Source organism: Sarcophilus harrisii, chromosome 2 (assembly GCF_902635505.1).
Source record: "Sarcophilus harrisii chromosome 2, mSarHar1.11, whole genome shotgun sequence".
Lineage (NCBI taxonomy): Eukaryota > Metazoa > Chordata > Mammalia > Dasyuromorphia > Dasyuridae > Sarcophilus > Sarcophilus harrisii.
Window position 1 is genome coordinate 63,181,789 of NC_045427.1, and position 72,089 is coordinate 63,253,877.

The window sequence follows — 72,089 nt, forward strand, 5'->3', positions numbered from 1 at the left end:
ATACACGTGTATATGTGAATGTAAAGAAAATATATATGAATATACCTTTCCTCATAAATAACCTTCTATGCATTCTATAAAGATCCAAAGAAACTATAATTAACATTAAATAATGTATAACATATATGTAAATAATATGTCATATGTTATAATCAATATAATATGTAGATACAATTTATAATAATTAAAAATTAGGTTGTTTGAGAAGGAAGATACTTGCAGTTATGGGATTAGGAAAGCATTAATGGCAAAAATGGTGCTTAAGCTTCATTTTAAAGGAAGAAATGCTCTCTTTGTAAAAAAGATAAAAGGTAAAAATGACGTCCCCGAGCATAGGGGATGAGCAGTGCAAAGTTAGAGTATCATGGGAAATAACAAATGAGAAGTTCAGTTTAACTACACTAAAGGATAGGGAGAGGAAATAATATCAAATAAGACTGGAAAGATAGATCGAGGCTAAGTTTTACAGGGCTTTTCCAAGATAAACAAATAAAATTATATTTTTCCTTAGAGGTAACAGTAAGTCACTGAGGTCAATTGAGTAGGAAAGTAACATGGTCAGATATACAATTATGGAAAATTTACTTTTGCAGAAATGTGTCAGAAGAACTATGATGATAGATATAGCAGGAAGATCATTTAGAAGACCCTTTCACAATAAGCTAGATGAGAGGTGATGACTACCTGAAATGTATTTAAGTGAAAGAATTGAATATGAGAAATAGCATGAAGGCAGAAATAACAACTTTTGACAATTGATTAGGTATGTGAGAGAAGGATATTGAGAAATTTAGAATAATGCAGAAATTAACAAACATAGAAAATAGGAGATTAAGGTCATCATTGACAGAAAAAGAACAGTTTAGAAGATGAGAGATTTTAGGGGGAATGAAAATGAGCATATTTTCAGGCTAGTTTGAATTTAATGTCTCTGTGCCAGTCTGAAATATACAAATAATGATAAATGACATAGAACTTAATGAAATTCAGTCAAATGATGTTAGATATAGAGTTATGGCAGTCCTCATTATAGATAGTATTGATGTTTACTAAGAGAAAGGGACAGAGATACACACATACACAGAAAGTCAGAACCACAAGTGGGTATGGAGGGTGAAATGGGCTCAGAACAAAATAATTAGGAACATCTGAAATTAGGATAAGGATTGAACCAGAAGACATTAGATTCATGAAAACAAAAAATGGAGATTATCTAGGAGGAAACAATTCAATAATGTTTAATGTCAGATAAAACAGAGAGTTCAATAAAGATAAGGACTGACTAAAGATAAAAGAAAAAAATAGCATGTGTTGATTTACATACAGTTTCCATAGTTTTCTCTCTGGATGCAGATGACATATTCTATCCAAAATTTATTGAAATTACCATGAATCATGAACTACTGTGAAGTACCAACTCTTTTATAATTGTTCATTGACAATCTTGGTGTTCCCATATTCAGTGTATTCTTGGTTCTGTTTGGTTTGCTTAGCATCAGTTATAACACCAGTTTTTTTAAAATGTTATAAAGGTCAAATGAGATATGTTTGTAAAATGCTTAACACAGTACCTGGGACATTGTATGTGTTTATAAATGTTTATTCTTTCCTCCTTTCAAGAGTAAAGCAATTTTGGTTGGAAAGCAATATGAAAAGAATATGTTGTCAGGAGCAGTTGAAAATTTATGAGAGGGGATGGTTCAGAATGTGATCTGTTAGAAAAACCTATTCTGCTCCTTCACCACTACTGAGCCTGTGGTCTTGGGTGGTGGTACTCTATGAGTCTAGAATTAAATCAGGAACAAAATGAAATATTACTCAAAATATTGAAAGAAAAAAAATGCTTTTCACAGAGTATATAAATCCCTAGTCCATCTGACTAGTCGTTCCTTTTTCTGACATGGTTTCTTGCATCTATGGATTCAAATGTTTATGATATCTTATACTATGATATCATACATTTTTTATTATAGTATGAATGGAAGAAAATAGGTTAAATTTATATGTCTGTACATATCTTCCTCCTATCACTTGATCTCTAAATCTTTGGCAGTACTGAATAAGAAGGTATGGGAATTCTTGAATCATCTGTATCTTCTTCAGTTATGGAAGGGACAAATCTATTCAGGATAAATGGATTCATGAATGATGAATTAATAAATAAATAAACATTTATTTATTAAGTTTATAAGTTTATTATGTGCCTGGATTTGGGAATACAGATACAACACAAAAGAGAAACAGTTTCTGTGCTTAAGGGTTTTATATCCTAATACAAGTGTACAAAATATTTAAGGAGTCAAAGTGAAGGAAGTTTTTTTCAATCCAGGGAACTATAAAAATGAGCTAGAGCTATAGAAAAGCTGAGCCTCACAACCTTGCTTAGTTTCAGTTGTAGCATTGATTTTATTATTATTCAAGGAAATAAGTGGAATGCTGGTATATGTATAACAGGTGTAGATGACAAATTCCAGATTTTCATTTTGATAAATATGCATTTCCTAGTAGATGGTTATGTGGATACAAATCATAATTTGAATCTAGTTAGAAGTCTCAGGTAAGAGGCTATTTTCCTCTCTCCCCTACCATTTTGGATAGCTCAATTCCAAAACAGAATACTAATATGAGTGGATTAACTCCCCAAAGGATGGAGAAGCTTGCCCTCTGGATGTGTGATTAGGGTTCAGTGTGTCAAAATTCTGAGTTTGGAGAATAGAATAGCAGCTCAGATGTCAAGATGCCTGTGCTGGGCTGGCCCTGTTTTTTCCAGGGTTTGGGTGGGGAATAATAACTTATTATAATGAGGAACAACAGTGGGAAGAGTTGTGAGAGAAATCAGTCCCCTCTCTGACTCACCAGCCTGACAAGCATGAGAAAAACTGCCTGTCTTGGGAGTTGCAATCTTCCATCTGCTGAACTTGGTCTTTTTCCTCTGCTTCAGTATTAAAGAGTTACTCTGCAGTGCTCACATTCTACAACCAGTCAAAATCCAGGAAAGTGACTGCTCGTGCCCTGTGCTCACAAGGTGTGCAATGAATTTAACTCTCAAGGGTTGCAAGAGGAAGAAACAGCAACCAATCATGTATAACCACATAAATATCTCATAATCTTTTATCTAGCCCATTGGCAGTGTATTCTCTCTGAGACTTTCAGTGAACAGGAAAGGGCAACCTTGTGCACAGGATCTTTTTGACAATTTCCCTTGCTCCCTGGATCATAATTAAGCTGATCTTACAGCAAAATAATAAGGAGGAAAAAATCTAAAAGGACAAAGCATGCAACAAGTTTAGACCTACCCTTGGATTGCTTTGTGCTAATGTGTTGTACTAGTGTGATTAGGGGAAAGTAGCTGTGAACTAGAAAGAAATTTTGAAGTGGGGGGTGGGTTATAATTTAATGAATAGTGGTGGGAAGAGACATTCAAATGAATTTTCATTCTTTGCATTAAAATGTTGGTGCATTAAAGGGTGGACAGTGAGAAAGTTGGCAAAAAGGAAAGTCTTAACCTCCTCAAGACTTTATGGGCTTTTTCAAGATTTTTGGCATCTTTCCTTTTATCCTATTAGCAATAAGGCAGAAAAGAAGGATTTATTTCAGATTTAAAAGTGTTTCAGATTAATTCCTTTAGGGAACAGAGAATGAAAGGCAACACTTTTGTGTGTTGAAAAAGGCTAACATGATGAATGCTTATGTTATCTAATGCAGGCATTATTTATTTACTATTCTTGGTAGCCAACTGCTTCTCAGTGCCAATCTTTACTAGTGCTGGTGTCAGCGGTGTTTGACAACTTTCTCAGAAGATTTAAATGTTTGTTTTTGACCCATAGTTCTGTTATAAAACCAAGTCTTCTATTATTAAAGAATCACCAGGATATCCCATTAGAATGTCCCCAGACATCTTTCATGACATTATTTATAATAATAATATCTTCTTCCACTTAAGTCCTGCTCTAATATTCCATTGAAACCCAGAGGTAGGCCTGGAATTTGAAAGCAAAACATAAGCTCTGGTAGGTCTCTTTCTCTGAGAAAGATTTTGAATATAGTCTTGGTCATTCTTTTTTTCTTTTTTCTGAAAAGTAGGATTATTCAATTCAGAGAAACTTATCACAAATGGTTTGACAATGAAAGGAATTTTTGTTTTTCTTCTCTAAGGTAATTATAAAGATTATCCATAAAGACATAGAGGAAACACTCCATATTAATGACAGCATGACTAAAAAAATTATTGAAGACAGAAAACTTGAATATATTAATATATTTCTTTGTAATCTAAAATGTATACTCTTTATAGTAAAATTATGAATGTAGATAACCCAAGTGTTATTGTACTCATTTTGTAGATAGTCTCGGAGAAATAAAACAACTTACCCAGACTCTTTTGGCACATAAACATCACACCAATGATTCCTGTTCAGGTCTTATAACTCCAAAGTTCCATCATATGGACCTGACATATACATCACCACCATCAGTTTTTCCTTTTATTTCTTCAATGTAGATTTCTCACAAACTACATCTTTGTAGACCCTGATGAGATGAGAGAGTACATGACAGATGATATATATATTTGGCCCATGTCCTTTAAAATACCCTTATCAGGAAGCCATCTCAAGCAAGCTCAGTTATAAATTTCTCAATAATTTACAGCGGCTGGGAAAGAGGCAAGACGGTTCCGTGGTCAGCATACAGCTAACACTTTAAAGTAGGCAGAAATATGTCTCTTTTTACATATTCAGTTTAGGGATGATCTAATTGCCAAATCGATCAATGTCTAGCCATGGATGTCGCAGTAAGAACAGACTGATGGTTCAGTGCAGTTTACTGCTCTTTAGAAATTGTCAGACCTGAGGAGACCTTGTAAAAAATTAGCACACTCATTTCTAAGTGCTATGCATAGTCAGCACCCAGAAGGTAGTGAGAATAAAAAGCATATTCTAATGACCACAATCTACAACAAACTTTAAAATCTCCCCCAAGCTACTATCTTAATGTGTTACATCCCTATCCTTTAAGTGGATTTTAGTATGCAGCTGTAAGGCCCGCAAAGTACCTTTTCCCACAAAGACATAAGCTTATAAGTTCTAGAACAATAAAACAGTTCAACAAATCAAACAGCAGAGCTGGAAGACAAATACTTTAGAACAAAAAGAACATCAAAAGTAATAGAGACCTAAGAACATAAAAGTTTGAAATAGAGATCATTAAACTAGAAAAAACCTACAGGGCCCTCTAGATCAAACTATTCAGTTCAAAGATGAAAAATTATTAACAGGCAAAAAAGTAATTGCTTATAATGTATCAGATGCTGTGAAAAATGATAGGAATAAAAATGGAAGAGGAAATTCCTTATTATTCTTCCATTGGAATAATAATAATAATAACAATTTTTATATGGTACTTACTATGTGCCAGGTACTGTACTAAGCACTTTACAATTATTATGTCATTTAGAACTTGCAACAGCTCTAAAAGGTAGATGCTATTATTATTCCTGTAGTAAAGATGAGACAACTGAGGCAAGCAGAAAGAAGATGATCACACAATTAGTGAATGTCTGAGTCTAGATTTCAAATCAAGTCTTCCTGACTTCAGGCCCATTGCTCCATCCTCTCTATCACTTACTTAACTCCTACTATAGACCTCACATCTTTAAAGAAAATGATAGCAGATACAAATTCTCCTTGAATACAAGTAAAATATAGAACCATATTAAGATATCTTTCTCTTATTCTGTGATTTCTTGTCACTTTATAAAAGCATTTGCAGAAGTAATTAGCACATTATACAACTCTAAACTAGAATATGATGAGTAGTATCATGTCCTCTCTTGCCCTGACACTCAACTGATTTCTTTCCCATGAACATCATAGGTTTAAAGCTAGAAGAAACCTTGGAGGACATCAAGTCCAAACCTTCATTTTACTGATGAGAAAACTAAGTAACAGAGAAATTAAATTATCTAGTTGGGTAATAAAAGTATCTGAGGTGAGATTTCAACACAGGAATTTCATTTAAAAATTTGCTGTTTGGGAGAGAAATCACCAACAGAGAACATTAAATTCAGGAACAGTGTGAGACAAATCATGAAGATAGGAGAGGAAATAAAAATAGAAGGTAAAAATAGTTTTTTTGTTTTTGTTTTTGTTTCTAGATATTCAGATATGACTAGTAAAATTTAAGTCTGGGCAAAGAAATTAAGTTCTGGTTATGAAGAGCATGGAATTCTAGGATCAGGAGCTGATGATGTATTCCATTGAAAATAGGGGCTTAATTCAACTAAGCAAAAATTTATTATCCCTTTTTTCCTTAGAGAAGAAGCAGTGAAGTAAAGTGTAAAGTACATTAGAACCCTGTAGCCTATATACTTATTACATGCATAAGCTTGAATAACTTTTCTATCTATCTAGACCTTCATTTCTCAAATAAAAAATGAAAATGTTGGACTACAAAGTCTCCAATGTTGTTGTTTTGTTTTTTTTTTTCAGCTAAAATTTTAAAATCTAATAATTGATGGGAAATTGTTAATAACATTCCCTGAATCTGGAAGGGTATAATTTTTTTGTATTTTCTTTTGCACCTCCCTCAGTTCTTTCCCTAATTTTTTTCTTTATCTCTCTTACTTGCTTTTCAAAGTCCCTTTTGAGCTTTTTTTATGGCCTGAGCCCAATTCTTATTTTTCTTGGAAGTTTTGAATGTAGAAATTTTGACTTTATATTCATTTCCTAAGTGTGTTTTGATCCTCCTTGTCATAAGAATTTTTAATGGTCAGAAACATTCAATTTTTATTGTTATTGTTGTTTTGTTTTGTGTTGTTTTCTGCTCATTTTCCTAGCCTATTACCCAGCTTTTAACTCTTTGTTAAAGTAGCACTTTGTTTCCGAGGTGAGGGGTGCACAGTTCCAAGCTTCAGAGGTTTTGTAAAGCTGTTTTCAGAAATCCATCTAAGTACATGATCACAAGCATTCTTTTTTGCCCTGGAGCTGTTAGGTGTGTCCACACTTCATGGTAGCTATAAGATCTAGAGTGCAGGCTTGAGTTAGGACCCCCACCTTATTGCTACAAATCCTTCCCATTGACTTTTGGAGTCCTCCCTGGTGTTCCCAGGCTGAGAGGTCCAGAAGCCTCCAGGGATCCAGACTTTCTGCTGTTGGGGTCTGGGCTGGAGTTGGGACTAGGCCTCTGCTGAGATTGTGTACTGGGCTCTAGTTTCATAGACCTTTTTTTTTGCTAACCTTCTAGACCCTGTTTAGTGTGCTGGACTGAGAAGTCTGGAAGCCACCAGTATTACAGCTGATTCAAAAGTTGAGTCCCAGGCTAAGGATGGGGCTGGATTGGAGCTGGGAGTTCTTGACCTGCTCTGGGACTCCCACCCTGGTATCACAGAACTTTTTTTTCCCCCTTCTAATTTATTGGGGTTTATTATTATTATTATTACTAAAGCTTTTTTATTTTCAAAACATATGCATGAGTAATTTTCAACATTAACCCTTGCAAAACCTTGTGTTCCATAATTTTTCTCTCCCTTACTCTGACTCTCTCCCCTAGATAGCAAGTAATCCAAATATGTTAAACATGTGCAATTTTTCTATACATATTTCCACAAATATGTTGCACAAAAAAAATCAGATGAAAAAGGAAAAAAAATGAGAAAGAAAACAAAATGCAAGCAAACAACAACAAAAAGAAAATGAAAATACTATGTTGTGATTCACACTCAATTCCCACAGTCCTCTCTCTGGGTGTGGATGGCTCTCATCATCACAGGCTCATTGGAACTGGCCTGAATTGATAGGAAGAGACACATCCATCAGAATTATTATCATATAATCTTTCTGTGTATGATATAATAATTGCTGTGCACAATGATCTCCTGGTTCTGTTCATTTCACTTAGCATCAGATCATATAAGTCTCTCCAGGTTCCTATGAAATCATCCTGCTGATCATTCCTTATAGAACAATAATATTCCATAATGTTCATATGCCATAACTTATTCAGCCATTCCTCACCTGATGGGCATCCATTCAGTTTCCATTTTCTTGCCACTACAAAAATGGCTGCCACAAACATTTTGCACACGTTGGTGCCTTTCTTTCTTTTATGATCTTTTTGGGATATAGGCCCAGTAGAAACACTGCTGGATCAAAGAGAATGGTTTGATAACTTTTTGAACATAGTTCCAAATTGCTCTCCAGGATGGTTGGATCCATTCACAGTTCTACCAGAAATGTATTAGTGTCCCAGTTTTCCCACTTCCCCTCCAACATTCATCATTATGTTTTTCTGTCATCTTAGCCAATGTGAGAGTTGTGTAGTGGTATTTCAGTTGTCTTAATTTGCATTTTTCTGATCAATACTGAATTAGAGCACTTCTTCACATGACTTAAAATAGTTTTAATTTTTTCATCTGCAAATTGTCTGTTCATATCCTTTGACCATTTATCAATTGGAGAATGGCTTGAATACTTGTAAATTTGAGTCAGTTCTCCATATATTCTAAAAATGAGGCCTTTATCAGAACCTTTGAATGTAAAAATTGTCACAGAACTTTTCTGCTGGTCTTCTAATTTGACTTCAGCTGACAAATGTTCTACTCCATCTTTTTGGGTATTCTAGTGTTCTAAATTTTTTTAGATCATTATTTAAAGGAATTTGGAGCATTTGAGAGAGATATTTGACAAATTCTTGACTTAGTGTGCCATCTTAAAAGGTATTTTTTTTTGTTTTACCACTTTTTCATGGCCCAATCTAAAAGTAATGTTCACAGATAAAATTATATTTTCCCACTGAATTATACTCTTTCTTGGATTTCAAGGATTTTTTTTTTCATTTCTCTTATTAATATATTAATTTTATATAGTATTAAAACCTGTCTTAAATAGCCTATTATACAATGATCTATTTGAAACCTTTTGTCACATCTTTTTATTCTTCTATTTTCTCTAAATCTTTCACAGATTATTTTATGCATAATTGGTTTTCATGTAATTAATACATTTGAATTGATATAATCTCTCTGATGAGATCTTCAATGTTAGGTGTGTTTATCAGAGGAATTGATAAAAACTAATTCCTGGGGCTGGCAGCAAGAAGGTTCTGATAATGGATATCTGTTTACTTCCATGGTCCTACCTTCTAAGGGTAATTCAGGCAGAAATCCAAATTATGTCAGGATCCTGAGGCTAAATTTTCCCTATAAAACAAGTTATGGGCCCATGATTTTGTGCTACTTTACTTTGGATCAGCCCACCAAGGCATTCTTTTTTGTGGTGTCTTTCTTTTTCTCCTTCCCTGTAATGGGCTGAGGTTTGAGCTGATGCACTGAGGTCCCAAGTACATGAGGCTAGATAGTAATTGGGCTATACTCTATTAATATACATGATTGGATAAAGAATGGTCCCTGCCCACTCTCCATGCAAGTCCTGATGTGTTGTATAGGAAATGACGATTTTGGTGGGTGGAGGCAGAGAGAGAGGGAGGAAGACAAGTGGGGAGAGATTGAACTGGGTTCGAGACTCCAAGCTGCTGGTTGTGTGGCTGCTGGTCGAGCTAGCTTCTTGACTCAGCTGCACACATTGCTATCGCCGATTCTCTTCCACCTCCGATCCTTCTTCACTGAGAATAAAGACTGATGATTTTCCCCTAACCTGAATTCCTGTCTCGTGCTGATCTTAAAATACACGATCTTAACACTTCCCCCATGCCACATGATAACTCACTAAACTCCAATATGCTTCCCAAACCTACAGTTAACTAACTCTTTTAGGGTGCTAAGTCTCCTTTCAGAATTTAGTGTTCAGTTAAGTTCATACCCCAACCCCAACCCATACCCAACATATGGTGTGTTCCCTTTCTATTGGATAATTGTGAGTTCCATTGAAGAACTTGTCTTTTATATTCTCTCTCACTCTATTTCACATTTATCATTCTTGGAGTCTTGTGCCCCTTCATTTTGTCTGTAACTTTGTAAGTTTTGGTAAGTTTGTCTGTAACTTATTTCCCTAAATAAATCTACTTTTTGTCAAAGAAAATGGCCATTGTGAATTCTTCACATGACTTCACATGACTTTTGGTGCTTGCCATCATTTGGTAACAAATCATCATAGATCACATAATCTTCATTTAAACATTTCCCCATCCTCGAGCAAAGTTTTCTTCTAATTTCAAACACAGAGTTCAGAAATTTAAAGAAATAATCATAAAAATTTGAGACAATTTGACTTTATGATAAATTATTTATAATACTTTATTAGCTAATATTTTTGTAAATTTAGAAATGTCATATTAATGGACAATTTTTCTTATTTAAACAAAGAACAAAACTAAAACAAAACAAAGCAGTACTATAAATCACTTGTCCATGAAACTAATGCCAGAATAACCAACAAATTACATTGTGTAAGGCAGTAGTGTCAAACTAAAATAGAAACATAATTAACCAATCTAAACTGTACATGAGACTCCCTATCAGCCACAGATTGACTTAGTTTTAAATTTTAATTTTACCTATCTTTTATTATACTTTTACTTATTTTATTAAATATTTCCCAATAAGATTTTTACCTGATTCAGGCTGCATTCAAGAGTTTTGTAGGCTTCTTAGGGCTCATAGAAATGTATTTATGACCTTGATGGACAATATATTTGCATATAAATTATTCAGAAAACATATGGAAATATTTTCAAATTAAAAAGATCATTCAGTGATAACCCCTTTATAACTGAATATACTCAAAACCTGTTTGGTTGATTCTTGATGTTTCAAAGTTTCATTAGCTTCCATTTGCCTAATTCTAACTTTTAAGAAATTGTTTTCCCCGGTTATTTTTATTTCCTTTTCCATTTGGCTAATTCTAGTTTTCAAGGAGTTGTTTTCTTTTTTTTCCAAGCTATTGACTAAGAAGATGACAGGAGTAGGAATAATTCTATAAGATAACTACTTGAAGGAGATTTGCTTGTTGAAATTTTAATGAAGAAATAGATTAGTTGTTATATAGTTCACTATTTTCAAACATCTGAACCTTTCTTATATGAAAGTAAGACTTTTTTGCTGAAAGAGAGAGAAAGAAAATGAGAGGAAGAAAGAGAGGAATGAAGGAACACAGGAAAGAAGGAAAGATAAATAACTGAAGCAAAAGAACAGATTTTGAAATTATGTAATTTCCTATGTAAATCCTGGAAGTTCATGAAGTTTGTATCCTAGAGGTATTGATGAATTATCCAGATGACCATTTTTAGAGATTATGTTGAACTGTTATATTTAGAAGAAATGACAACAAAATCATTTTTTATGATCTCTATCATTATGGAGATTGTATGATATTTTTAAACTACAATATGAAGATCTAAAATGTCATAGATCCCAATTTCCTCCTTATTTATCATTTATTTATTCAAAAACTTTTTTCATAGTCACTAATTTGATTTTTTTTATTTTAATATTTTATTATTGACAATACAATCATGAAAGACCTATACCTTTATGTCTTCTTCTTATTGTTGTTATGGCTATTTAGGCTAGTAGTTTTCCTAATATTAAACCAGCCCTGCATTCATAATCTAAATCCCATCTGGTCATAGTATATAACTTTTATTTTATGCTACTTTAATTTTTTAATGGTATTTTATTAAAATTGTTGGCATCAATATTCATTAAAGAAATTGGCTTATACTTCTCTTTGTGTTTGTTCTACCTGATTTAGAAATCAAAACCATATTTGTATCATAAAAGAAATTGGTAGCATCCTTTTTTTTTTATTATCGTTTATATAGCAATGAGATTAGTTGTTTCTTAAATGTTTGGTAGAGGAATGCCAGGTTGGTTCAATATAAGGAAAAAATATCAGTATAATTGACCATATCAACAACCAAACTTACAGAAATCATGATTTTCTCAATAGATTCAGAAAAAACTTTTAACAACATACATTACCCATTCCTATTTAAAACATTAGAGAACATAGGAATAAATATAGTTTTCATTAAAATGATAAGTAACATCTATCTGTACTGATCAGCAAGCATTTACATGTAATGCAAAAAAAAAATTCTAAATTTATTATAATAATTTTGAGTGAAATACAATTGCCCATTATCACCTTTATTATTCAATATTGCACTAGAAATTATAGTTTTAGAAATAAGAGAAGATAAAAAATGAAGGAATTAGAGTAGTTAATAAGGAAAAAAAAAAACAACTATTACTCTTTGCAGATGATATAATGGTATACTTAGAGAGTCTTAGAGAATCAAACAAAAAATCCAGAAACCATTAACAATGTTAGCAAAGTTGCCATTTATAAAATAAACCCTCATAAATCATCAGCATTTTTATATATAACTCACAAAGTCCAGCAATAAGAGATACAAAATGAAATACCATTAAAAAAAAATCTGTAAATAATACATAATATTTGGAAGTCCATCTGCCAAGATAAAGCCAGGAACTATATGAACAAAATTTCAAAACACTTTTCACACAAACAAAGCTAGATCTAAATGACTGGAAGAATATTAAGTATTCATGTGTTGTGTAAGCTAGTGTAATAAAAATGACAATTCTACCTAAATTAAACTATTTACTCAGTGCGGGACCAATCAAACTGCAAAGTAAATACTTTGTAGAACTAGAAACAATAATAACAAAATTCTAAAAAAAAAGGTCAAGAATTTTAAGGGAATTAATGTTTTAAAAAATGCAAAGGGAGGTGGCCTCACTGTATTAGAACTAAAACTTTGTTATAAAACAATGGTTATCAAAACCATTTTGTTCTGATTAAGAAAAAGCATAGTCAGTGATTCAGGTTAGGTAAATTTAGAATGGAAGCAACAAAATAAGGGAAAATTTTTACATCTAAGAGTTCTAATAAAGGTATCATTTCTAAAATACAATTAGAAAACTGACTCAAATTTATAAAAAATTCGAACATTTTCCCAATTGATAAATGGTCAAAGGGTAAGAACAGACAATTTTCAGATGAAGAAATTAAAACCATTTATAGAAATATGAATCATTATTGATCAAATAAATGCAAATTAAGACTGCTCCAGTAGCACTACAGTATACTTCTTAGATTGGCTAAGATGACAGTACAAGCTAATGATGATTGTTGGGGGGGAAGTGAGAAAACTGGGACACTAATACATTGTTTATGGAGTTGTGAACTGATCCAATCATTCTGGAGAGCAGTTAAGAGCTATGCCCAAAAGTTTATAAAACTGTACATAACCTTTGATCTAGCAGTGTTTTTATTGGGCCTGTATTGCAAAGGATCATGAAAAAGTAAAAAGAATCTATGTATGAAAAAAAAATGTTTGAGCATCCCTGGCAAGCATGTGAAAACTGAGTGGATGCCCATTAGTTGGAGAATGGCTAAATAAGTTATGGTATATGAATGTTATGGAATATTATAGTTCTATAAGAAATGATCAGCAAGGTGATTTCAGAGAGAACTTACTCTGATACTAAGTGAAGTGAGCAGAACCTGGAGAAAATTGTGTACAATAAAAACAAGTTTATGTCATGGTCAGCTGTCTTCAACAAAGAGGTGATTCTGTTGTGCCAAAGTTCCCTTTTGATGTCCTGACCTAGTTTTCCCATGGTCCTATTTAGTTACTCTGCCTCAGGTTATAACCTTTCCCTCTTAATGTTTGATGAAATAAAGGTCTACCTCAATTGCTCTGTCCCCAAACCCCAGGCTATAATAATTCCCTCTTAAACAGTTTGATGAGATAAATGTTTTATATCTTTAGCTTATAGACATTCCTTCTTAATGTTTGACAGGATAAAGGTTTATCCATTTTAGATGTCATTAAAGTATCAGTAGCCTCTCCAGTTCCTCCCTCCATTGTATCATCCCAGGTACCTCCCCCATTATGTCATTGTTCTTGTTATCCTATAAAAAGGTTGCCCTCTGAAACTTAAGTGCTGGACTCTTTGAGATGATAGCCTCCTCCAGCCCTAGGACCAAACATGGATCCACTGGTCCCAGTATCTCTTTCCATTTAATAAACTATTGAATTGGTCTCTAATTTCTGTCTTGCTCAGTTTCTCCAGCATTACAATTCAAAGCAATTCCAGTAGATGTGGGATAAAAAGTGTCATCAAAGTGTATTATTTTCAGCTTTTTGTTTTGTTAATGCTAACTTATTTTTTTTCTTTTCTCATTTTTTTTCCTTTTTGATCTGATTTTTCTTATGATCATGATGAATATAGAAATATGAAGAAGAATTACACATGTTTAACCCATATTGATTTGATTGCTGTCTTAGGGCAGAGATTTAGGAAGGGAAAAAAAAATTGGAGCAAAAGGTTTTGCAAAGATAAATGCTGAAAATGCACGTATTTGGAAAAAAAATATAATAATATGGAAAGTTTGGTAGAATTTATTTTTGACTATACAGTGTCCTGTAATCTTTTTTTTTTTAGAGAACTCATTTATGTTGTTGTTTTCAATTTCTTTTTTTAAAAAATATTGTTTTAGTATTTTATATCCTCTTCTGTTAATCTGGATATTTTATATTTTGGTAAATATTTAAACATCTCACTTAAATTGTTAGCTTTATTAGCATATGATTTGACAAAATGTCTTTTAATAACTGCTTTGACTTCATTTTCATTGGTAGTACATTCAACCTTTACATTTTTGACATTTTGATTTAGTTTTCTTTATTTTTAATCAAATTAATGAGTACTTAATCTATTTTTAATAACATCATATCTTAATTAATGAATTTGTTTTTTCTATCAATTTTATTAATCATTACTTTGCTTTTCAGGATTCCCAATTTGCTACTTAATTGGGGATTTTTAATTTGTTTTTTTCCCCTAGTTTTTGTTGTTGTTGCATGCCCAATTCATTGATTTGCTCTTCCTCTCTTTTATTGATGTATTTATTTAGAGTTATGAATCTTTAAGTATTGCTTTGGCTTCATCCTATATATTTTGGAAAATTGTTTTACCTCATTAAATTGGGGGTGGGAGAATGTGTTAGAAATTGCAACATATGATAGGAAGATGACTTAATTGTAGAAAGCTCATAAATGAGAGTTAGTATAACTTGCTTGTAGTCCTAACTTTGTCACAAATTTACAATAACTATGAGAAAATAACTTTCTCTCTTTTGGCCTCAGATTTTATAACTCTAAAAATGAAAGGTTTATGCTGGATGATCTCAATCATTTTATTTGCACAAAAGTTTCCTTCTGCAATTTAGTATCCAGGAACCCTGTGTACAAACTTAGGCAAAGCTCACTACTATGTGATTAAAAGATTAAACCCTTTTAATAGAGGAGGAAACTGATGCTGAGAAAACAAAGTGATAATTTTACCCAGGGAAGTTATTCTACTTTAAGATATCAACTAGCTCTAGCATTATATGAGCTTCTATTCTATGTTCTAAGATTCTGCTGATTAGTGTGAATATGGAATCACCTGCCATGGGTGAATTATGTGAATCATATTGCATAATTCCAATGGATAACAGATAGTTATAAGTTACATAATTATAATTTGAAATAAAATAATTTCAAAAACATTTGATCACCTAAGATAATGATTATCATCATTAATTAGAACCTAACTATATAAATATGTTAATATGTGTTACTTCCCCCTGAAGCCAGGACTAGGCAGAAATAAAATTCTTGGACCACAGATAACATTAAAGACATGTGACGATCTACTTTCTAGAGATTCAAACCAAAATTGTTGACTTTTGACTTAGCAGAGGGTTGAGTTGAAGCTCTAAAATATGTGAATCTGTGAATAAGGAATGCTTTTTTTTGTGGATGCTTTGTAAATGAGAAACGTTTGGGCTTTGAGAAGAAATTTCACTTGCAGCTTGGAAACTATGTTCTGAAGCATTCTATAAAATCTTTTAAGGCTTAATCTTAATAAGGAAGTTGTTACTGTAGTAAAGTGTTGTTCTAAACAAAACCCCAGCTTTTGTATAAGGCATTAATTGGAGTGAATTGGAAAAATATACAAGCAAATACTGGATTCAGAATCTAGCATTCACTTACTAACTACCAGAGTGCCAGAAGGCAAATCATTGAAATTTTGTCTGGCCTTAGTTGTCTTTATCTAAAAACAAATAAACAAACCAACAAAGACAGATCTACCAGAGGAGGGAGATTTCCCCTCCCCCAAAACTTTGCATTCATTGACTTCTAAGACTTGATCAGATTAGAACAGAAAAAAAAGAATTCTAATGACTTTAATTGACATGAATTCACTTAAATTGATAGAATTTTCTTCTTAAAAGGAAGAAAATAAAATTCTTAAAGGAAAGGTTTAGGAGGGATTGAATGCTTTTATAAACAAAACAAAACAAAAAAACAACAACAAAAAACAAATTTCTCCAAAGCAGTGTCAAAAGTTAATTAGCTGTTGCTATTTGATGAATTAAGATGTTAACTGAAAAACAAACAAAATACTAAAAGGGTTGAATTAGATGATTTCTAAGGTCCCTAATTTCTCTAAGTCTGTGACCTAGAATACTGAGAGGCTATGAACTCTCTTTTTACTTTTGAGGATACCATCATCCACCTAATCACCATGGCAAAAAACTAAATAAAACTCCTTTTTTTTACTCCTTCACCCCAAAATCCAATCAATTGCCAAGACATATTGATTTTTACATATGCCTTGCATATCATATCTACCATTAGATTGTGAGCTTTTTGAAAACCATTTTTTGTATCTCCAGTATTTAGAACAGTGACTAGTATAAAACTGGGTACTTAATAAATATTGAATGACTGACTCTATCTCAGAATGACAAAAGCAAAAGTTTGGCTTTCTCAAGTTGGACAAACTCAGACCAACTAAGTATTCATTAAATAAAGTGAGACATTTATTCATGGCTGATTTATTCTGAATGCAGTTTAGGAGAACTCATTGTCTTAATCAGACAGAGCAACTTGGGGAGGAAGAGGAGAAGGGGATTATTATAGAGCATAGTTGTGGGACATGCAGGACAGCTGTGCAGGAAGAGAATGTTTAAGATGTTGAGGCGTTGCAAAAAACAAGGTTGCAGAAATGTCCTTGGAACTATTTCTGCCCAGAAGCAGGGATAGTTACAAACTTCTGGGATGTGGGAGCAGTTAAAAACTTGTTCTGAGCAGGGTAGGGGCCTAGAGTTTCCCAAGGGTTTCCCACTTTTCCTTCTTTTGATCAAGGTGAACCAAAAAAGTTTTGGGTCACTTCCAGAAGCTGCTGTTAATAATGCTATTATTAACAGTGTTAATATCACTCCAATAATAAAAATGGCATATCTTTTTGGATTAAGTTAGAAATGTTTGGGCCCCAGAGTTTTTCAACAATTGACAACTTTGAAATCCTTTCCACTTCTGAGGGTTATATAACATTAAGAGATATTCTCTTAATGTTTAGGCTATAATGTTATGGAATTTAAAACCTTATAAGACTGGTAATAAGGATAGATGCATAACACAAAGCTTTGTCCTAGACAGAATACTTGTATGAATATAGGGGTCATATATCTTCCCATACTAACTGTCATTTGTTTAAACGAGATAATCCTCAACTGGCTCACACAGTAAACCTTCCATTATCCAATGCATCATCACTAAAGTCCCCATCCAAATATTTTTCCTCACTCCCCATTTCTATCCAGTCTATATATTGCATCCTCTAGGAAAAATATTGCCTTCTCTGCCATCATGACTACAATCCTTCTGGTCAGATTGCTCTCCCAAAGGACTATTTTATAAAGCCCTACCTTTCCAATATAGTTCCTTTAATGTCATCACTCCCTAGTTTCATTTTCCCAAGGTAAAAAACTATTCCTAGTTATAATCCTTGACTTCATATGGTGGCTAACACATTATGAATACACTAAAATTTTAGAATCGGAAAGGAAACTTTATAATAGATTTGTTATGGACTAAATTACCTGGTTCCTTCTAATATTTATTCTCCTTCAGTTTCTCCTTCTATTTCCAAAAATGATTTCTATATTTATAAATTCACATCAAGATTCACATGCATATTCCCTGAGGAACTGGACCTGACTAGGCTGGGTGACAAGCCCTCCTTAAAATTCAAAGAGCTTTCAAGTATGATTGAAGACATAACCTTTCTATGTTTGTTCTTGAAAAACAAAAACAACAACAAAGAAATAATTTTGCATTTTAAAGAAATAAGTCCATCAAGGGTAGAAAAGTTAGATGTTGAATGGTGTTCATGGATATTCAAATAATATTCGAAGCACTTTCTCCACCCCCTCCTTCTTTGGATTTCTATTACCTAAAAATTCAATCTTTATTCATTGACCTTGTAAAGTTATAATTTTTTTATTATTATAAATTTTATTACTTTTTATTTTATTATAAAACATAAATCTTCATAATCCACATATAATGAGCATTCTGGTTTCATAGAAGACTCAGAGACAATACTGAAAAATAAATGGATTTGAATGGAGAAAACTTTTGTTCATATACTCAGACCTTGAAACTTATTTATACATAATGGAGCAAGAATTCTCCATATATATATATATATATATATATATATATATATATATATATATATATAACAAGCTAACATTTGGCATTCAAACAATCTGGCCACTCCAATGGAATTTTGCTCTTTGCAGTAGAATTGGAATACTTGGCAATTTAGTTCAAGAAAGGATCTCAGTATCTTATCCTGCCAGGAGATTTTCAGAATCTTCCTGATTCTGAAAATCTTCCTATGACAATTCTAATTGAAATGACTATGTTTCCTGGTGTGGTACTGATAGACTGTCCAGATTTCACTGGCATCCAAAATAAGGTCTGCACAATAGCTCTGTAGAATTTATATTTGTGTGACTATATATTTATCTAATTATATATTTATTTAAGGTCAAAACTATTGTATTTCCTTTTCACAATACAAATTTAACCAATTTGGATTCAATCCAAAAATTTTCTTTTCAGAAACAACCTGAAAGTTTATCATCTCACTAAAGCTTTATTTCCTTTAGAATATTCCTGACAAGTGGTCATTTACCCCTACTGTAATGATGAGGAATAACATCCCAAAGCAGTTCATTCTAGTATAGCAAAGCCAGAGTTAAGATTAGGTCAGCTAGGTGTTTACAATGGATAGAGCATTGGGACTCGAGTCAGATTCATCTTAAGTTCAAATACTTCTGTCAAGAGTCAAATGGGATCATGAAAAGTAGACATGATTGAAATGACTGAAAACAACAACAGAATTAAACCTAGAAGAGAGCTTAACGATTGAATTGTTCAACTTCAGGAGACATATGTGAGAGATGATAAGATGTCATTCTATTGATTGAAACTGACAACTTTGTGGATATCAGTAGAGTTGAGGGGAATATTAGGTATGCATAATGATCCTTAGGGAAACTCAGAATTTCAATCCAATAGTTAGGAATAGAATTCTTAACAGTGTGGTGCTCCCATCTTTCCTTTTCTTTACAAAAAGAAGGAGAAGAGAGTTTATAAGGAAGAGGGAGGTCAATATTAATAAACATATTAGATGGATAAAGAAGAATGAGGATTAAGTAAATGTTTTAAATTGTAATTAGTAATGATTTGTGATCTTACAAATCACAGTTTCTGTTGAATGACTAAGAAATATATATCACTTTATAGGAGATGAAAAAAGTAAGGCATGATAAAAATGGAAAATAAAAGAAATGCAGCAACCTATTTTCAGGTGTTTGGCCTTTTTTAAGGATGAAGAATATATTGGAATATTGAGAGAGAGAGACAGAGAGAGAGAGCTCTTTAAGCAAGTTACCATGATCCAGGCATTTATTAAGTACTGGGGACACAAATGCTGCACAACAAAACAAGATGACTCCAGCCCTCAAGAAGCTCACATTTTAATTGGAGACAATCATGCATTAAATGGGAACTGGGAAATATTGTAAAATGATCTTAACAACTTAGAGAAGGGAATTGAGATATAAATCAAGTGAGCATACCTGGCACACTAATTGAATGGTGGTTTAGAAGCAGAGCTTTATTCAAAGTGGAAAATTATCTGTTGAGGTGGGAAGAAGTATGGAGGGTGAGCAAATGAGGAAAAATTGATAATATCTGAAACAGGAATAATTTTAAGGGTAGCTTCCTAGAGGATATGGATATGAGTGGTATCAAATGGTTTGTTCCTCTTAGTCCTCTTAGAACAGATCAAGGCAGAGTATGGAGAATGATAGTGAGGTGATTTGAAGAAAGAGTTTATAATACATCCTCATACAGTATCATTGTTGAGGTATATAATGATTTCCTGGTTCTGCTCATTTCACTCAGCATCAGTTCATGTAAGTCTCTCCAATCCTCTCTGTATTCATCCTATTGGTCATTTCTTACAGAACAATAATATTCCATAACATTCATATACCACAATTTACTCAACCATTCTCCAATTGATGGGCATCCATTCATTTTCCAGCTTCTAGCCACTACAAACAGGGCTGCCACAAACATTTTGGCACATACAGAAATTGTGGTATATGAAAGTAATGGAATACTGGTGCAATATAAGAAATGATGAAGAGGTGGAAGTCAGAGGGGGAAAAGCTGGAAAAGAGATGACCTCATGCTGAATAAAGTAAGCAGAATCAGGAGAACATTGTACACAGTAACAATGACATTGTGTAATGATCAACTATTAATAGACTTGGATGTTCTCAGTAATACAATGATCTAGACAAATTTCAAAAGGAAAGGCTCATAATAAAAAATGCTATCCACATCCAGAGAAAGAATTATCACAACTGAATGTAGTTCAAAGCATACTATTTTCACTTAAAAATGCTATGTTGTTATACACATTCAGTCCAGTTCATACTCCTCTTTTTGGATGAAGATGGCTCTCTCCATCACAAGTTTAGCCACATCCATCAGAGTTGATCATCATATAATCTTGTTGTTGTGTACAGTGTTCTCTTGATTTTACTCACTTCACTTAGCATCAGTTCATGTAAGTTTTCCAGGTCCTTCTGAAATCATCCTGTTGATTGTTTCTTATAGAACAATAATATTCCATAACATTCATATATCATAACTTATTCAGCCACTCTCCAACTGATGAGCATCCACTTGGTTGCTAAATAATAGGCTCTTTCTCTGGATGGAGATAATTAATTTTGGTATTTATAACAGTTAAAATGATTTAGTCACTCAAACTAGTTCTTTTTTATATTCAATAATATTTTTTCAATTACATATAGTTTTCCATTTAATTTTTGTATGATTTTGGGCTCCAATTTTTTCTCCCTCCCCTCTCCCCCAAATAGCAAGAAATCTTATATGGATTTTACAGATAAATAGATAAATAGAAATGTGTGTATACATTCACATACACACTTACACATACATCTAGAGATAGCTACCATTAGACACTAATATTTGATAACATGTATATATGTATATATCATACATTGTATATTTATATGTATATATACACATAAACACATACATACACATATTTGTGTCTAATGATAGCTATCACTAGGATGAGGTGGAGGGAAGATAAAAATGTAACAACTTTATTATATAGTTTACAAAGAATAGCAATTTATACATATTAGATTTGCAGTCTCATGTAAAATTATTTTTCTCCCTATTCTACTATGTTATGGCAATATTGGTTTATTGATTTATTAAGTTCAGAATAAAAAAATAATAAAAAAGAAGAAATGAAAACCTACTTGCTGAACTTTGGTCACCCAAAGTTTCTTGTCAGCTCCAGTTTCTATGAATAAATAGATGCAGATGTGATATCTATGCAAGTATAAGTTATACAAGATTATTTATTTCTCTTCCAGCTATGAGATTCTTTAAATGAATGAATAGTATCAGATCTGTTTTAAAGAACCATTCTAGAAAGATTTTGTACATCTCTGGAATAAAAACATGGTCTACAAAGAGTGCTATTTTAAGTGAACTACACTAATTTGCATTTGTAAATTATGAATTATTGCCTGAAGTATCACAATCATATTCTGTTAGAAGTGGGAATTCAATGTAGGACTTCATGGCTTTGCTACCAGCAATCCCGCCACTATTCTCAATGTTTTTCTTGCACAAGTAAATAGAAATAATTTCACAGAGTGCCTTAATAGTATTACTACTAACAACACTTACATAGTACTATAGTGCTTTAAAGTTTCCAGTGTATTTTACATCTTCCTTCCTTCATTTCTTCATTCATTCATTCTTTCCTTCCTTTTTTTGGCAAGATATTAGAGGTTAAGTGACTTATCTAGTCCCACAGCTAGTAAGTGACAAGTATATGAGGCTAGATTTGAACTCAGATCTCCATAGAGCTGAAAACCAAATTTCCTACTCACTGAGCTCTGCTTTCCAAAGGTTAGGAGTTCCTTGATCCTCAGCCATCCTGCAGGAGTTATAACAAGCACGTTCCACCACACTCAGCTTGTTATTTCAATTGATTCATCAAAAATCCTGTGAGAAGAGAGGTCCTATTATTATCTACATTTGACATTTGACAAATCTGAGGCTAAGAAGAATCATGTGACTTGCCCAGTGTCACATAACTAGCATATATCTGCAGTTGCATTAAAATACATGCCTTTGTGACTACACATTGAAGACCTCTATGCACCTGACTACTCTATTAGCCAGCATCCTTCAAAGTAATGGTGAAGTCTTTAAGGTGATCATAAAAGAATCATAGGATCTGGAAGGAACCTCAAATGTCATCTAGTGAAGTTTTTATCTGGGATATAAAGGATCAGAAGAGATTCAATAGGCAAAGAGCCAGAAGGAAGGCTTTTACATAAACACATAGATAATAAGGTTGTGGAAAATCAAATGAGATAAGGAATATAAAGGTTTATTCAGCTCCACTGTAGCTGCTGCCGCACTTTATCTATAACTATTTACAAATATATGCACATACATATAAAATTCACAGGTGTCTATATGAATATGGGATTATGTAAAAATGTTTACAAATGTATATATATATATATTATACATGCACATATATGTGGGCTAATATGTATAAACATATTTATATTCACCCTCACACATGTATTTATAAATGTATATAGGATATATAGAGATGTTACATATGGATATATAATTGTGTGCTTGTATATATGTGTAAACAGATATATGTGTGTATATATATATATATATATATATACATACAAATATGTATGTATGTATACTCAACTATGTATCTACATAATATTTATACATGAAAGATGCAAAATTATAATTGCAGGAATTTCTATATTAATAACAATATAAACATTTTATTTTCAGCATGTTTTATAATTTTTCTGATAGTAATTTATCACAGGCAATGTGATTGCTATTTTTCAGTTAATTATCTTCACCTATTTAGAACAATTCCCTTGTAAATTTCAGAAACATTTTTCAGTGCTTCCACCAAAAATCTTTGTTCTTGTAAGTTTCAGATAATGGGATGAGTCTTCTTTGAATCGAGCAAATGTCTAAGTGTGTACACAAATGTTCATTTGCCATGAATCTTTAATACAAATAAAATATTGGGATTCTTTAAAGATAACAGTTCTTGTTTAAGTCAGTAGGAGCTTGACCTGGGTAAGTAATACTGGGAAAAATTTTAATCAAGACAGCTGCAATTTCTAGGAGAATATTTTTTTTCCTCAAAATTTATATCTGGAATAGAGTAGCTAAGGTAAATTGGAGGATGGATCAAAGTCTGAGATCTTATATAAAATGAATGACTTTGGAATAACTATAAAGTGCATTGATATTTAATATTTCACAGATGCATGTATTCTATTTGTGTGTGCTATTACTTGAACAGAAGCATTTGATGAAATTTCTCCTTCAGTGTCTGCAGGGTTTTTTAAATTTTTATGTTACAATGAATTTCTGAGATCAAATGAATGTTTTCATGGAAAAAAAAAAAAGTTACTACAATGGAGCTATTTCTCATCTGGTATAGCAGTCAATGATTTCTTTTTCCAAATTGCTGAGTGCCAGTGCTTACCACATACAGTTCTGTTTAAGTGCCTTACCATTTTCCAAAGGTTGGAGGTCAAAAATGTCACATAATTGAATGAGTGGTGGAATTGAAATCAGACCACCTGGTTTGAATCACAGGCTCACTTCTTAATGCCTATGTGATACTGAGTGAGTCACTTAAAACTCCTTTAGCCGAAGATTCTCCATATATAAAATGAGGAGATTGAATAAATTGACCACCAAGATCCCATCTAAGCCTTGAGCTTATGAGCCAAAGTAGGAGCTTCTTACCACTAATCAGGTCCAAAAAAAAAAAAAAATACAATTTAAATTCTTGGTTGAATAAAACAGGATGGTTCAAGCTGCATTCCTAATGTTTTTCACCTACTTGAATGATATTATTTCCTTAGAGCAAGGGTAGAGTTTCAGAATCACATCTGATCTGAGACTTAATAATGAATACTGATGAGTGGTCATCAAACCTAGAATCCTGACAAATTTGGAAGACAAACTAAAATAAAACTCTCCAATCCCTTTCTCACTCACAGTTACATATTGATCATTATGTCCTTCTACCACAGATCTGTGCTCTCCCTGGCACAGTGGAGATGAGACCTATTCCCTAGGGGTCTGTCTGAAAAGTAAAGGCAATCTCATGCCTGAAGGCAAAAATGACCCAAATAAAATATAGCACAGACCAGGTGTAGTGAATTTGAAATGCTTGTACTTACAGTGATCTTTTAAAATCTCTAAGTAAAGTAGGTGGTTCTCAGTTTAATTCTGGTCTTATGCTAATTTACGCCAGTGTTACATTTCCAGACCCATAAGGGAGCAAAAAGATAAATTATGGCTTTGACAAAATAAAAAAAAATAAGAGAACTTTATGAATATCATTTCATTTTTGCACTCTGCTTTAGAGTATAGAATTTACTTCCATATTCAAATTCAGAGAGAAAAAGGGAAGGGAGGGGGAAGCTTTTTTACTCAAATTTGGTAAAACTTTAATATCATAAATTCATTCACAAAGCTACTGATTGCTTATATTTCCTTTGGGGAAGACATGAAGATAGAGATAAAAAATGTTTTTATCTGCATAGGTATCAGGGGATTGTGGGAAATAAACCTCCAAGTAACTTGATTCATCTTTCTGGCTATAGAGTTCCCATATTTATAACCCCCTATGATATATAATATATATCTATCTATATCTATATATAGATATAGATAGATATCTATATCTCTCTCTCTATATATATATAATTCATAGACAGTTTACTTGGATCTGAACATTTGATTAAAAAATAGTTACATACTTAAATACATTGAAAATGTGTCTATACTAGTTCAGAGATTTCCTAATAAGCAGGGTCCTAGGATATTTTTCATTTTGTGTGTGTGTACATATATATATATATATGTGTGTGTGTACATATATATATATATATATATATATATCACATATCACATAGAATTAGAAATTCCCAAGTAAGCCTTCCAACTTCCTGATATGGTTGTAACTATCACACTCAAAGAAGTAGACTCAGATATCTGTGATTCTCTATTAGCCCTTAAAATAATTTTTCATGTAAAGGGGAACTACGAAAGGAGGAAGAAGTGGGTTCATGTATAGGGCAAACATTGATAATGATAGCAAGAACAGAATGTACATTCTCACTAGGTAAAGGTTAGAGCACTTTGCTGGTGTTTTAATTGCTCAGACTGTCTGAAGTTCTTCATTCTTGTGCTGCCTATCTAACAATCAAAGATTTGTCTTAAATTCATGGAAATTTCAAATAGCATTTGACTTATTTTTATTTTACATTTTGTGTAACAAATGGGCATTTGAAACTATGTTTATTCATCTGTAAAATTATTAGAGTAAACCCTAGGGTGTTTTGTTTGTTTGTTTTGTTTTGCTTTGTTTTAGCTCTAACATTTTGTATTGGGTGTTCTATATTCAAACTTTTCCATGCACAAGAATCTGAACTTCTTGAGGACATTGATTAGTTTTGCCTTTCTATTTATACCCCCTAAAACAATGCAAGACACATATTAGGAATTTATTAAATGCCTCCCTGCTTACAGTACCTTAAATTCCAGCCTTAGTGGGGATGTCTCATGCATAGGAATAAAAAAATCTGACTCCACATATGAATCCAATCTGTCTTCCCTTTAGAATGAGGGAGTATCGGGGAAAGTATGAATCCAAGGAGTCTGAGAGAGATGTTTGTTTCTTTTTGCTATATTTGAAGTAAATAAATTTTTGTAAAAGCTAATTGATAACAATTATTTAAAGAAAACATGGCTGAGTAATCATTAGTTCCTAATAAGGTGCAGTTGGGGTGGAAATTAACAACATAGCCAATTGAAGTTCAAAACAATGATAGTGTAAAGGAGACCATCCTTAGAAAGTAAACCCAAAATTTCCTCATTATTTATATCCAGCTGATCAGGAAACATGGAATTGTGAATTACAAAAATCAGTACAAATCACAGATGAAAAGAATATATACATTTTCACATTTCATAGATAACATGTTGGTGTTTAGTAATTATTTTATGTTTTTAATATATATCACTATATACTTGGAAGTATCTTCTGTTTTAAGCATTTCATTTGTGGTGACAGAGACAAATCAGCATTCAATACAAAATATATATTTTATATTCTCAGTACTTTTTTCTAGAAGAGACTTACTACTCCACTTTGAGGGAAATAAGACAAGAACTATAGGCAAGATTACTTTAATAGATTTCCCCCCAAAATTCTAGGATGGTAAGATAATGAGTCAAAGAACACGACAAAATATCTTAGAGTCACTATCTTATTTAGTAGAGTTCAGAGTAAACTTTCCCTTTTTTAGGAGAGACTCTTAAACTGTTGATAACAGAGCATTTTATATTCTCTATTCTCTGTCACTGCTAGTAGTCTATGATTTTTTTCTTTTATTGTTTTAAGTGAAAGAATTATTTTCATCTGTGACATGTGGGGGTAGGACAAAGGTTTTATGGAGAAGTTAGCAACTGAATCCAGTCTTGAAGTAAAATATGGAAATTAAGAGATTCTAAGTACTAATTTTTGACATATATTGTGACCACTAAATACACACTGTTAGGAAGAGAAAAGATGAGGCTCAAGAATAAAATAGTTCAGTGTGAATGAAAAAGAGTATATTAAGAAAGATAGAATTAAAAAGACTATAAAAGTCAATTGATGGAAGCTTGTGGACACCCTGGACTTCTTGAGTAAGAATTTACTTTATCATTTTAGGAAATAGGAGCACTTAAGATTTTCTGGCAGGAGAATGGAATTAGAGCAGTAGTAATAAGCATCATAATAGTATAAACTTCTCATACTCACAAATGAGAAGGATTTTAAGGATTTAAGGATTGTTAAACCTTAAGAATTATGAAACACTTTTTGTGAAACCTTATCTTATTTTATCCTCTTAAAAACTTAGCAACTACTTAATATTTATTCCCTATATTAGAAAGGATGAAATATTGCAATATCAATAAGTAATACAAAATCATAGATTCATGGCCAGAATCTTTAAAGCCATCTATGTTGATGTATCCAATTTAAAATAGAGTAAACCAAGTATATCAGAGGTTAAGTGACTTGCCCAAGATCACATGGCCAGTAAGTGAGACAGGATTTGGACTAAGGGATAGGCTTGTACTTTATCTGTCACATTATTTAGCTGCTCAAGATCACAGGGATCATATTATTGCTTTCAGAGAAAGACTTTATCTTCCACATTGAACAGCATGACCTGGAAAAGAGGAAGACTGAGAAAGAGATATCTCTTGAATTTTTTTTTTTATAAGATCCAAACAGATTTTGAGGGTTTAGACTGGTGGTAGGATGAGAAAATAAAATGGAATAGTTATAGATGTACATTCAGCATGATGTGGGAAATTATTTTTTGTAAGTATGGGTTGTTGAAGAGGGAAGAATGAAAAACAAAACTAGATTATTGAGTTGACAGTGTTGTCATAAATAGAAATGAGAAATGTGGAGATAAGGAGTGGTTTTAGAAGGAATTTGCTGAGTTTACTTTAAGGCATATTGAGTTTGAGGTGACATCCAGAAATCATTTGGAAATGTCTATCAGGGAGTTGTAAATGTCATATCTGCATCTGGGAAAAAGCCTGAAAGTGACCATATAAAATTTTTAAATCATCTTCATGGATTGTAGAGCACATGAGATAACAGAGACTGAAAGCTAGAGGACTGAAGACACAGCTTCATAAACTTAGACATATGCCAGGTTATGAAATTAATTTTCATTAATAATTTCATTAATCATTTCAATAATTTCATTAATAGTTTTGGAAGTGGATACATGAAATGGTGCTTTGAAACATATACATGAATATACATATACACATTCTATCTCCAGTTTTAAATAATTCCCAAATGCATGGAACCTGATATCAGCAATAATGGCTTTGAAATGCATTTCCTGAAGAAAAAAACAAAGTATATGCTTCTTTGCTTGTTTGCTTTTAGGTCTACTTATTCTGAGGATGTATTAATAGATGGATATCTGATTTCTTATTGTTATCCTGGGTTTCTGTCCCTATTGGGTCATTCTTTCAGCTCTCTAACACAGTGAAATGCTGCTGATGCCATCAGAAATCTGGATAAAATGGAGAGATTATTAGACCAAGATTCAGAATACCTGATGTCCAGTGCTGCCTCAATCACTTACTGAATTTGTATTTTAAGGCATATCAAATCACCTTGCTGAACTTTTTGTGAATGTTTCTTTTTAATTTTTTCAAATGGAAACAGTAAACTCCTGTCCTATTTTGAATTTTCTTGCCTCATATGCCCAAAAAAAGTTATGGAGAGCATCAGTTACTATAACTGATTATACTGGTCTTTTTGCTCTTTCTAATATCTGACACTCCATTTCACAACTTCATGTCATTTCACTGCTTGCTTTACATGATTGAAATGCTCTCTCCATTCTCATCTCAAACTTCTAGATTTCCTGGCTTTCTTTTAGGCTGAGGAAAAATCCTAATTTTTGCTTAAGACCCATCTTAAACACCTTTTTTTTCTCTCTCCCAACTTTTAGATCCTTTTCTCTAAGAACACCTCAATGTATATATTTCATATGCACATAGTTGCTGGCCTGTTGTTTCCCTCATTAAAATCTGAGACCTCTGAAAGCAGGAACCATATTTTCTTTTATTTTTAACTCTAGATATTATGTACTTTATAAATATAAATTGACTGATTCAATGAGTAACACATGATGCATATGTAAGCCGTTATTATACTTCTCCACTAAAATATTCTTTTGCTGCTTAGGTAACATCTGGAGATGACTATGAGCTCTCTTAAGACTATGCTATTGGAACAAAGGTGATAGAATATCCTATAAAGATAACAATACCTTATTTATTAGTCTAAAGTTAGATATTTTTGTCAGTTATTCAAGAACCAAAATTACTAAGTGCATATAAATTCATTATTGAAGGTTGATATACAAGGGATGAGGTTTATTGGGGGAGAGGTAATAGAAATGGACTAAAGGAATGTAGCAAATAAGCCCAGGAATATTTTTTAAGGAATCACATGTCTATAGTGGGAATTGAATGAAGAAACCTTCAGGAAGAGAAGTTTTTTTTGCAAGCATTGGAATAGCCTTTTAACCATAGACAACTTCTTATTCACCTATATTATAGTGAATGACTTCATTCATTGTCTTTGGCATCAGGGTTTCATGAAGATCAACTTAAAATGAACCTAGAAGATATTTGCAAATTGTACCAATATACAATTATTACAGTACAATACAATATACAATGTACAATTATTAAACATGATTACTATGATTACTTTTCATTTCATTTCAATTATATTGAATTTTCATATGGGAGATTTCTGGAGTCAGAGTCAAGATGGCAGAGTAATCATTCAGCCTCACTCTTCCAATATTCCTCTCTAAACAATTTAAAAATAATACCTTAAGTCAAATTCTGGAGTGACAGAGGCAGCAAAAAGTCAGAGTGATACATTCTTTCAGCCCAAGAAAACACAGGGCTTATCAAGATAGATGCTGGTCCAAAATCCATGTGAATCAAACATCAGTGGGAGAATTAGATAATGCCAACAAAAGTAATATTGGCTTTAGGAGCTCTCCTGCAATAGACAATAGAAAAAATGGCAACTAGTCAGAAAGACTTATATCAACTTATATAAAGTGATACAAGCAGAACTAAAAGAACATTGTACACAGTAATAGCAATATTGTTAAAGCTGATGAACTTGTAAATGGCTTAACTACTCTGTTCAGGACCATGATGCAAAATAATTCCAAGGACCCATGATGAAAAACACATTTCTTATTCAGAAGAAAACTGCTGAATTCTGAATGCAGAATGAAGTAAACTTTTTTTATTTTCTCTCTCTCTCTCTCTCTCTCTCTCCTTAAAAACAAAGTTTTTTCATTTCATTTTTAAATCTGTGTATTCTTTTGTAATATGACTTTTGCAATATTTTGCATGACATGGAACTATAATAATTTACTTGCCTTCTCAAGGAGTTGGATGGAAGTGAGAGGGAAGAAGAGAGTAATTTGGAAATCAAAACACTTAAAAACAAAGTTTTTTCAACATATAATTGAAACATATTTAATAAAATAAATATTTTACAATAGTTTCTTACATGGATATGATACCCATCAGCAAGCTGTATTACTGGTTTGGTTCTAGGACTTTTTATAATATAGTGATATTCAATTATTTAACATCTAGATTATAACTGCTATTGTTATTAAATCATCATTTGGCTATATGGAACCTCAGAAAAGTTAGTTTTTGTTTACTTTCAGTATTCATAGACCCAAAGTAAACCGCGAAATGTTTGTCATTAGGAAAGACCAAGTAAAAATAGCCCAAATGCCGATCTCAGAGCACAAAATATTTTTATCAAATACATTTTATCTTTACTATAATTTCAATAAGGTCTCCAATTAGAATGACAGCATGAGGTAATATAAATTACATTGGCTTTGACACATGAAATTAAAAAGTTAAATCTTTGGTTTTTACCCACTCTGTGACTTTGTGCAAGTGAGTTAAGTTCACTGAGCCATAGTTTCACTAGTTGTCAAATGGTAGTTTTAGAAGAGTTCTTAACCATTGTGTATGTCATGGTTCTCTTTGACCATATTGAAAACCATACAGATCTTTCTCAACATTTTAAAATCATTTTTAAAAATGCTAAATTTCAGCCAATGGAAGTAAATATCTTATTTTTCTTATCAAAGTTCCAACATGTTTCAAAATCTATCCATAGACCCCTAGTTTCAGTTTTAGAACTTTTGACTACATATCCTCTGAGGTCTTTTTCACTGCTATGAGTTTATATTTCAGTTGAGCTTGCCTCATTTGATTATTTGAAAGAAGGAGTCATTTTGTTCTTCTACTAATGGTATCTTTAATCTTATTCTAATGGTATGTAATATTTCTAAGTGATACAATGCAATGCTTGAACACAATTAAAATGAATATGCCTGCAGGAAGGAAACTATTGCTGTTACAGTAACTGATGCTAGCACAAAACTTAATTTTCATTTACTTTTCAATCTCAAAGGGAATGTGAGTGATATCTTGTCCATGTCTCATTTAAAAATGTCGTACTAAATTATTCTAAATGCATCCTTTTCTACCTATAATCTATTCAGAATCAAAACATTTATTATTTGGAATTAAGAGTTGTTTTATCCCCCTAAATGTCCATATCTGCAAGTTCCTTTGGGAGAACAACTATTTGCAACTATACTGCCACTGTTGAAATGTGTTTGATATTCTTCTTTTGAAATTGCCTTTATAGTCAGTTTATGAATCACAAGAGACAAATCAGAATAGTATATAACATTAGAATTGGGCAAGACTTTAGAAGGTAGCCTATTAAAATAGAGAATACACATGTTAAGGGTAAAGAGATATAGAATATAGAATATTAGAATACAGAAAACAGAATATTAAAATGGGAAGAGACAGCATTTAAATAATTAAATATTCCTCAATTTACAACTGAAGTTAGCTAATTCTAAGAAGGGAAATGATTCACTAGAGGCCACTGAAGTTAAGTAGTTAATGGTCAAACTGTGATTAGAACTAGGTGTCCTAATTCCCAGCCAAGCACAATTTTTCCTGTGAGGTCAGGTACTGTATTTTCACCTCAAAAAGCATTAATCCATAGGATATTTTTCTTTCTCCATGAGGCTACTAGAAATCAACTCCATCTTTCATATTTATTATAAGTTAATTTGAAATCAATTTTATTAGCAGCTACTATACTGGTGACATTGCCCAAATATGGTGGGAATAGTTAAAAACAGTAAGAAGTAAAGTCATAAGATGTCTACCCAAATTAGTCAATAGCAGAGTTGAGGATTGGTTCTATGCTGCATTAGAAATGAACCAGGTAGGGTAAATGCTATCAAGAAATTACATTATGTTTAAACTCATTTTCCCACAGAACTATTGTGGTGGAGAGGAGGACATTCCCCCTAGACATGTAGCAGGGAATTTTAAAAATTTCTATCCTTGCTACATCTTTTCAACAAATATTCTTTTTAAAAAGTTTATTGGTACTCGTTGTTTATATGCAACTGTGGTGGCAATCATTAGTGATTAGCAGTGAGAGGAATACTCTTGAATCAAAGTTCAAACTATTGTTGTATTAGAGAAAGATATGCTTAACCTTTTGGAAGATGTTAATAGGAATGGTAGTATGAACCAATGACCTCAAACTCAAAAAGAAACAGGTTTGTGCTAGCTTCATATTGACTTAAATAATCTCCAATTAACATTCTTTATGCTGGATTGTATTATTATTTATTTTTTTAAATTTCCCAATCATAATCCCAAATTATATTTTAATGGGGGGGGCATTGTGAATCTCACTGTGAATCAGTTTTTTCTAGACCATAAACAAAGTATGAAGATTGGCTAGGAATTTCAGGTTATAACAGATAGTAAGGTACTTTGAGTTCTAGACTAAGTAGTTTTACTTTATTGGGTAGGAAAAAAGAGTGCTGATAAAATACAGGAATAGGTTTAGAGATGTGCATGAGGATGAATGACCTGGTAGCTTATGCAGGATGAATATTATTTTTCTTTTGGAAAGGTGGTAGAGGGCATGGGGTAGATCGTATAGAGACATATAATCAAAGAACATGAGCCAAGACATCTTTCTAGAACTGCTTAGTAAAAGACTTAAAGCACAGTCTGTGATAAACACAGGCTGCTCTTAATTCAGAAAGGATAGGCACATTATTGGATAGATTCTCAAGAGTATTATACCTTTCCCCTTTATGTATAATACCACCCCCACACATTCACTGTCATACTGATTCACTTGGAAGTCACAGTTGTTAAGAAATCTCTCCTCATTGACCTTTATCAGTGTTCTGGGTCCACATTCTGTCTTTTCTGCTTTTGGACAGCTGATGTTTCAATGGAACAATTCTTGGCTCTGGACTTGTTTTTATTGAAGAACATAATGAGTATAGCCTACTTATGGGTATAGGAAACCACATGTATTAAAACAATGTGTTCATTTCTTTGGTCTCATGGTATCTCATAATACCCTTCTTCCTTATTTATTATTTCAATGCCTTAGTGTTTCCATTTATGCTCATTGTTTAATCTCTCGGTTGACTGAAAACAAGTAGATCATAATGGAACAGCTACATAGCTATATTCTCACCATTCCCTACTACTTCAAGGCTGGCTAACTTGCCAATAAAGGGTTAGCAAACTTTCCTGCAATATGACTTCTACATGATAATGAGGATGTCCTATGGTATAGCCAAAAGAAGTGGCAAGCCTTATGAATAGGTGATATGGATTTGAACTCCAAATTTGATCAATAAGAAAATTGGAATCTAGTGAGGTGACCTACACAAAGTCAAACCATGGCAAAGATGGGATTCAAATCATTTTCTTTTTTTCTGATAGTTTATGTTTTTCCCTTTATTAGTTTTTTATTCTTTTGTGCTTGTGCATGTATACTAACTTTGAAAATACACATTTCTTTATAAATCACTTTTGGAGAGAAAAATAAAAACAAAAGGGAAAAACCACATGAAAGAAAAAAATAGAGATAAGAAGTGAACATAGCATGTGCTGATGTACACTCATTCTCTGTAGTTCTCTTTCTGGATGCAGATAGTGTTTTCTCTGCAAAGTTTATTGGCATTGTCTTGGATCACAGCCCTACTGAAAAGAACCAAGTCTTTCATAGTTGATCATCTCACAATTTTACTGCTACCATGTAGAATGTATTCCTGGTTCTGCTTATTTCACTCAGCATCTGTTTATATAAATCTTTTCAGGCCTTTCTAAAATAAGCTTGTTCATCATCTTTTCATATAATAAGAATATTCCATGAATTTCATCTGTCAAAATTTATTCAGCAATTCCATAATTAATGGGCATCTACTCATTATCCAAAATTTTATCACCACAAAAAGCTGCTACAGATATTTTTTTGCCCATTTGGGTCCATTTCCCTCCCTTTTGATTTCCTTGGTATACAGAACCAGCCATGGCCCTGCTGGATCAAAGGGTATACATACTTTAATAAACATTTGGGCATAGTTTCAAATTGATTTCCAGAATGGTTGGATCATTTCTTGACTCTGCCAGCAATGCATTAGTGTACCAGTTTTCCCACAACTCCTCCAACATTTATCATTATGTGTTACTATTATGTTGGCCAATCTGAAAGATGTGAAATGATACCTCATAGTTGTTTAAATTGTCATTTCTTTAAACAAGAGTAATTTAGAACCTTTTTCATATGACTATAGATGACTTTAATTTTATCATCTTAAAATTGTTCATATCCTTTGACCATTTATCAATGCGGAATTATTGTGCTCTTATAAATTTCACGTAGTTTTTTATATATTTTAGAAATGAGAACTTTATTAGAATCACTGGCTGTAAGTTCCACCCCCCCCCCCAACTATATACTTCCTTTTTAAACTTCTTTCTGTTGATTTTGTCTGTGCAAAATCTTTTATAATTTAATGTAATCCATGTTGTCCATTTTGCCTTTCATAATGTTCTGTAGTTCTTTGGTCATAAATTCCTCCCTTCTCCAAAGATCTGATAGGTAAATTATACGATGTTCTCCTAATTTGCTTATGGTATCACCCTTTATGCCCAAATCATACACCTATTTTGACTTTATTTTGGTATCGGTTGTGAGATGCAGGCCTATGCAGAGTTTCTGACATTATTTTACATTGTTCCCAGGAATTTTTGGGAAATACTGAGTTCTTCCCAGAAATTGGAGTTTGGGAATTTATCAAATACTATATTCTATAGTCATTGATCATTGTGTTATGTGTATCTAACCTATACTACTGATCCACCATTTTATTTTTTAGCCAGTACAAAATATATATTTTTCCTTTTTTAATTTTTAAATTTCCAAAACATATGCATAGAACTGTGGGGAATGAGAGTGGATCCCAATATAATATTTTCATCTTTTTTATTGTTATTTGATTACACTTTGTTTTTGTTCTCATTTTTTCTTTTTTTTTTTTGATCTAATTTTTCTTCTGCAGCATGATAATTGTGGAAATATGTATAGAAGAAGTGCATGTGTTCAACATATATTGGATTACTAGCAATTTAGGAGATGAGAAGGGAAGGCAGGAAAAAAAGTTTAGAACATAAGGTTTTGCAAGGGTGAATGTTGAAAACTATTGATGCATTTGTTTTGAAAATGAAAATGTTAATTAAAAATATGCATAGACAGTTTTTAACATTTTCTTTTGACCTCATCTTAGAAATTATGGCATTTGTCCTAATTACTTTTTATTCAGATAAAAATTAAAAGTATTCATTTCTGTTATTATTATCAAAATTATAATGCATTACACATTGTAGATGCTTATCAACTGAATATTATTAGTATTGGAAAAAAACACGAGACATGTATTCAAGCTCTATCAGTCATTAACTATCTCTATGGATTGGTCAAGTTCCTTTACTTGAATAGGCATCTGCTTTATTATCTGGGAAATAAATGTAATTAATATTATATCCAAGAGGTTTTCTGATGATCCTACAAATTTATATAAAAGAGTTCTATGTAAAATCTTACATAAATATCAACTTTTATTTTAATACTCATTTATAAATGAATTACACTTGCCTTCTACATTCTATAAATTTATTGTTGGACTATATAATAGGTAGGAAATAATGAAAGCACTAATGAAAGGAAGAACTCTACCTCATTGTATAGATCTTTTATGAAATGTATAGATATGACTTTCTAGAATCAAAAGACAATAGGGGAGTGTATGCACTGTTTCAGAAAGAATCTAGATGTTGAGGAGGAAAAAAGAAAACAAAATTGCTAGTCTTATTGAAGTTGTTATTAATAGTTTCTCTGTTATTAAAGGAATTTAATTCAAATTCTGCCTCTAACACTCCCACTTTTGTGCCTCTGAATGATTTAATTAAATTCAATGGGTCTCTTTTCTAAAAGGCAGAATTAGACTATATGAATTCTGAAATACTATGATTATGTCTATGATCCTATCATAAGATCACAGATCTATCTAAAAATATATTACATGCACATATGTAATTTCAATGTCAAGAAACATTTATCAACATTTACCATGTACTACAAATTATACAAAGCACTGGAAAAAAATTTAAAACAATTCCTGCTCTCAAAGTGATTGTGCTCTAAAGTTTAAATATAGGAGATAAAAGGTAGCTGAAAGGCATTTTTAAGGAAGGTATCTAGTGAGGGGAATAGTAAAATGTCCAAGAATTACAGGTAAGAAATGATGAGGTCAATATCCTGCATTTTGTCTTTAACTGTATTTTTGGTAGGACCAATTCAATCAAAGGAAGGGGACTTAGGGTCTGAGGGAACATCAAATACTTCTATGATGTGAATTTCAAAGTTGAAGGGATATCTCAAGATGAAAAAATTTCTAGATATAGTAGAGAATTATGAAGTATATCTGGATGAGGAAAGGATAAAAGAGCAGAAGAGAGTATAGTATAGGATACCATATTGTTTTGATATGTCATATCATATTATATGCATCATATTTTATCATATCATACCAATTATAATATCATATCTTAATGTGGATCTTTTTCAGCCATCTTCCCTTTAAAATAGTATAATTTTTTTTTTTGATGTTCAATGATTTTCAACATTTCCTTTGGTTCTCTTAAATCAACATCTGAGGTAGATGGAACTGCCGTTTATTATTTATTCACTTGTTTATATTTGTTGATGTTGTTCCCACATTCTGTATTGTTGCAATACACAGAAGCTGTTGGAATACATGGGAGCCACATGACTGTGGCTGCTGAAGATCCAACCCAGACATGCATAATGGATCTCCTTGTGTGAGAGGATGATACAAAGAGACTGAGAGGCCGTTGCTGTTCTCTGACCTCTCTGACTGAAAGGCCATTGTGTTGTCTGACCTCTCTTCTCTTTTCTCTGCCACCAATTTATCTCATTCCCAGTCCACAACACCTGTGTCAGTAAAGGCTGCCCTGCAACTTTTTTAGATGCTGTGATCCACAGCTATGGAGGCTCTGGGAGGATTGACCTGTCCCTTAATACCGAATGGAGAAATTCCAGTTCTAATGGTGACATGACAGCTTAAAGGCTGTTATACAAGGAGTTGATGGGAAAGATATTTATTGAGGCCTGATGTACTACTTGCAAAAACATCACATTTTCCACTACAATATAGAAACTCTTAGAATGGAAAGTACTTCTAATTCACCCACTCGGGGTCCTCAAACTTTTTAAATAGAGGGGTAGTTCACTGTCCCTCAGACTGTTGGAGAGCCGGACTATATTAAAAACAAAAACTTTGTTTTGTGGGCCTTTAAATAAAGAAACTTCATAGCCCTGGGTGAGGGGGATAAACGTCCTCAGCTGCCGCAACTGTCCTGCTGGCCACAGTTTGAGGACCCCTGATAAATGATAGTCTTACTTTATTTTCTTTGCTTCTTTTAATAGCTTCAGAAACTTTTTAAATTGCAGAAGGAAAAGCAGGGTGAAGGTGGGGAGTGTCTTACTGTGCTGAAGGATGATCAACCACTTCCTTTTCTTGCAAGGGGAAAAATGAATTATTTTAAAAGTTTGAAGAAATCTTCATCTAAGGTTCACCTTTTGTTGAGAAGCCAGGAAAGACAAGGGAATGAATTTAAAACAGAAGACAAGATAGTAGATTGAATAGACAAGAAGATCCAGTAGAAATGTTTGTGCTTTGTGTACAAACCAGAAGAATGATACATACTTAGATCCAGGTGGGGGTCAAAAACTCACAAATGGCTATTATTAATTACTTAATATAAACAACTTGAATGTATTTCTAGAATTAATAAGCTGAAGAGTTGTCCCTTGTGATATCAATTAAAATTATAGATCATATTAAAAATATGCCAACTGAAAATTCAAACTAACATTATATTGTGAATCCAGAAACCTGGCATCCTTCCTCACTCCTGCCCCACCCTTAAATCCTGGAATTTATGCTTTCTTCTTTCTTTCCTTTTTTTCCCCTAAGGAAATTGGGGTTAAGTGACTTACCCAGGGTCACACAGCTAGGCAGTGTTAAGTGTCTGAGGTCAAATTTGAACTCAGGTCCTCCTGACTTCAGGGCTGGTTCTCTATCCACTGTACCACCTAGCAATATATGCTTTCTTAATCTAACTGTAAGATTAGTTCTTCCTTGTTCCTTTATTTATCTCATGCATGAGATTTGGGAACCTATAGGGTAACAGTATGCCAAAATTGGAAGGGACTCCTTCCAAATCTTGAACCTCCCCATACTGAATTTCCTATTTTTCCCTTATTCCAACTCATGTGCTAGCCCCTCCAAGAAGGCTTCTTAATATTCATTCTCTTTCCTCCAGCACCATAATCAAGCACCATAAAACCATGAATATGATCTCTGTGTTTCTTTGTTTCTCTCTCTGGCTCTCTCTCTTGAAATTATTCATCCTAATACATTCCTTTATATTTACTTTAGTCTCTTTTGCATCATTTATCTTTATGCTTTATCAAATTAGGAATATAACATTTATTATTTTATCTACAGCATCTAGAAAAGTTCCTTATAAAACTTTAGATACATATATGAATATGTTATTTATTTATTTTATTTGCCTTTCCACCCTGAGATCAATGACATTTCTTATTCATATTAAAGAAATAGAGATTTATGTAGGAAGGAATTAGATGACATAGATGTGGTACTTTTGATAATGCCCAATATTATCTTACAACTAATTTGTGCAAATAGCAGTAGAAATTTCCAAAGATATACATATTGTATCGAGATATTATATTCAAGGCTATATGTGCTTCTCAGTTTTTATAATTTGGATGTCTAAATGGTAGGTAAATATAGGCTAGTTGTCATATTGAATTCATATGTATGTGTGTAGTATATGTATATTTATTATATATAATAAGCTGTCATTAGAACATAAAATGATGGAACATAAATTTTTAGGACTAGATAGATCTTTAAAAGTAATATCTCAGCAAAATACATTAGTTTATACATGAAGAAACCAAAGCTCAAAGATCAGAACTGATGTCATGCAATGACCATCCTTTTAATAATTCTTTGGATCAATTCCTCTTATGACTGATGTTTAATGATCTATCCCCTGGACTCTGGCTGTTATGTCCAAATTGTGCTTATTTTCTGAGCCTGCCAATACTAACTTGTAGGGTTTGAATTCCTGACATTAACCATTCCATTTCCATGATGCTTATCTCATTGTATGTTTTTAGAGAGGTAGAAGGCAATATGTACTAGCCAATTCAGCTCACTCCCTTGTCCACTGTGCTTTTTCAGACTCAAAGGAGCTCAACAGTTTAAAGAAAAATTAGCACATACAACCTCATCTCCAATCAGATCATTAGCTCTTATTTATTGCAAGCAGATCAGCTATCACTTAATCTTTATGGAGATATGATCTTTGATTTTGCTTCAGCCTTTGTTTCATCAGTAGCCATAGGTACTGCCAATTGACTGCGATATAAGTTCTCACCAGCAGAATCTTTGTTATTGTTAAATAAACACCAAAAATGGATGGATATGGATTTATTGATAAAAATTGGGATACATACTATGGATTTTTCCAACTGACCTGTATATAAATTTTCCTATGTGTTTTTTAATCCTATTAAAATATGTATATGGTAAGCACTTAATGAATTCTTTCTTCCCTTCTACTCTCCTTCAATCTCTTCCTTCCTCTCTTCCTTCACTTCTTCCCTCCCTCCTTCCTTCCTTCCTTCTTTCCTCCACTATATATCTTATAGTACAATGATGTCAAACTAAAATTAAAATATATCATCTTCTCACATTGACTTAAAAATGAAAATTAATAATATTTTTCTATTTTGTTAAACACTTCCCAATTATATTTTAATCTGATTGAGCCTTCAGTTTGATTTCGTTCTAATCTAGTGAACATTGCATCGCCTCTTATTGCAGATTCTGATAAAAGGGTTTTTCTCTAGCAAAGGTTAGAATACATTCCCCCAAGACCCATATCAACATTTCATTTCTTTGAATATATGAATGGTCATGCTGCATTAAACTCCATTAGTTTGGCAGAACAGGAAGTTTTTACATAGGCATTGGATCATCTTTGGTCAGACTTGCTTTAGAAGGAATTCCTGTCCCTTATAAGTTTGACAAAAGCCCCTGTAGCTCCTTGCATCTCAAAAGTGTTACAATTTGATTTGATTTGTCTGTTTGTTTTGTTTTATTTTGTTTTGACTCAGTGGATTTCCAGTATGACTACACAGACATATTTAGTCTTTCCCAAGAAAGTCAGAACAGAGAAAAAAACCTGCAAAATTCCAAGAATTTTTTTTTTTTTTAGAGACCCACTATCCCTTCCATTTCTCTTTTTTTAGAAAACTTCTAAGCACCTGAAAATAGGATCTTAAAATGAATGTGCTTTCTCAATCGTAACAGGAGCCCCACATTGGCAACACTCCAGTAATAGCTTGTAGCAAACAGTCATACAGATTTCTCAAGACATGCAAGACATAAGTAATTGGGTTTATGACAGAAACCTGCACCAGCCATAGCTACAGCTGAGAGCCCTGTGCTTGCTGGCTGACCTTTATCAGTAATGCCATGGGCACTCTCATATGCTGCTGCTAGTTGTCATTAGTAACAGTGACCATGAATTTCTCTCTCTCTTAAGAACCAGGCCTCAAGAGGAAGAATTTTTTTTTTGAGGAGGGGGGAGGGATGGAAGGAAGTTGGAGAAGAGATTGGTCAAAGAGGATTGCTAGCTCTTGCTCTTATCAAGCAGCAAGCTTAGAGATTAAAAAAGCCAGGTGAGAGGACAGGCAAATGGGACCATTAGGATTTTTAGAAACAGAAGCAACTAAAAACTAAATTCTGAGAACAGGAAATCAAATAAACTATTGATTGAAAGGACTGGGGATCTTGAAGAAGTGTGTGTGTGAGGGGAAGGATGTTATTTTGTCCTCCCATCACAGAAACAAATTTAATTTTGCAATGTCGCACCAAATATTCTTAAGTATTGATTTTGGAATCTATGCTTGACATTTGAGATGGCAGAGAAGATTCGATCTTGAGTCCAAATTTGATGATGGGGGAAAATGGGAATATGAAGGCAGGTGATTCGGGGAGAGGTATCAAATACAGTTTGGGGGTTTTTGTTACTGCTCATGTGTGTGTGTGTGTGTGTGTGTGTGTGTGTGTGTGTGTTTCAGATCTATGAAATGGGAGGAGGAGATTTCAGGGGACATTTACAATCACATATTTTTGAGATTCTAAATGGATGATTTGAAATATGCTACTCACAATCTATAGACGCTCTCAGGAGGGGCTGCTCTGTCATTACAGCCTCAGGACAGGTTGTCCACTTAAGGAAAAAGAAATAGACCAGGCTACAATGCATGTTGTCAGAGCACCCTCTACTGCTTTTGATCCTCAACTGTCTCCATGGGAAAGAGAAAACTCAAAGACTAGTTTTATGTGGAAGATAATTACTATATCATCAAAATGTCAATGAAATAAGAAAATGGGACTGCTGTTGACATTTTTTTCTAATTTATCATGTGTAATCTTGAGATGTATCTGAATCTGTATGAATTTATGGGATTATATGTTTGTATAGATATTCTTAGAAACTTTTAAAGAGGAGAAGCTAAAAGAAGGCTGTCTGAGAGTTAGAAAGATTTGGGGTCACATAATTCATATATTGGTTGTTCAATCCTATTCAAATCACTCATCCTCCAGGCCTGAAATAATTTTTTAAGGTAGGCATTTCTTTAAATCATATGTGTGTGTGTGTGTGTGTGTGTGTGTGTGTGTGTGTAGCAGCATGCAGCATTTTCAAATACATACAATAAAATACATAGGATTATAATAAAATGAAATTGAAAGAGTTATTTTAAAAATAATTTTTTATATTTAAGGATGGTAGTAGATTATCTTTTTCAATATCATCCTAATTTGTCTTGTTGCTTTGAGATTCCCCCTACTTCAATCTATCTTCTACAGGGTCAAAAAATATCATTGCTAATAAACTGATATGATCATGTCAACCATTTCCCCAGTCAATATCCTTCAATGACTTCCTATTATTTTTACCATCAAAAATAAACTCCTCTTTGGTTTTCAGTCTTTCACAACATAGACTATTGCTTATTGTTTATATCTATTGCTCTATATATCTATAATAGGGAGTAAATATATATTTATTTATATATTATAAAGTATATATATATATATATATATATATCCCTTCATTCATTTATTTATTTCTTCTCTCTTCTTTACCCCATGTACTTTGTGGTTTTGGCCATATTTATTACCCTATTCACTTATATTGAAATCTATCTCCCAACTCCATGCCTTTGTATTAAATTCTCCCCATGTCTGGGATGCTGTCCTTTCTTTCTACCTCAGCTTCTTAACATGAGATTGATTTATTTTAAAATCAGAGCAAAGAAAACTTTGAAACCAAGGATTTTTAAAAAACTTTTTGTTTGTATCCTCATTACTAATAAATGCAAGTTGATTCATGAATTGTTTGGTCCTCGTATATTATATTATTATACATTGCCTTTTACTGAATGTTTTTCAGCTCATCACTGTCCCTCCAAAAATGTGATGTCTAGAATTTAGGATACTCTAATCATAGGCAAATGTCCATCAATGTAATATTCAGCAGTATCAGTAACTATCTTACTAACATTCACTGACCTTGGCAAGACTCAACAAATTGTGAATTTAATAATTGGCTCCAAAAGAAACAATCTGTATCCACAATGCAGAGATGCTTCACAAACAAAACTTTGCTCATTTCTACCATCAGTTTTTGGTTTAAGCAATAAATCCTTTCTAAGGCAGAAAGCTGTATCATTTCAATTATTAAGTACCACATCATCACCCTCAGAAAATAAAATAATATTGTCTGGTACCATCTTTCCCAGAGATGAATAGAGAGAGATAGTCATATTAAACAATTGATAGGGAAAGAGAGAAGGAATCATTTGCCAAATCTTAAGGAATGTTCCATTTCAAAAGTATTCTGTCCTTGCTACCAAATGTAGCATAATTTTCTCTTGATATTTAAGTAATGCTGTGTCAATTTCATTAATATTGGTTGAATTTATGTATCACTTTATAATTTATAGAGCCACTTGCAATTTCTTAATAATAATAAAAGCAGCTATGAGAAACAAGAAATGCATGTATTGTTTTAATTTCATAAAGAAACTGAAGTTTCAGAGAAGTATAAAAGGAAAAATAATATTTTAAAAAGGAACCTAAATTTGAGTACAGAAAACCTATGTTAGAATCTCATCTTACATATTTAATAATGTTGGTGTTGTTGCTATTTGCTAAGACAATAGTAGATATAAGATTTTTGGATAATACATTGAGGATTAAAAGGTCTTTTTTTCATTCTCCTCTTTACCCCCATCCACTTCATTTATTTCAATCATATAGTTTTAGATTTGAATCTCCTGAAGTTTATAGTAGAAAGATGATTTTTCCAAGGTTACCAAGATAACAAATAATCATAAAGTTAATTAATAAAAAGTTTACTTTGGAAAAGTCCTCTTCTCTTGTGTCACTAATCTTTTGTTCTTGAGGATTCCACTTTGGGGAAGTGCAAAGGCCAATGCTTCACTCATTATCGTATTCTATCCTTGAATCTCCAAACTTAACTCATGTTATAATCACACAATTATGTTCTCTTCTTTCTTCTCCTTTTCAACAACCTTTTATAATCTGTATTTTACCATAAAATGCAAGCATCTTTTGAATAAAGGAATTTTATTAAAAAAAACTTTATATAAAACAATACAACTTTACTAAGAAACAATACAATTTTATTAAGAAATAAAATCATTAACTTGCTATATCTATATATCTGACTTCGTGGTTATGTATACATGTATGTATATACTATATATATATATATATATATATAATAGCATATACACAATCTTTTCAGCAATGTGCAAGTGTGTAATACAAATAACTTCAAAACTCCTCAGAATTATCTTTGAAAATGCAGTGTGAAAAAGCTTGAAGGTTGAGAAAATTTCATTTGACATCCTCCCATATGAGGAACACAACCTGACTTTATAAAATAAAATTCAAAATCAAGAAATAAGATAGGGAAATGAGAAGACAACAATAACAACAAAAAAGGATGGTTAAAAAGAACCTGAAAAGACTTAACATAAACTCAAAAGTGAAGTGAGCAGAATCAAAACATCACATAAAATAATAGCAATATTGTAAGAATGATCATATGAGAAAGATTTTGTTATACATGTCAAGATATTCAATCAAGACAACTTCAAAGAACCCATAATGAAAAATGCTACCTACTTCTATAGAAAGTGAATTAAGGAGAATTCAGACCTTAATTGAATTAAGACCAAAACACATTTTATTTATTTATTTTCTAGGGTTTTTTTTTGTCTATTTTTTCAATATGATCAAATATCAAAATATATTTTGTATGACTTCATAGATATAATTGATATCATATTTCTTTCTTAGTTTCCCTAAATTGTTCTGCCTCAGTTTCCTTAAATTTTTCTGCCTCAGTCTTACTGGTTGAAGCCCCAACCGCCCTTCCTGATCATGAGAACTAATATAAATTAGGAGAGGGAGCCTTAACCATTAGCATTCCATAAGAATGCCATAAGATGGCTCATCTCAGACACCTAGTGGCACCCTCTATCTCTCCTTCCAGACTTCCTGTCTCTAGCTTGATTATCCACTTCACTCCAAAGTTATAGGGGTTTATTCTCCTTCCTGTCAGAATTGGATTTATGGTCTGATCCTGGAAATTCCTGCTTACCAGTGCTGTATCCCCACCCACCTTTGCCTTTGTTTTTCTAATAGCTAGAGCCTATAAAAATCCCTGGAATTCTTCACTTGCTACTGAATGCTTTAAGTCTCATTCAGTCTGCTGGGGTCAGCATGGATCCTGTTTTGGTCCTAGACAATCTCTCCCTCTCAAATAAAATATTAAAAACTCTCTAAGCTCTATCTTGACTGAATTTCTCTGGCATTACACTAATATTTTAAGATTTTCTTTTCCTTCCTTCTTTCATTCTTTCCTCCCTCCCTCTCTTTCTCCTTTCTTTCTTTCTCTCTTCTTTCTTTTTTCTTTCCTCCTTATTATTTCTTTCTTTCTTTTTTCTTTCTGTCTTTCTTTTTTCCTTCCTTCTTCCCTCCCTCCTTCACTCTTTTTCTTTTTTCTTTCTCTTTCTTTCTTCTTTCTTTCTTTCTTTCTTTCTTCCTTCCTTCCTTCTTCCCTCCCTCCTTCCTTCTTTACCTCCTTTCCTTCCTTCCTTCCTTCCTTCCTTCCTTCCTTCCTTCCTTCCTTCCTTCCTTCCTTCCTTTCTTTCTTTTCTTCTTTCTCTCCTTCTCTTTTTTACCTATAATATTATGTATGGCTAAATGTAATTTCAGGTAAATGGAAACTACTAGATGAATAGTGATGTCCAAGGAAAGAAAATCTAGCATAGAGGTTTGTTTGTTTGTTTTTGTTTTGTTTTGTTTTGTTTTTACTTTGTCTGTTTTGTTTTGTAGCTTTGATACATTTATCTTTAGAAAGAATGTGTCATGTAGTGAGGAAAGTAAAAGACATGTTATTATAAGACCTAATTCCCTTTTAGCAGCATATTCATAACATTCATAACACATAACATGTGCATTTTCATATTTGTACATTATAATTTGATGATTAAAGTGTGTAGTAAATATGAAAGTGATGTATAAATACCTTCATCCAGTTTCAGAAATAAACATCAATTAAATGTGTATTCTACACATGATATTTTGTTAGATATCATAGATGCTGAGATAAGCTATATACACTTTGCCCTCTCAGAGCAAGCATTCTACTGAAAATTCTGCCTCCATTGGAAATATTATGTCATGTACACCGATAAGCAAGTGGAATATAATGCAAGGAATGAAGGAAATCTTTGTCAAAAAGAAGATTAGGAAAGGGTTAATAGAAGTGGCACAATTTATTCTGAACCTTGAAGGAAAATAAACATTGTGAAAGGAAGAAATTAAAGAGATTCTATGAGCTGGCATCATGAAAGCCTCAGACAGTTAGCTGTGTGATTCTAGGCAAATTACTTAACCTTTATTTACTTTAGTTTTCTCATTATTAAAATGGGGATAATAAAAACATCTATCGCTGAAGAATTTTGTGTGAGGATAAAAAATAATCATTATATAATATCTGGCACATAGTAAGTGCTTATTATTGTTATTACTATTTTTCTCATGTGTGACAGATAGCTTGCCTGAATGGACAGAAACTGAAGATGTCTCATCAAGTTAAAGGAATAAAGAGAAGTTCAAATTGAAAGGAACATAAAAAGCATGAAGGCGAATAATATCAAATAAGGTTGGATATTTAGCCTATTTTAAATAAGCTCTTTATGACCAGGAACTGTTTTTTCCTTTCTATTTTCTTTCTCAATATTTAATGCAATTCTTGGCCTATAGTGAGTCCTTAAGTGATTAGCTTTCATTTGTAAATAAATTCACCCAAATTATGTTTTCTTCATTAGAACAATGGCACCATTGCTAATAATTTTGCTTAGAAAACAAAAAAAAAAAAAAAGTTGACCAGCAACCCATAAAATTAAGTACCCTAAATTAGACAGAGTGGCACTTGAAGAAAAAAAAAATGAGCTTTAAATAAGTAAATGGAAATAGAAATTTTTAGCTAGGGGTGAGGAGCCTATTTATTTCTGCAAGGCCATTTGGATATTTATAACATCCTTTGTGGGCCAGACACAATTATCAATTTATAGAACTCAAGCAGTGTCAGGTCATTTCCTACCTTTCACCTTTTTGTTGTCTGTCCTTGTTTTAACAAATGCTTTCATGGGCCTTCTATGGCCCAGGGGCCAGATGTTCTCCACTCCTGCTTTAGACATAAGAATTATAAATACAGGATTTAAAGTAGATGAGGAATGTGGGAGGAAGGGGGATCAAAAATAGGTAACTCTTGAAAAAGTATGCTTAATACTTAAACCTTGAGAAAAAAATTTTGAATGATACAGATTGTTATAGTCATTTGCCTCACTTACATATGCTTCATAACTAGTTATGTCCCAAATGAAGTAAGTCAATCTTAAGCTATGTGACCTTAGCTGAATTGGTCTCTCCAATTCTTATCTGCAAAATGAGGGTTTGAGTTCAAATTATCTACAAAATTACTTCTATTGTTACCATTCTGATGAGTTCAAGTTTTCATATTCTATGTTCTGAGATTTCTACTGGCTCTAATATTCTGCTCCGATAATAATAACACTAGTTAATATTTATATAATACTTACTATATATCATTCACTGTGCTAAGTATTTTACAATTATTATCTCATTAGATCACAACTACAACCTTGGGAGGTAGTTGCTGTTATTATCTCAATTTTACAGATAAAGAAAAATAGGCAAAAAATAAAATTTAAATGACTATGCCCAGGGTCATAAAGCTAGTAAATATTTAAGTTCAAAACAGAATACAAATTTTCCCACTCAAGATTTGATATTCCATCGATTGAGTTACTAAACAATTTTGTGCCAATCCTAGCATAAAGACCCTTCTAACTCTCACATTCTGGAAGTACCCTTCTGATGTATTTGTTTTAGTATATTAGAAAGATCCATTGCAGAGCTTTAAAGGAGAAATAAAAAGATTGGGAGCAGAATAGCTATGAATAAGAACTTTTTCCTTTACTTTATCTTTGGGTGGCACAACAAAGAAAGCATTCAAGTGCTTATCAATAACAAGCTAGTAAGGAAATCCACTATGGCCCCACAATGTTTAGCCTTAATACTTGTCATCAATTTGGTATAAAGGCAAGAGGAAATCCCCTGAAACTTCCAAGGAAAATAATCTGGAACATACATGCAGCTGTTACTTTCCCTATTATAAGACACATCTATACCATTTTGAATATAATAGGCATGAGAAGCAATTTAGCCAGAGACTTACTAGAATTTAGGAATCAGTCCCAAAGTAGAAGAAACAATACATTTTGTGAGGATTTTTTCCCTCTAGTGGTTATAAGATTGGGAAGGATCTAAATTAAGTTTACTGGTAAACCAAGAGAAAATATTTAATCCTTCAACATACACATGATTATTGGCCCTATAAAACTAATTCAAGTCCAATGCCTCAAACAATTGTAATGGCACCAAAGTGAGCCTTTTGCAGTATCCACTTCTCTCACTATCAGTCCTTTCCTCACTATTTCAGATCTTTTCCTCCTCAAATGGATATCAAATTATCATGTTCATGCACTGCTCCTTAATAAATATTTTGTATATTTGGTTACAAACAAAGTATTTGGATTTTAATGGGTTACTTTCTCTCCATGTAGATGAGGATTTTAGGGAAACAATAATACTTAATTTTACAAAATAATCTCTAATAACAGAAATTCAGGCAGGAAAGTAGAATTAATGTATATATTAGCAGGCAAGAGAATATAGCAATAAATTATCGAGAGGATTATTATATTAAGGAATTTAGAGCTGTAAGGACTGTTAGGCAAGGAAATAACCCCATCCCTATTTTATAGGTAAATAAACAAAGATCTTTGAAAGGATATTGATTTGTCTAAGTAATCAGATTTGAACAAAAAACAGAGTCCACATTTGAACTCAGTCCCTTTGGCTATAAATTAAATCTATACATTTTCTGCATTGCCTCATGTACGCCTTAATTCATATATAAGTATGAATTTTTCCTCCCCTAAGAAACCAATGAATGATCAAAAAATATATAGATAGGTCATTATAGGATACTTAGTGACCAATGATTTCCTGGCAATTCAGGAAACTTCTCTTATATCACCAATGGCTGACTTGATAGTTCATTTATAAAGTGTCCTCAGAAGAAACCACAATAATAAATAAAATCAAGGAGATTCATTCTATTCAAAATGTTAGATACGGTAAGGAACAGAGAAATAACTTAACTCAGTCCTTTGGTAAAGAAGGAAATGGAATCATAGAAAGGAAGTGAATCACTATATGGCAAATTAATGGCAAGGTAAGAACCTTTCCAAGTATCCTGAATCATTCTACAGTCATTCCAGGAAGCCAAATCATGCTATGTAGAAGGGCTTTCTTACTTGAGAGAAAATTGTTGGGCCCTGTTTAAAAGATCAGTAGGTATTATCATAATTATCATATTATTATTAAAATGTTATCATATTTATCATTATTATCATAAAATTATCATATTATCATAAAATAACTACAACTTAATAGAAATTAAAAATTTAATCAAATAAATGCATTACCTTTTAATCATTTAAATCATTAAATTATATACATAATATATTATTTAAATAAAAGAAAGTGCTTACTATGGTCCAACCACTGTATTCAGCCCTGAAGTTACAAAAAAAAAAAAAAAAAGAAGAAGAAGCAAAAGACATTTTCTTCCCTAAGGAAGTTTACAACTTAAAGAGGGAGACAACATGCAAACAATGATACTGTAAACAAACTATTTATAAGAAAAATAGGGAGTTATTAATAGACCAGAAGTGTTAGAATTTAGGATTTGGGGAAGGCTTCCAGTAACCAAAAAAAAAAAAAAAAAAAAACACTTAATGGACTTTCATATTGCTTCTGATCTTGATCCTCAAACAGAAATGATTGCAAAAACTAATATAATAGTAAGAACTAAAATGAATGTATCACTATAAAGTTTAATAAGCCCTTTCCCCAAACAACTTTGTAGGAACAGAGTAAAAATACTGAGACTCACAGGTTAAATTACCTTACATGGCTAGGAATATATTACATAGGATTTTAACCTAAGTATTTTGACAAAGTCAAATTCTTGTTTTAGTATAACAAGGTGATTCCAAAGATGGAATCTATTTAATTAATAAATTTCTTCTTCAAAATTCCCAAAAGAGGTCATTTAACCATTACTGATATTAATAATTTCAGAAATAAGAAATTAGTGTTTCTAATGCTAGTAAATGGCTTTGAGTTTTTTTTCCACTTCTCAGGATCCATCATCTTCATTCTGGTTGAGAACTACAGTGAAAAATAAGATTTGTTGGAATTAACTCTAGGTCTGTGACCTAGATATTGCTTTTCTTCTTGGAAAAACAAAGGGAGGGGAGTGTTAGTCCAAACAAACATTACACTCCCTTTCAGTTCTAGCTGTATCTTATATCACCACTTTTTTTTTTTTTTTTTTTTTTTTTTTTGGTAAGGAAAAGTTATTGTGGATTTGTGAAAAGAACATTGGATTTAGAGTCATTGACATTGGATTCAAAGTCTTGTTCTTTCACCATTAGTACACTTCTCATCTGAAATTTGGAAAGGTTGCTTTGATATAATTGTTTTTAGCTCTTAAATACAATGCTCATGCCAATATATGAAGTTCTCATTAAAAACAATTGAGTATAAGGGAAAGGTTATGGACAGGAAAGGAATCAGCTAGGTGGCATAGTGAATAGTTCCAGGCCTGGAGTCAGGAAGACCCCGAGTACAAATCTAGCCTCAAACACAGGTTAGCTATGGTTCTGGGCAAATCACTTACTTAATCCTGTTTGCTTCAGTTTCCTCATCTGTAAAATGAGCTGGAGAAAGAAATGGCAAACCATTCCAACATCTTTTCAAAATGACCCAAATGGGATCACAAAGAGTTGGATAGGACTAAAATGACTGAACAATAACAATAATGGACATGAAGCCAAAAGATCTATATATTTCAGTAGTTGTGTGACAGTAGACAGATCAGCCTCTCACCGGTCCTCAGTTTCCTCATTTGTGAAATGGGCATTTAAATATTTGTAATTTATACCTCATAGGACTATTATAAGAGGATAAGAGGAAATTGTACAAGCTTTAAAGATTTAAAATAAAGCATATATAAAGGCTTACTATTTTAAAGTAACATAAATTAGGTCCTCTGGAAAATTCATAGTCTAGCCTGTAGTTTGTTTAGTTTTTTTCCCCAGTCACATGATTAAGAGAATCCATTTTGGGAGAGGATTGTATTTATTTATTTTTTTTTGTAAATTTGAGGCAAAATATGTTTTATAAGACACAATTAATTATTTTACTGCAACCACAAAATTAAGCATGAACTCTGTATTTCTTGTTGTTTTACTCTCCAAAAACAAGTTTCTCTCACATTTTTTTGTAAGTGAGAAGTTTCTGTCACAATATGTCCTTGTCTGTATCCACAGCACACAGAAAATGATATATGGGGTTTTTTTTATTGGATAAAATTATCCCCTTCCTCTGAAATCTCATATACAAAAGTATTTCTATACATCCTGCTAGGTTTGTTTGTTTTTATTTTTCTGTGTTATATGTACTCTCTTTCATTCTCATTTTCTTCTACTTTTAGAATGATAATTAAATAGGTTTTTCAGGAAGGCTCTTGAGAATTTATAGAGAAAGGAGATTATTGGTCAAAGAAATCTGTGAAGGGGGAGAAATCTTGTTTCCAAGGTGACCAAACACACTCTCCCATTCCTGCCTTTATCCCTTCATTTGTAGGCAGTGTGTGGAATGGATATCATATACTATATCTTTGTTTTTCAAATATGGACAAGTCCATTCTCAAGGGATACTTTGAAATGGAAACTACATATCCCCAACTTCCTTCAGTTTCTCAGATTACCAAGACAAAAATGATAACATACACATATTTCATTACCTGCCAACTCATCCCTGACTCCACTTCCCGGTATGCTTTCCAAATTTGTTTCTGCCTATTTAAAACTTCCTCTCCTTTAATGTTGAGCCTCTCTGGTTATTTTGAAAGTCTTCCTTGACCATTTTATCCTATAATGATCTATTCTTTTATAGTTATTAAATATACATTCTTATTCAAAGCTTTCTATCTACATTTCTCCACTCAAGTATTCTTCCAAGGCTTATTTCTTATATGGAAGGAACCCTGAGTTGCCAAGGTACATGCCTAGGAAAAACTAAAACTGAATTGAAATATCTTCCTGGAATGGATGTACATCTATGTACAACAGAGTAGCCTGGTTAGTTTGGGGAAGATTTTCATCTAGTTCCCTTCCAGTTGATGACATTTTCCTTTCAAGTCAATTTGAGAAGCTTGTCAACAACCTTCAGAATGTAGTTGATATCTGTGGTACTGCTAAATCAATATAATCACATATTCTTGAAGCAATAATAAGTGTGTGTATTACAGTTATGTCTGTTTGCATGTCATCATCTACTCCCAAAAGACAGGAATATCTTGCTTAGAATTCTTCTCTTTTAGGGTGTCTAGGTGGCAAAGTAGAAAGCACACTGAGCCTGAAGTAGGGAGAACACTGTTTATATCTAGCTTCTGAGATTTACCAGTCATTTAAATCTTGGTTCAGTTTAATGAACAACATCAGTTCATTCATCAACCAATAAAATTGGATTAATTATAGCACCTAACACCTTGCCCTGTAGTTGCGCAGAATAAATCAGATGGTTGTAAACCATGGAACACAGTGCCCTCTATAAAAATGACAATTAATAACTTCATATACCCCTTATTTCCTTAAAGTTATTTTTGAACTCCACTACTGAACACAATGATTTGGATGAAATACAAAATAAATATTTGTTGAATGCCTGTTTAATTTTACTTCTCTTCCAACTTGAAAGTAAATTCTATCAAAGTAGAGATTATGGATGTGTCATTGTACATCCAATTGATTTTAGCATGGTATACTGTACATAGTAAGTTAAAATATTTTATTGTCTTGTATAATGCCTTGTAAACAGGTTAAAACACTCCATGTTTGGCAGAAAGTGTGCTGATCTTAAAGTCAAAGGACTTGAGTTCAAGTTTCAGTTTCATAAGAGATTTGTGATATTTGCCAAGTCAAATCTAATCCTTAATTATTGGTTTTCTCATATACAAAATGGATGTGCTAATACTTACACTAACTATGTAACTGATTGGTTTTGAGGAGCCAGTGCTGTAAAAATTATGTTACTGTAGAAATGAGAATTGTCATCTTTAAGCTCATTTTTCCATGACCTTCTTAGTTCTGCTTCTGATTTACTGCATTTTTCTACATAATTTAGCTGTCATCTCACCATGGAATTTTCTTTAGCCCCTGGGACCTTCCTTACAATGGAATATCCTTCTTCCTCTGCAATCTTCTCACCCTGAAACATTTTTCTATCATTCTGGTCATTCTCTCACAAAGGTGAGCTCCCCTTGGGACCTCCATATTGGAAAAGGAACTCAGGCTAGCCAAACTGCATTCCCCTCCTGGTAATATTTTCTAACTTTTCAGATTTATACATTATGCTTGTACTACACATGAACCTTTTCCCATCATCACCAAACTTTAGCTTCCTTTTGAGTGTTGTCACATCCCAAGAGAATGAAAAGTCTTTGAAGGCACAGGGTATCTTTATTTTGACTTGTATATACCTAGTCCTTACCATAGTGCTTGTTCTGAAATAAGGTAAGTGCTTAACAAATGCTTATTGATGGTTATTGAAATGCCTTTTATTGCAACTTCAATTTGTACATTGGTAATCTGAGAGCATTTAGAAGGCAACTAGGATTTTGAGAAAAAAATGTAAAGTATACCATCTAAGGATAAGTTACAATCTTTATCTTATTATTTGTCTGTGATGAAAAAAAAATACGAAAGGGAAAGGATAGCTGCTTTCACATATTCTACTACTATGCAGAAAAGGTAGGCATTATTAACCTGGGGTCTAAAAATAAGAGAGAAAGAAAGAGAGAAAAAAAAAGAGAGAGAGAGAGAGAGAGTGAGAGAGAGAGAGAGAGAGAGAGAGAGAGAGAGAGAGAGAAAGAAACAGAGAGAGATTTATAGACATATATTATATATATTTGGAATATATCTATATATTTCTATCTAGACATATTGATATCTATCTAGATATAGATTGTGCCTGACCTGCGGTAGAGCCTTCTAAGGTAGTATTGGTCTATCGACCAATTGGGCATTGATTGGGCATTGGGCATTGGGCATTGATATAATGATGGCATTCTGATTCTCTTTGAGTAGGAAGGACAACAGCTACCCTAGGGTCTGTGAATATATACAGATACATATGCATATACACATGTACACACATATACATACAGTTGTATGTATGTATTTTTAACATATTTTCCTTTGTAATCATAAATATATTATTTTATAAACCAGAAAGCATGATTCTGAAAAGGGATCCCTAGTTTTCAATAGATGGTTAGAGGAGAAAAATCAACTTGGAACTGATTATACTCTTCCACAAACTCCTGCTAACTCTTTCTATGTACCTACATGAAATATACCTTTTCTTCCTCCATCAATTTTTGCTTCTTCCTCCATAAAGCCTTCTCAAAAACTGACTGGTGGAAGTGATTCGCTATTCCTCAAATCTCATCTTTTTTATGCAACATGTTAGGTCTCTGTGCGTCTATGTTCAGTACTTGGTTAGATACTTTATCCTGTCCCCAAAGTTTTGATGATAGAACTTTCACAAGGGTATAGAGATCAAGAAGGATTTAGTGAAGAGATTAAATTGAATATTGAGAAAGACAAGAATAGTGGCTAATTCATTATAAGAATCTATGCATTTCTCCTTTCCCTTCATTTAGGACAGACTAGGAGCCCTAGAACATTAATACATTTATCTTTTTATAATGATTAATTGATATGTTCTATATTTTCTATGTGTGAACACAGATGTAAACAGAGGTATTTGTGTATAGTGCATGTGAATATATGTATGCATAAGTTTATATACATGTACTTACACTATGGACTACTCAGATAATTTTTGTGCCTAAAATAAAATAAAAATATACAATTATGTACATGCATGCATGCATGCATATATATGTATGCTTGTAAAGCAACATTGTATCATAATCAAATATAAGCTTCTAAGGTCCAGGATGTTATTGGCATTCCAAATTTACTCATAAACAGTAGGTATTTAACACATCAATTTAAATTAATTGCTTTTAAAAAAAACTTTAGGCTAATTTGTCTAAGAGATGTGATATCACTTTTCTCCCCTTTCATTTCCTATCCTTGAATTCTAATAGAATATAAAGCATGTGATGAGAATGACTTACTAATTGGTAACTAAATGAAATTGATTGAGAGACTTAAAGTAAATCATATTCTATTATTCAGAAGCCAAAATTTATTTAAATCATTTGGCTTTTGTCTCTCCCTTTGGGATAACCCTAGAAATGTTTGCTCATTTGGCACTCTGAATTCTAAATACAAATCTACTCTGGCATATTTCTCAATTTGTTTGAATTTTTGCCTTTTTAAGAAAGACAAGAATTGCAGACTTTGTCAATGGCCCCAGTTAAAAATAAAGCCAAAGGCAAAATCAGGACATCTGAAGGCAGAAGGAGAAGAATTACATGAGAAAATAAACAACTTCAATAGTTCAAAGATAGTATTCTGAGACTTCATATTTAAGCTGGCCAAGACTCTCTGATAAATTTCTTGATTCCTAGAAAAGATTTTTCTCTTATTAAATAGAATATGATGGTTCTACTTTGTGTGATGGAAGGATGAACATGGGGAAAAGAATGGCACAATTAAACATTTTTAAAGCTATAACATATACTGTTGAAGGCACTGGTATTTTGAGGGGAGGAAATATTTAAATTTAACAATTGAAGTCCACATCTACTATCTGGATTTTTCTGCCCAAAATGACCTCTACAAACTCATCTCTAAACCAAGTCAGCATACTCTAAATTTGCCTTCCTTATGATTAATAAGTAATTTCAACTCATTTTCCAATTTTTTTCTTCCTAATTTCTTACCATATGTATGCATGAATTCATCTATAAACATAATTTTTCTGTGACCTTCTTTCATGAGCCAGAACTTGAAAGAAGGTGCTAAGTCATTGGAATTGATAGAGACAATGCTTATGTATTTAGTTCACACATTAGAGTTCACATCTTTAAGAGAGTTCACACCTTGAGAGAACATATATAAGCTAGGAGCTTCAACTAGGACTGACCTCAGGAGATTCACAAGTCAGAAGCCCACAAGCCCACTTTCTCAGAGGCAGAGGCAGATTCATTCCAACTTCCACCTTTGTGCTGGCTGGAAGCTTTGGATTTAGAGGGAGCTAGAGGCAGAAGCTGGAAAAGACAAAGGACTAACAGCAAAAGCTCTTGGAATCAAGGAGAGAGATAGGCCTCTAAGAAAGCTAATCGGGCCCAAGGAAGAACAAGACTTGGACTTTAACTCCTGGCTGCATTTAAAGTGATTATTACTTTAAACTGAAATGAAGGCTGCTTCCAGAAGCCCCACAAGAAATCTGCTCCCAGAGAACAATTATATTTTAAAGAAGAACATTACAACCTTATTCATTTTTTCAATCCTAGTTAACCTAAACTTACTCTTCTGTTACTGTCTGTCTTTTCATGCTATCCCTTCTACTGTTTGTCTTTCTTTCTCAAAGAGAATCATGACATCGTAAAAATGATGCCATGACATATAAGTGAATTGGATTTAATTAAGGGAAGGCTGTGCAAGGTCACCTGCTCCTTTTTCTCCTCCAGAGCTATCTGTGTCTAGTGGCCAGATATAGATCAGGATGACTGGAAATGACTCCAGATGCAATAGGAGACCTTGACTTTTTAAGCTAAAGTTTTCAACAGGTCTCATTCTGACTGAGGCCACACCCATTCAATGACTAAGTCTAGGTTGCAATTGAGGCAAAGAAGCTCCTTTTTCACCTTGTCAAAAAAAAATCTAAATAAATACATAAACAGGGAAGAGGAAGACCCTCAGGTTTTCTGGGCAAAGAAAAAATGATTAATATTTACATTTCATCTAAGTTGATCACGACACAAACCAGATGGGGCTTGGAATAGAACTTATTTGTGAGCAATCAATGAGAATCAGAGTGGTTTTGATTTAAGACAGAGACTTAAGAAAGAAATCTAGCCAGTAACCTCTAAGATATCTTGGTAGGATTCAGAGAGCCATAAAAAGAGAAGCTTTTAAGAGCATCTGTAGGGGTATGATACCCTATGTGGACAGTGGTAGGGAAGGGAAGGAGGGAAGTCAGCAAAGGACAGGGAGAAAAGGAAGGAAGGAAATACCCTCTGCTATACTCTTTGGGTATCCTATTTTACTACATAAAATCAACACAAACAATATAAAAATATCAAAACTTCCCTTTATTTTTGTCTTGTAAGAACCAAAAGTAATTTTTTCAATAAAGAACTTTTCTCCAGCTAAGATGAATAAACTGAGGCAAATAAGGTTAAATTAATTGTCTAGGGATGCATAGTTAATAAAAGGCTGTTTTGAATTCAGGTCAGCTCTATCTACAGAGCCATCTACCTATCTGGCAGTGATTGGGCCCTCTATAAATTTATGAGATCTAAAGTCATACACACTTTAACTTTTATTGAAATTTTCATATCTATCATTGATATTCTATTGTATATTTTATAAAAGTTTTTACAATTGAAGACGCTGACTTCTCCTTTCATGCCTTACTTTTGGCAAGCCTCCTCATTTCCTAAGAAATTCTAAATCTGGGTGAGACAGATTTCTTGAATATTCCTATTATTATTATTATTATTATTTTGGTGAGGCAATTGGGAATAAGTGACTTGATCAGGGTCACACAGATAGGAAATGTTAGGTGTTTGAGACCAGGTTTGAACTTAGGTCCTCCTGAATTCAGGGTTGGTGCTCTATCCACTGCACCACCTAGCTGCCCCAAATATTCCCATTCTTATTAAATCCTCTCAATATCTTCAATTTGTTCACTACCTTGGCCCCATTCCATAAGTCTCATTGGAAGTAGTTTTTTTTTTTTTTTTAATTTAATAGCCTTTTATTTACAGGTTATATGCATGGGTAACTTTACAGCGTTAACAATTGCCAAACCTCTTGTTCCAATTTTTCACCTCTTACCCCCCACCCCCTCCCTTAGATGGCAGGATGACCAGTAGATGTTAAATATATTAAAATATAAATTAGATACACAATAAGTATACATGACCAAAACATTATTTTGCTGTATAAAAAGAATCAGACTCTGAAATATTGTACAATTAGCTTGTGAAGTAAATCAAAAATTCAGGTGGGCATAAATATAGGGATTGGGAATTCAATGTAATGGTTTTTAGTTATCTCCCAAAGTTCTTTCTCTGGGCATAGTTGGTTCAGTTCATTACTGCTCCATTGGAAATGATTTGGTTGATCTCGTTGCTGAGGATGGCCAGGTCCATCAGAACTGGTCATCATATAGTACTGTTGTTGAAGTATATAATGATCTCCTGGTCCTGCTCATTTCACTCAGCATCAGTTCGTGTAAGTCTCTCCAGGCCTTTCTGAAATCATCCTGTTGGTCATTTCTTACAGAACAGTAATATTCCATAATATTCATATACCACAATTTATTCAGCCATTCTCCAACTGATGGACATCCGTTCAGTTTCCAGTTTCTAGCCACTACAAAAAGGGCTGCCACAAACATTCATGCACATACAGGTCCCTTTCCCTTCTTTATAATCTCTTTGGGATATAAGCCCAGTAGTAACACTGATGGATCAAAGGGTATGCACAGTTTGATAACTTTTTGAGCATAGCTCCAAACTACTCTCCAAAATGGTTGGATTCATTCACAACTCCACCAATAATGCATCAATGTCCCAGTTTTCCCACATCCCCTCCAACAATCATCATTATTTTTTCCTGTCGTACCTCCCTATATATCCTTCAACCAGTCACCCTCTTTTCAGTGACCTTGCCCTGTCAATTATTTCTATTCTCTCAGCAATTTCTTTCCCTTTCCTTGGTCTCCTCTCCTCTTCCCCTTCCATCTCTCTTTCTTCTTTCCTTCTTTTTCATCTCCCCACCTTTTAAATATTCTCTTTAGGGCTTCTCTCATTAGCCTACAAATGTGCTCAGGTATCTTATCCCTCAGCTATTTTGGGGGAGGAAGTGTGTGGATTAGGTGGGTTAGATGAGGTATCTTCCCTAGACTTAGCCATCACTCATAATCAGGCTGGTTGGATTACTTGGTGATGGAAGTGTGAGAGCCTTGCCTTTTTCTATTATCAACCAGAATTGTTTTTTAAAATTCTTTCTTTGTATCAGGCACACTTTTAAATTTCAGTAAATTCTAGGAGGAGGTCTCTTTTTAGAATTTTATTTTTAACAAATAAAAAAATTTAGTATTAAGGACAAATTATATTTAAATGCAATTATCAAAATATGTTTTTAAAAATGTTCACAGGCCCCAAGTTAAGTAACCCCTACTATAGACAGAGTAGAATTAAAAAAAAAAGTCATCGGATCACAACAGCATATTTAAGGTACTTCATGGTAAACATTCATAGCAAATCCACCTCCCTCTAGCTTCTTCAAACTGACAAAAAAAAATATAGTGGAGGCTGGAATGATGGATATTTCTGCATTCTTAGTCTGTACCTCAGGGCAAAACTTCAGCTTCTAGTACTCCTTGATAAAAGGGACTCTGATTAAAGAACAGCACCCTGGGGCAACCAGAGCAGGGGACTCTAAAGGCTTTGGTTATACAAGAAAAGATTTGCCTTTTCTTATAGAACCCTAATTCAAGCAATCAGGTTTGAATGTCAACACCAGAAAATAATCATCTCTTACTTGCTCAATACCACAAGTCACTCAGTCATTTCAAGATCTCTCCAAGTGAAAATTAAATCATAAGATTTTTGTTGGAAAGAAAGAGAGAAAAAAAAAAAGATGCAATTGCACTTAGTTTAATTTTCATTCATCCATTCACTAATTGATTAAATTGATGCATTATCATTATCATTAAATAAGAGACAGAGCTAGAAATATTAAAGTCAATCTACTCCACTCCTCATATTCAACTACTTAAATAGGATGGAGCAAATAAGTAATTAAAACCTACTATGTGTGAGGTATTGTGCACTTTTCATAAATATTACCTTATTTCAACTTCACAACAACCCTGTGAAGAAGATAATAAAAGTATACTCAATTTGGAGTGAAAGAAATTGAAATTAAATGATTGCTCAACAACAAACAGATTTGAATTTTGATTTATCCTGACCATAGGTTCAGTACTTTATCTGCTGTGCTATCTATTTTATGCAAGACCTTGTACCAAGTTCTGTAAGAATAAAAAAAAAAAAAAAGATGAATAAAGCAGATATGCTCTCATAGAGGTAATGGAACATAGCAAATGGAGATAGTCTCCGAGTTAGGAATGACTGAGTTCAAGACCTTCTTCTGCAATGTATTGGAGTTGTGATCTTAGGTAAGTGACTTAACCTTTTAGAAAAGATCCCATACTATTCTGTAAGATTCTAAGGAGCAGAGCAGTTGTCAATTTATATTGAAAGAAGTTCCTTAATTGAAATCTTGAAATCAGATCTGAATCAAATTACCAAACAGTAATAAAATAATGGTGTTAAACTGAAGAATCATCCACCTAGTCATACCCTTTCTAAAACAGTATTCCAAATTCAAGGTTTTTTTCATCAAGATTAATTTTAGATAATATTAACAAGTACTGTTGTGCCCCAGTTGCCTTTTATTGTTCTGCCTCAGTTTCCTTAAATTGTCCTGCCTCGGTTTCCCTTAATTGTTCTGCCTCAATCCCCCTGGTTGCAACCCCCCTTTCCTGTTCATTAGGACTAAGATAATTAGGTCTGTGGAGATCTGGCCACTCTAGCATTCCAAAAGAGTCATGTAACTCTAGATGTCCTATCTCAGATAACTAATTGGCATCCTCTACCTCTATCTCTCCCGACTTCCTGTCTCTAGTTGACTACTTGCTTCACTCCCAATTTATCAAAATTTATGGTCCTACCCCCAACCTGTTAGAACCAGATTGATGGTCCTTTCCTAGAAACTCCCACTCACCAGTATCCAAAATCCACCCCTTGCCTTTGTCTCCCCCAATTGTTAGCTCCCTATAAAAATATTGGAATTTCTAATTTCATGCTGAATTCTTTGAGATGAAAGTCCAATTCACCCCTAGGGGTAAAATGGAGTTTGCTTTGCTCCCAGACAATCTCTCCCTCTCAGAAATTCAAATAAAATATTAAAAACTCTCATCTCTATCTTGCCTCAATTTTTCTGGCACTACAGTACTACTATTACTAAAACAACTTCTACTACTACTACTACCAATACAACTATCACTACTGCTGCTGCTGCTGCTGTTCCTGTTATTGCAAAGAGATATCATTATTCCGCTTTGAGAATACAACAAAATAAAATGATAACTACTATTATTAATGTTACCACTGTTACTTCCCTTGCTGCTTCTATTATTACTACTACTACTGCTGTTGCTACTACTGTAGCTGCTGAGACATTTCTAAAATACTTCAATGTGTATTTGGTATAAAGAGCTTTGCTCATAACAACTTTTTGAAGTAAATAGCAATATCTTATCATTTCCATTTTACAGAGGAGGAAACTAAGGCTCATAGAGATAAATGATTTGGCCAAGGTTATATGGTAATTTATAGAGCAATTACAAATTGAATCTAAATCTTATTTCAATTTTTGCTTTTTTATGCAATCATTTTATTTCTTTCCCTACCAAACATATATAGTTTTAGATTTTTAAAAATCTGTCACCTCTGGAGACTTCTTTGTCATTCAAAGAGAATGAAAATAATGTAGTTAAAATGAGGGAAATAAAGTTGTTTTCTAAATGAAAATAAGAATTCCTAAAAAATCCAAAAATTCTACAAAGTAACAGATATATGTGAATTATCACTAGTTTACAATAATTTTGTCAGTTGGAGTTTTCCTTAGGTTCCTATAATTCAAAGTCTGTATTACTATGTAAATTGTAAGTGAGAATTCCCCAAGCTAAAAATACCCTCTAGGCAATGTGGTTGCTAATTTGGTTTTTAATTGAAAAATAATTTTATTTTCTAGAATGTGTCTATTTCTCAGAATTGCACAATTAACTGGAAATCCACCATTAGATCAAATTACAGTAACAGAATTTGGGGTATTGGAGAAATAATTGCAAAAGAAATATTTGTATGACCTTTCAGAAATCAATGCTGAAATTTAGGATAAGAAAAGAAAATTGCCCCAAATTTAGCTCATTGTGATCATCCAACCATTTCTCTGGTTTTCATTTTCTCTGGTCCTTCCCAACACCTTGCTGTGATATAACAAGTCTATACTGAAATGAATGGCAATTAAAATCAGTATCAAGGACTATACTAAGAGAGTACCATTTCCCAGAACAGCATTCAGAAAAAAGTAAATCCCACAAATTCTCTCCTGCTCCAAAACTTCACAGCCTTGAGGATATGCCAGAGGCTAAATTAACTCCCCCAAATCAAAGCTCTTTTAAATCTACATACAATGATGTCCTAAAATTGTGAGTGGTTTATTTATCTTCTTCCCTCTGAGTTTTGGCCAAATTGACTATATGGTGCTTCAAGATTATAAAGTATTTAATTTTTTCTGTTTCTTAAGAATGTAAAGCATTTGGTTATAGGTTTATCACTTTGATTTTTTTTCCTTCCATCATTTATATGAGATGCAAATTTCTTTTTACTCATACTCTTATATATTCCAAACTGGGTCAATAATATTTCAAAACAGCTTGAAATTCAAACTGTAAATGTAAATATAAGTGAAGTGCCAAATTCAGTGATTATGAGGTAGTCAATAACATCCTATATGTATTTACTGGGTAAAATCTCCCACCTCACTCTTTACACTTAAATATTCCCCTTTAAGAGAAGTGATGGAGAGAATGATGCATACATGGAAGTGCTAGTCCACTATGTCTTCATTAAAGGACATAATCCCAAAGTGCCTTTTAGTTTCACTGGTATTCCTGGCCTTTGACATCTCAAATAATCAGCATCAACCAGAATCATGACTTTCACAAGTTTTAATTATTTGTAAATACAAGACTTTTCTGCATTGTCTTGTTCATGGGAGGCTTCACGAACTTTTGTGACAATTTCTGTATAGCCTCTGGAAGAAGTCTGAATCCTCAGTTGCAGAGGGATTTTGGGAAATATCATTTTTTGTTTGTTTTCACTGAATGTTTGGGTCTCTGGTACTAATACTGGAAGCTCCTTTTGGTCTGGATGTCATCAACAATCTGCTGCAATTCTACATTTTCAAATCAGAGCCTTAGACTTTTCTGCTCTTCCAGGACAAAGGTTTGATAAACAGGCCCACTCAAATTTATGGAGATTTATCTGGAGTAATAAATTCTAAATATTAACTATAATTTCCCCTTTTTTAAAATGATGAAAATGTGCAGTATAACTTTAAAGTTTTCATGAAAATTTCTGAAAGTTCTTCTTCATACTCTATACTTTCATTCATTTGCTTTTAACTGCCTAAAAGCATGTGGACTTTGGAATTTAGAAGAATTTCTGATGTTTCAAATTCTTCCATGACAGAAATAATGAGGAGTTCTTTGGAAGATGTTGGGGTACCAGCACAAACTCTAGACAAATACAGATTTAAAAATATCAAGTCAGGTGTGTTGGCTTGGCCAGGACCATTTTCATAAGCCACCTTAAGGGAGAGAAGAGTGGGAACTTCAGAGAAAGGTGAGGCACCCCAAACTGTTTTGGAATGAATGTCTCAAAATCAGCTTAACATTTTCCAAATACCAAGATAAAAATGGTCATATCGAAAATTTAACAATTAGCTCTTATAAACTAGTATGAGCTGGTTCCAGCAAACTCCTGAAAAGTTGTAGTACCAATTAGTTGATGACATCTGCTAGAGGATCCTATAATGTGCAGAGCAGAGTTGGGTTGAACATTGGGTTGAACCTCTCTTCACTAGAGAGATGTGACAAGAAGTACTAGTGTTAAGATCTGAGTTTTGGGTCCCAAGAGACATAGGTGAAGTTAATAGTAAGTCCTGATTCAGTGATTACATCCAAAGAGAACAGGGAATATTTCATACCTGGAGCATTTAGCCTTATTTAAGACCTAGTATTTCTATAACTGATGGTCCTTCCTAGCTTTTGATGCCCTTATCTTTTTCATTCTATACATGTTTTAGTTGAGGTGACACTGAAATTTTATTTGAACCTGTTCCCTAACTGAAATTACACTCTTCACCCAAATACTAACTGTATGGTTTTGGATAAATAATTTCAGTATTCTGGGCTAAGTTTCTGCTGTTCCATGGACAAAATGCTATACTTACATTCCAATATTGGCATCCTGTAAATACACAATATAGAATATAATCTATTCATTCATTGCATGGCCTTAATGACTAGATATAATTCCATACTATTTACTGAGAACAAGTAGAAATAATTGCAAATATTGGATACATGAGGGCCTTTGAGTCAGTAAAAAGTCAAACCCACTTGGCAAAGATTATTTCTTTAATTGCAGAATGAAACAGCAGACTCCATTAATGCTATCAATAATACATTATTATAATCAAATATGGGTATGCATGATTTGCCTTCTGGTGCAGTATTGTATTGACCTTGGTAAAAATGCTAAAAATAAAATATTTTATAAATGAAATTGCCAAGGATCTACTGTGGAAGTGTGTGCATGTGTGTTTGGGGAGTGGCAGGTGTGTATATGTGTGTGTGCATGTGTGTAGAGATCAGATTGTCAGAAGGCCCAACAGGACATCATGTAGAAGCAGATTCAGGCTTGTTGTCTAACTCTGGTGGTTTTGTATAAACTAGGAGAAATATGAGCATTGCATAAGATGCCAAAAAGGTTATACAGTGACAACTTTCAACTAATAATAAAGAAGAATAGGAATTCCTGCAATGAAGGAGCTTTATTAGAAATAAATGAGCTCAGGGGGCAGTTAGGTGGTGCATTGGATAAACCACCAGCCCTGAAGTCAGGAGGACCTGAGTTCAAATCTTATCTCAGAAACTTAACACTTCCTAGCTGTGTGACCCTGGGCAAATCACTTAACCCCAGTTGCCTCAGGGGAAAAAAAAGAGCTCCCCATCAATAGACAGTTTTAACCAGATCCTCAGTAGATGTAATTTATCTAGGGATGTTATAAAGTTGATCCCTGTAAATGGGAAACATGACTACATGACACCTGAACTATATTCTCTAACTATATAAGGTTCTTTCGCACTATTATCAAAAATATTTTCATATGATGATAGGAAGTCACAATGGTTAAAAAAAATAATTATTCCTCTAAGAGTTACATGTCACAAATTATCATAAGATGGATGCATCTTTTATTATGTCAAAAACAACTCTTTATGCAAACTAGATACAAAGAACTTGAAGACAGAAGACTTTGAAGATATCTCTACCATATAACGGCAATTCATGTAATTTCTCTGATTTTATAATGATCTTGCAATGCTTACCTTAAATGCTTATTAAAAGAATATGTTTGTATAAACTATTATGTGTTAAACAAATGTGAGCTCAGATAAAATAGGGGAGAACAAAAGCTGGAGAAAGGGAGGATGAATGTATCACTGCACCATAAAATTCAAATTTGTTCCTTGGATTTGTATTGGTGAGCTCAATTTGATTGTTACCAAGGTTTTAAGAAAGCAGAGGTAATCATGACAATAATTAATATTCTGTAATGCTAAATCATATGAACTTGGATAATTGCATTTGCAATGTTATAGGGCAAGTGAAGAAACCTAAGTGTACCTGATCTTGTATTGAGTTCACACTAGATATGATAGTACATAATTTGATAACAGCAGCAGAAATAAATCGTATTTAGTTTGAAGAATTTGGTAAGTCCTGGAAGTAGGGATAGATCATGCTAAAATTAAGGAAACTTCAATCAATTCATAGAGAAAATAGTGTTGGAAATTGAAAAATGTATCTATTTCAACATCATTACCTGCTGTTCATTTGATATTGAACCTGAATTCTGTCCCCAGTCTCTTTGTATATTTTGAAATCACATATGCAAGGTATAAAAGTTTATATTAGATAATGGTTATTTTTGTTTTCTGCCTTTTTTTTCTGGAGAGACATAGATATGGGTGACAATGGATTGCAAATTCATTATGAGTCAACAGCACTAGATGGTAGACAAGAGTGCTAAGAGAATATTGAATTTCATAAGCATATATTCAAAATTAGTCTACAATTAGTCTAAGCATAGTCTGTCCTGGTGAGACTACATTTATAAAATATGGTCAATTCTAGTAACCACACATTAGCCTTTTTTTTAGTTTACAGACTAAAACAAGTATTTCCACAACATTGTACAAAAAAAAAAAAAAGATAATTGATAGATACTAAGTACAACTTGCTCTTTCTTTCAATATACAATAAAATTATCATTTTTTCTTCTTCCCCCACTCCCATTCTAGAGATTACTACCATTAGACATTACACAGAGAGACAGAGACATAGATACACACACACACACACACACACACAATGTATATAAAACTTTGTTGTATATTTAAAAGAAGTAGAAAGTCATATTAATAGATTTGCAGTTTCATGTGCATCATTTTATATATATATATATATATATATATATATATATACACATACACATACATACATTTACACACATATATGCATACACTCTATGTTGTAAATATGCTTGTTTTATTCCATGAATCAAAAGATTTTTGTTTTGTTTTATTTAAGTTTGCTACAGTATATCCAGTATTAGATGGCTAATAGGTAGTTAAGAGATATGAGACTGGAGAAAAATGAGGATGAAGAAGGTCATTAGATTTTTGTAATCAAACAATCATTAAAGTTACACTTGTTTGTTTTATCCCTATGTCAATAATAAATATAATAACTGGAAGTTGTAAAGAGGCAAATTTAGGCTTAAAGTATGGCAAAATATTTCTCAATAGCTATCCTAACGAGAAATGGTATACTTTGATGATGTTAGACTTTATTCTTTGTAGCAGTTTCTAATCATAGGCTTCTTTGCTTGGGGACCATGGATGAATACTTGTTATGTACATTGTAGTTGGGATTCTTTTTGTTTTTTTTTTTTTGTTTTTACAATCTAGGCTGTCTTATAGAACTGCTTTAACATTATGTTGTTGTTTGTGATTCCTACTGAATTTCTCTAAAATGTATTTGAACTTTGTTCTCCTGATTCCAGTCCTCTATCTACTACATCATCTAGCTTCCCCCTCTTATTTGATTTTTAAAGTCTTTTTTTGAGTTATTCTACAAATTAACCATTTAATGTTACTTTTTGGGGTAGAGGGATTTTTTTTTACTTCAGTATCTTTCTATGAATATAAATCCCAGTCTCCCTTATTCCCATAGTGATTTTTTTATAATTAGGTTCTTTCTGCTTTGCCTACTTTTTTCAAAAATAAAAACGTGTTAGTGTCATCACTTCTGGTCCTAGGGTGTGTGGGTGGAGGTGTGGAGAAATAGTGACTTTGGTGTTACTTCAGCTCCCCTTTCTGACTTGGTATTCCAAAGTAAAAATTCTAATATCCTATAGTGCCCACAACCAGCAGCTTCCCTACTCTACTGTTTCTGCACTTCCCCAATACATGCTGGTTATTTCTCTCCCAGGATCATGTCTCAGCAGCACAGTTGGGCCTGGCATTTTTTATCAGCAGAGGTTCCCTCAATCTTCCTATAGTCAAACCCTCCACTGTCCACACTCTCTGGGAGGCAAGAGCTTTTTTGGTTTGGGCTGAGACTGCTTCTTAACCTAGCTTGTTCCAAGAATTCCTGCTTTTTGTTTCAGCAGAGTTATCCTGGAGCTCCTCATATTTCAAAAGACCAAACCTCAAGCCTGGGGTCTTTCTTTGGAAATTCTTCAATTCTTCCAGGAAGACATTATTGTGCTCCAGCTCCAGTTTATTTTTCACCAGTCTCTGTTAGCCATCGGACACAAATTTTTCCAGGTAGAAGGTTTGAGAGTTTGGAATTTTCTGACCTACTCATCTATTTTTGCAATAACCCTCCTTCCAGAATCCTCCTTAAGAGGCTGATCCTTCACAGATGTCCACCTCTCTGAGAGCTAGTGTGGCTTCAGAAAGGAGTGAGGAACAGTCTATTACAAATATAGGAGAATTGCCAGGAACAGAACAAAGGTCCAGACACATTTATAGAATTGACCAAGGTCTATGATACTGTATGTTGTGAGGCATTAAAAGGAAATTATGGCAAAATTTGGTTGCCTGGAGAAGTTCATCAATGTTGAAGATCAATTTCATAACTGCATGCTTCAAGCATTCTGGACAATGGATAATGCTCTTAAATTTTTCTAGTCACCAGTGTAATGAAATAAAGCTGTGTGCTTCCTCTCATACTTTTTAGCATGTTTTTTAGCTATATTGTCAAATGTCTCCAACGAGGACACACATAGTATCAAGATCAGCTACCCCACTGATGGTAAGTTCTTCAATTTGCAAATTCTAAAAGCCAAAATTTAAGTGGAGGGAGTATTGATTCATGATTTTTTGTTTTGTTTTGTTTTCAGATGATTATACATTCAGTGCAGACTCTGAAGTTGAGATGTTAATGTGTGTGTGTATGTGTGTGTGTTCATGTCTGTGTGTGTGTGTGTGTGTTTGTAACACCAATAAAACACAGATATTTCATCAGCTAGTTCCATAACACTCATAGGTGGAACCATTAGTTACTATAAATGAATTAGTTTTTAATTCTGTCGTTAAGTTCACTTGCCTTGGCAATATACTTTCCATGGATGTACACATTAATAATGAATATGATGGATGCATTGCCAGACCATTCTCAGTCTTTTGGATGGCCCAAAGGAAAAGTGAGAAAGAAAAGGTATGAAACTCTAGAGAGCCTTTCTTCTGGCCTCATTGTTGTATGCGTGTAAAACCCAGAAATTCAATCACTTCCATTTGAATTGTCTCATGAAGATTCTAAAGATAACCTGGCAGGACAATAAGTTGCCAAACACTCAAATTCTAGTACAGAGTGCAAATCTGATGGCTGACCACTTTGTTCAAATGCCAATGTTATCCTTACCAAAAAGATGCTATTATGAACTCAAACAGGGCAAGTGCTCACATGATGGTCAGGAAAAAGTGATACAGAGACACAAGATCTCTCTCAAGAACTTTGGAACTGATAATGACATGAGAGACCCTGACATAGGACCACCCAGTATTAAATGCCTTCATTAGAGAAGGTATTGTGCTCAATAAACAAAACAGAATTGAACAAGCTCAAAAGAAAAGTTATTTAGAGAATTCACCACATGTTAACATGGACTATTTGTGCCTGACCTGTGATAGAAAATTCTGAACTTGCATGGTTCGATCAATCACATTCAGGCACACTATAAATTGAATGTAATATAGTGATGTCATTTTGTCTTCTTTGAGAATAAAGAACAGTAACCAATCAATTTTCTAATCATTAGAGTTCTAAATCATGTATCCCAAATTATTCATACTCTTATCCATTCATCAAAACAGTATGTAATAGAATTTTGTAACTTGGAAGCTTCAGAAACCAACTACTCCAAATAAATGTCATCAACTATAGAAGTACCCCACTATAGAAGTACCATTAATTGCATATATCTAGTTAGAGTGAACTCATGATTTCTAACAGTAACCCATTTCACCTGTAGATAGATAAAATTTTCAGGAAAGCCTTCCTTATTTTGTGCTAATATCTGCCTCCTGGTTACTTATGGGAATCATATATCTGAAGTTTGATTTGTCCTTAGAGTCCAATAACCTCATTTTAATGCTGAGGAAACTGAGACCCTAATCACATGGGGCTATTAAATGTTTTATTAGAGTCTTATCTTCTAATCCCATATCCATTAATCTTTTTACCACTACTGCTCCTGGTTATGACCACTGGGATCAAATAGGCTCAGTCTAGGTCTTCTTTCACCTGATATAATTAGTATTTCATGGATTTTTAATTCAATCAGTGTGAGTATTCCCTTATTAACATAGATTAGAATGCCTTTATAACATAGTGGATAGTCATATAGAGTTGCTATGGGTAAACAATTCATTCTGATTACTCTAAATTGGTAATTAGACTAAGGCTTTCTAAAATTAACTAGTCTAGCCTTCAGACAACAGACATACTATCCATCATCAGATCCATATTTTCCCCTGACAGCCCTTCAAATATCTGAAGGTTTCTCTGGCCCATTAAATGAATAAGCAGACCTGGGTAAACTCCAAAATTCTTTGTTACCTTTAAATTGTATTATCCTATATTACACTGCAACTCACCCAACCCCCACTTGAAGTCCTCAAGTAAAGAAGAATACATTATGTCCTGAGACAGTTATTCTATTCTTGGAAATTTCTCATAAAACATTACTGTATTTGGAAGAACTTTCCTGGTTTTCTAAGATTCTAGTATCTCTCTTCTAAAATGTCCCTCCCATATTCTATATTTACTATATATCTCAAGGCAAATAAACAAGCTTTTAGTAATTGCTGATTATATGTCAGGCACCTCACTAAGTAAAACCTAGAGTCATAAAAAAACAGCAAAAATAGTCTTTGAATTCCCTGGTTTGATAGAGGAGGTAATGTGCAAATAACTATATACAAGCAGACTATATACAAGATAAATTAGCAATGATCTCAGAGGAAAAACACTTGAATTAAGGAAGATCAGGAAGGACATCTTCCATAGCTATGACTTAAAGAAATTCAAGGAATTCAAAAAGCAGAGATAAGGATTGGGAGAATTTCAGGCATAGGGGCATCCAATGAAAATATATGAGATTGGGAAATGGAGCATCTTGTGCAAGGGACTGCGAAGAGATCAGCATCACTAGATTATAGAGTAAGAGGAATTTTGTGTGCATGTTGTCTTCTCAATAAAATGTAAGTACTTTCAAGGTAGCAATTGTGTTTTTGCCTTTCTTTGTATCCTCATCCTTAATGCACTGTTTGGAACATAGTAAGCATTAAATAAATAGTTTTTGATATATTGATCACTTAGTTTTTGCTTGTTTGTTTATTTTTTTTCTTTTAATGAGTCAAAATGGTAAAGTCCAACAACTCTAATGCAAACAGATATTATCCCACAATCATAACAAATATGGGGAAAATTGTCTGCTCTTTACTGAAATTACATGATCATGTCTTAGTTTTAGAATTGGAAAGTATCTTAGATATCACTTAATCCAACTATGTCATTTTACAGATGAGAACAGGTTGGTACCAAGAGACTAATGATATATTTAAGGCAATTTAGCTAATACATGTTCATCAACATTCCATTCAATTTATCTGAAGAAGTACCTATACTATTTTCTTCCAAATTGGATTACCAGGGTGTTTTTTTTTTTTGTTTTTTTTTTTTTGTTTTTTTTTACTTTATAATTTGAGTTACTTATTTGTTCTCCCAGGTTAGATCATTTCTGTCATTACAACCACAGTTCTTAGTATTGATCTGCTATCAATTCCTCTTCCTATTATTGATTCCCAACTGCTTTATTTCAAATGAAATTATTAGTCTATACTGTGCATCAATAATGCTTTATTTTAAAGAATAGTTATGTCTCTAGAGGTTGAGCTTTA

General features: G+C 33.0%; 1 long non-coding RNA gene across 1 annotated transcript; it reads right to left on the bottom strand.

The window, feature by feature from the left end:
• Nucleotides 1–4,376: 4,376 nt before the first annotated feature.
• On the bottom strand, nt 4,377–30,136 carry LOC116421091. Its single transcript, XR_004231408.1, has 3 exons — nt 29,964–30,136; nt 22,347–22,461; nt 4,377–4,530 (listed from the first exon to the last, which is right to left on the bottom strand). It is a non-coding gene; the product is annotated as an uncharacterized LOC116421091 (long non-coding RNA).
• Nucleotides 30,137–72,089: the final 41,953 nt, after the last annotated feature.